Below are 72,089 nucleotides of genomic sequence, written 5' to 3' on the forward strand. Positions count from 1 at the left end.
ATAAAAATAAAATTTAAAAAATCAGTGGGTTGATTAAAAAGAAAAGGATAGGCATAATAGAAGGATTTAGCAACCAGATAATACTCTAAAAAAATAAACAGGAAAAACTACTCCATTTCAGAACATTTTGACATGTGCCAGTATGAAAGGGTAAGTTTGACTTCATGGTCTCTCATAGCAGCTGCTTCACCCTGTCTACACACCTCCCTCTTCCTACAGTTTTCTCTACAAAAGAGCTGTTCCTGGGAAAAATGGAAAGAGGGGCACCTGATAGGGTAAAGCCAGGAAGGGTGGCTTTTGAATGGGCCTCTAGCAACAGGCCAACAGTTTCCATCTCCTCTTCCATCTTAAGAACAAAAGCTACTAATATTAGTTCATGGAAAATAGGCAATTATACAAAATACAGCATCAGAACCAAAATTTGTTTTCAAAATGTGAGTTTTTGACACTTGGAGAACTTCATTCCAAACTTCCAATTATATAATTACAAAAAAAATTTCATGTTTCAGAAAAACATACTTAATCTCAACATAAGATTCATGTCACTTATCACAAAGTTAGACAGTCAACTGTATAAAGGAGAAACAAACAGAAGCAGTATTTACAAATGTAGACTACATGAGACATTGTGAAGAACTTTTTGTTAATAAACACAATACATACTTTTACACTCTACATTTCAAAAATGATGCATCTGTGAACAATACAATTATTAATGTTGATGACTTTAAATTAAATTCCAGGTTGCGGTGTTGAAGATTTTAAATTAAATTCAAGGGTGGGAGAGTTGAAGACTAAATTCAAAGTCAAGGTTATAGTGATAAAGACTTTAAATTCAAGGTTATAGTAATAAAAATTTTAAATTCAAGGGCAGATTGTCTAAGAAAGGACAAAACAACCAGCATTCAAGCTATTTAGTCAATTAGTTCCCTGTGAGTACAAAATATATAGGAACCACTAAATGGATTAGCCTAATTACAAATTATGTTCATTTCTAAATAACTCACAACTGCAAGAAATCGTTTCACAGAATTTTTCGTCAGTTTCTATCCTTGGGTAGGTATTTCTGCTATATTGAAATCTTCAAAACAATTCCTTTCCACTTCCACATTTTTATAAGTATAAAATGTTTAAACAAAGAGATAGCCATTCCTTAGCTAGAGAACTATTCCCCCATTGACTTCTAGGAGAGGAAAAAAAAGATTTCACTTCCTCCTCTGCCCCAAAACATAAAGTAAACGCAAACAATCCAATTCCTAATTAAGAATCAGTTGCATAGAACCCAGGGCCTGGAACAATATTTCATGCTAGTTTTCTTGCTATAATGCTGAGAACAATTTAGTTATTTACATTATTGAGAAATCTATTTGACAGGCTGGATTCATTCCAGTGCTCCCATTAGCGGAGTTTTGCTAAAAAAGGCGCGAGTAGCGGCGTCTGCGGATGGGGACATCGAAGAGTCTCCGGGGCCTCGCCTCCTCGTCTTCCTCATCAGATTCCTCCATATCCGCCGAATCATCGTCGTCTTCCTCCTCTTCTGCATCTTCCATCTCTTCATACTCATCAGGACCCAATTCCTTGAAAGAGAAAACAGTCTTTTGATAAGAACTTCCATCAGTTTTTTCAACTTATTTAATGCAAATATCTCATTTATCTAGACTCTGAACAGCCAGACATGCCAAATATGAATCTTTATAGACTTGAACAGCACATTTCCATAATGCACATACTGATTCCAGTGTATATCCTATTACATGTTTTAAAATGCTCAATGTAGTTTTCATGATAAATATATTTCATTAATATAGTACTTATTTTTACATGGTAGTTGTTATTCAGATACAATGTAGCAAACAGACCACTCCTAACAACTCAAAATAAAATTTTACTGACTTTATCATATTAGTGATTTCAGTAACAATTTTTAATCTACATGCTTACAGAAAAGATGTGAACATATTAACAAGGTATGACATGACCTCTACTGGTACTTTTCATGTACTGTCAACAAGAGGTCTATGATTTCTATTGAGCTCCTACCGTAAAGACACATCATTTCCATTCAACCACCATTGGTAGCTTCTATTTTTACATTAACTTGTCGGAGGCTCTCAGCATAGGGCAATGGTGACGTTAACTGTGCAATAGCTGAACATCACCTGGAAACTTACTCTTAAGCAGTGCTTCCTCTATCAATCATGACTTATTTTGCTGTCAACTTTCTCACTTTTGAAGACCCAGTGAGAGGAGCCGCTATATCGAACAGAATTCTGAACAGCAAGGAGATCCTACTTGGTAATGTGCGGAATGTTGGGAAACTTTGGATGTGGTGTCAGCGACGGTCCTTCAACCAAGGCTTTTGTGACGTATCATGATGCAGCACCCCCTCTACCCTTCTGATCTCATCTCCACCCACTCTGCCCCCATTTCCCACCCTCCAGTACACTGGCCTCCTGGCAGTTCTTCAAACATACCAGGCACATTCGTGGGTCGGGACTTCTGCACTTGCTGTCCTTTAGCTTGGAACACCCTTCACCCAAACATCCAAGGGCTCCTTCTACTTCTTTTCAGTCTCAACTCAAATGTCACAGAAGCCTTTCTTGACACATCTTTATGTTATACAACAGGACATCCTTCATCCCCTCTATTCTGATTATTCTCCAGTGCACATATTACTACTTGACCTAAATATATGGTGTTTATTTGCTAACCTTTGTCTATTCTAACTAGAATGTAAATTCCAAGGCAGAGATTTTAATTGTATTGTTCACTGCATTTTCCCCAGCACCTGGTAGGTGCTCAGTAAATATTTGTTGAGTGAACACATTTACTGATGTGGGAGAAAGGTATTGTCTTCTAGGATTTGTCAAAGGAATAGTCACTGGGATTTATTATAACACAAACAACAACAATCAAAGTTATTTAAATATAAGATAATTCATTATTTTAATCTCTGGATATTTCTTTAAATCTAGGGAATGAAGATTTTGAAATCCAATAGCAGGTCCAAAAGGGACTTGAGAAGAGGGGGAAAAAGGGAACAGGGAAGGAGGGAAGGATTAAAAAAATTATGAAACATTAAATTCAGGTAGTATGATTATTATCTTAATGAAAAAGAAAACAAAAACTGTTAAAGAAAATCAATGTGGCTAAAGAGGATTGCTGATGATCACAAATAAAATTGTACATACCAAACAGCAGATGGAAAGAGGAACACAGACAAAAATGAAAATAAATCAGCAGTAGGCACCTCTAAAGAGTCTAAAAACAAACAATAAACCACCTAGACCAAGAAAAGACCAACCAAAAGTATATTTTAAAGTGGCATTCAGAGTATAAAGCAAAAGAAAAGATTAAATCTCCCAATTAATTATATTGTTAAAGCACACAAAAGGAGAACCATTCAATTTCCATATCAAGAAAACTACTATTTTCCCTGGCCGGTGTGGATCAGTTGGCTGGGCGTCGTCCTGTACACCAAAAGGTTGCTGGTTCGATTTCTGGTCAGGGCACATGCCCAGGTTGTGGGCTCAATCCCTGGTAGCGGGTATGCAGGAGGCAGCCGATCAATGTTTTGCTCTCACATTATTTCTCTCCCTTCCTCTCTAAAAGTCAATAAAAAGTATTTTTTAAATGAATATTTAAACAGGAAAGGTAAACACAAGTACAACCCCCCCCCCCCACTGCCTCTTCATGTTGATTAGAAAATAAGTCCAGAATTTTCATTCCTTTTTATTGTTTTCTCACCCCTGATAGAAAAAAAAACATTTTCCACAAGGCAGGTAAAGATTTTATATTATTATTTGTCGTTGGGAAGCCACTAGAACTCTAAATAAGTAAGAACATAGTTAAGAGAGAGTTGAACATGTAATGAGTTTATTATTGTAATTTTAAATTATAAATTTAAAAATTTTTAACTTTAAAAAAGGAGTAAGTAAATATTATAAAACTTCTCAGTTTTAATTTCTAACATGATAAATATCAATATAACCCACATAAGCAAGAGTTCTTTGGAGTCCTCATAACTTTCTTTTAATTATAGATGACATACAATTTTATATTAGCTTCAGGTATACAACATTGTGATTAGACATATATATATATATATATATACACACACACATTATGAAGTGACCACCACAATAAGTCTAGTAACCATTTGTCATCATACATAGTTATTACAATATCATTGACTATATATCCTATGCTGCACTTGTGACTTATTTTATAACTGGCAGTTTGTACTTCTTAATCACTTCACCTTTTTGCTCATTCTCCCACCCCTCACCCCTCTGGCCACGATGTATCTATGAGTTTGTGTTGAGTTTTATTTGTTCATTTGTTTTGTTTTTAGATTCCATATACAAGTGGAAGTATATGGCATTTGTCTTTCTCTGTCTGACTTATTTCACTTAGCATAATACCCTCTAGGTCCATCCATGTTGTTGCAAATGGCAAGATTTCATTCTTTTTTATTGCTGAGTAATCCTATATCCTATATAATAAAAGGCTAATATGCAAATCAACCAAACGGCAGAACAACCAGTCGCTATGATGCGCACTAACCACCAGGGGGAAGATGCTTAACGCAGGAGCTGCCCCCTGGTGGTCAGTGCACTCCCACAGGGGAAGCGCCGCTCAGCCAGAAGCCAGCTCATGACTGGTGAGCTCAGCAGCGGTGGTGGGAGCCTCTCCCGCCTCCATGGCAGCGCTAAGGATGTCCCACTGGTGACACACACACACACACACACACACACACACACACACACACATATTCATTATCTGTTCGTCTATGGATGGACACCTAGGTTGCTTTCATAGCTTGGCTATTGTAAATAACACTGCAATGAACATAGGGGTGCATATATTTTTTTGAATTAGTGTCTTTTATTTCTTTGGATAAATACCCAAAGGTGGAATTGCTGGGTCATAGGGTTTAGTTCCATTTTTAATTTTTTGAGGAATCTCCAATAACTTTTCAAAGCTTAAGGGGGTCATGAGACCGAAAAGTTTGAAATGACTGTCCTTAAGTAAAGACTACTTTATACCCACCCTAACAAACATTTTAAAAAGCCTCAACAGGATCAAGTTGACCCAATAGTAACTACCTGCGCCAATAAATCTCAGCACTCTTCATTTTATGTCAGGAATAGTAGCAACTTTAGGACAGGAGCATTTTCAGAGATAGAGAAAGATTTTATAACAATAAAATAACCAGTTCATTAAAAAGACGGCACAATCCTAAGTATATTTGCACATAATTATAGAGCTTCAAAATGCATGAAGCAAATCTGATAGAATTAAAGAGAAGTAGACAAAACTTAATTATAACTGGAGATTACAACAATCATCTCTCAGAGAATAAAGACCCCCAAAAAAAGATCAGTAAATATATAAAAGACTTGAAAAACAATCAACCAGTTCAACCTGTCATTTATAGAATAATATTCCCCAAAATAACAGAATATACATTCTTTTCAAATACACAAGTATTTACCAAGATAGACCATAATTCTGGGCCATAAAACATTTAAAAGAATTGAAATTATACACAATGAGTTCTCTAAACATAACAAAATTAAAAATCAACAACCCAAAGATAACTAGAAAATCTCCAAATGTTTGGGAATTAACACATTTCTAGAAAAGTCATTGATCAAAACTAAATTACAAGAAAATCTGAGAATATTTTGAATCAAATGGTAATGAAAACACAATGTCAGAATTTATGAAATGTAGTTAAAACAGTGCTTACAGAGAAGGTCTAAAATCAATAATTTAAACTTCTACCTTAAGAAGCTAGGGGGGAAAAAGCAAATTAAACCCAAAGTAAGAAGGAGAAATAAAGATAACTGTAGAAATCAATGAAAACAGAAATGAGAAAACAATAGAGAAAATCAGTGAAGTAAAATATTGTTCCTTTAAGTGATCAATAAAAGTGATAACCCCCTAGCTAAACTGATGAACAAAAGATATAAATTACCAATATGAAGAACAAAAGAGGACATATGACTATATCTTTTCCAGCCATTAAAAGGATTATCAATATTTAGGTAGCTTTATGCCTATTAATTCAGCATTTAGACAAAATGGACAAATTCCTTAAAAGACACAAATTAGCAAAAGTGGACAAGAAACAGAAAATATAAATATTAAAGAAATTAATATTTCAAAACGTTTGCACAAAGCATACTCCAGCCCCAGATGACTTCACTGATAAATCATCTAGAACATTTAAGGATAATTACAATCTCATACAGAATTTGGGCTGGTCAGCATGGAGACTGCCATAAGTAGCAAATTCCTAGAACTGGAAATAAACAGTAGGAAGCACTCCTCCACTGGGATGGGAAGCTAAACTTCACTTCCAAACCCAGACTGTAGATTGTTTTCCACAGACAAACCACAAGCATGAAAGCCTAAGTCTCATCATCATCCTTCCTTCTACAAACTGGAGTTGTGAATGTGTCAACTCTGGGTCAGCTTCATATCATGTCCATCTTCCCAGATTTATGTTAGAGCCTCCCATCAGGGTCACCCAGGAGCCAGAGGGTTTTGGTGAACATTTGATGCCTACAACTTGATTACATTCTGGGTATACAATTCACATTTTATTCCTATTGTATAACTAGAGCCTCATAATTTTCTCTAATTGTTGTATAGCCTGTAAGATTGGGGTTACTGCTAAACCTGCCTTAAGGTAACCCTAAAAATGAGATTTAAAAAATATACCTAGTTGACTTAGGAAATGATCCCAAAGAGAGACTAGTAAAAGTACAAGTCTACGCATTAAATCCTTTGTAATAATTTCTATAGGATATTTGTATTATTTTACAAAATGGGAGTTTTAGCAAAAACACTGTAAGAAATTGTTTTCCCTGTCTTAATGAAATAAAAGAAAGCAGGTATCATCTGGTCTAGTGTGGTGTTTCTCATTAGGCAACAGACGTATTTAAAACGAATAATTACTCTATAGAATACTAATGGTAGACTCATGTCATTGTACATCTGTCCAAACAATAAGAGTGAACCCTAATGTAACTTATGGACTTTGGGTGATGATGATGTGTCAGTGTAAGCCCCATAGTTGTGACACTGACACTGCTCTAGTGGGAAATATTGTGGGGGGGTAGGGGGTATATAGGGAATTTCTGTACCTTCTGCTCAATTTTTCTGTGAATCTAAAACTGCTCTAAAAAATAAAGCTATTAAAAACAAACTAACAAAATCAGGTAACAGCAGAGTTACTCTGACTGAAGAGTACAGAGCCTCACTTACTTCTTGTCTGCCTCCCCCCCACATGTTCACATATCCCACCCACCCCAAGGTACTTCCTCAAAATTCCTAGGGTTCTTTGCAACACAATTTATAAACTATTTGTCTGGCTAATCAACAAAGACCCTCTGTGGAGTCAATTCTAAAAAGTTATGTAAATCAGCACCAGAGGAAATTTAACCTACCAATCGAGCTATAGACACCCTGAATGTCGGACATGCCATATGGAACCGGGGAATGGCGACATTAAAGATCTTGTCTTTAAAGTAAAGAAAGTGGAAAGTATAATATCCTTCCATATATCCCGATGTTGTAGAAAATGTGGTACAACTTGTGTATTCATACACCCGACCAGGGCTGATGATTGGAAATTCACCTGCAGAGAAAACAGTAACAATTAATTAAAGCATAAAATTCAGTTCTCCATCACAGCAAATGAGATATGTCCTCTACGGGAGTATGCAAACTATGTTAAAGTAAATGCACAATTACAAACAAAATCTAAAAGGAAACACAACAAAATGTTAATAGTGATGCGATTATGAGTATTTTGACTTTTTGGATAGTCCCTCTAATTCTCTATAGCGGTGTGTGGGTAGGGTGGGGGAATTCTAGGAGAATAAAGCAAAATAAAAAAAGAATTTTTTTTTTTCAAAATGCTTTGAGACATTTTAGACACCATCTTTAAGACATGGGTAATAAGTGTCACAGACACTAGTTTAAACAGTGATAAGGATAATCTAAATGTTTAAAAGTAGCAATAGGCTAAAACATAAAATTCTGAGCATGCATGCAGCTTAAGCATTTAGCCCAGACAAAATAGCAGTCACAAGGGAGAGTCCTTACTCCAAGGGACAAAATTACTGAAAAAGAAATGCAGCTTTAATAAAATTGTTTAGCACTAGATCCCCAAATAAATTCAGGAAAAATTCCTTAAACAAACATGCAGAACATGACTTTATTCATGGCAATAAATTAGAGCAACTTTAATCTAAACTGAATTGTGTACATGCTTAGGACCAATGACAGAAATACATAGCTTAAATAATGTTATTTTTCTGAAGCACTAATACAAAATCTTAAGAGTCTAAGTGTTCAGAAACTTAAGATAATTACAATGTCAATGGAAATCAAGCTAGAGATGATTGAAATGCACAAACAAAAAAATCTGTTATTAATTTTAACATTTCTCCCCTAAATTGCAAAAGATAACAGATATAAAATTTATTTTCTCTTTCTGCTCTATGCCTACAAAATATTACAATGAATAATTATTCAGTGGGAAAGAAAAGAACTTAAGAAGGAAAAGCAAGGAACCCAGGTGATTCACAGGATGTAAACTCAATCCCTGTGCTATAATTTTAGAAAAGTTCTGTTTAAAGGTACTAAACTGATAGAATAATGACATTTACACATTGTATTTGTGAAGCAAAGTATTGTAGTTAGGAGAAACCCAGAATCTATGATACCTTTCACATTGTAATACAGCTATTAAAAAGATGCAGTCATATCCACCAACATCATAATGCATTTCTAAGCTGTGCCACATATATGCTCTCCAAAAGTTCTTAGATGCAACTGATGTATAAACTAAATTTTTCATTACATACCAACTACTCCAGGTCCTTGAACTTCTTCTACATCACCTTTAGCATTTGTTATTCTCCAATAGCGACTATCCAACTGACAAGCCTTCTCAGGAAGTGCATCCTTTGACATTTCAATCCTGGAGAAGGAAATGGGGCAGTAGAGACACAAATCAGGCCTTTTTTTGTTTCTTTTGTTTAAGAGCTACAACATTTGGGTTAAGAACATAAAGGGAGCCCTAACCGGTTTGGCTCAGTGGATAGAGCATCGGCCTGTGGACTGAAGGGTTCCAGGTTCGATTCCGGTCAAGGGCATGTACCTGGGTTGCGGGCACATCCCCAGTAGGGGGTGTGCAGGAGGCAGCTGATGGATGTTTCTCTCTCATCGATGTTTCTAACTCTCTATCCCTCTCCCTTCCTCTCTGTAAAAAATCAATAAAACATTTTTTTTTTTAAAATCTTGATTAAAAAAAAAAAAAAGAACATAAAGGGAATTTCCAAAGGAAGTTAAGAAACACACCCAAAGTCTGTGTTCATCATCTATTTCCGGAAGTTCTCAAAGATATTGGCCCAATTAGCTAACTCCCCCATGAGAATGCTTTCATTCAACTTCCGCGCCTGATTTCAGTGAGGATCAACAATAGAAAGGGCAACATAAAAATTCACAAACTCCATGCTTACAACACTCTTTTGTTGTTCAAATATAGATCAGTATGGGAAACACTTTCTAGAATACAGTGCCATGAAAAATTTCTGTTCTAAAAAATTGAGTCTTTTATTCACTACAAGGCTATGCAACCCATTTCCCTTTTCTCCATTAGCTTCTATATACAAAGCTCAAAGTGAAATGTCACTACTCAGCCCTGACTGGTTTGGCTCAGTGGATAGGGCATTGGCCTGTGGACTGAAAGGTCCCAGGTTCGATTCTGGTCAAGGGCATTTACCTTGGTTACGGGCACATCCCCAGTGGGAGATGTGCAGGAGGCAGCTGATCGATATTTCTAACTCTCTATCCCTTCTCCCTTCCTCTCTGTAAAAAGTCAATAAAATATATTTAAAAAAAATAAAAAAAAGAAATGTCACTACTCAGTTACTGGGATCACCTTAACTCTGCTTCCCAATACTATTATTTCCCCCCCCTTCCTCTGGGAATCTTCGGTCTCTTATTTTCATTTTGAGTACTCTACAAACATATGTCGGTATCATTAATTAAGCATGTCTCCGTCCTAGGCAAGATCTAAATTAAACAACAAACATCTCCGCATGTGTAACTAGACACGTCAAAGGCTACATACAATACTAAAATTCTATGATGCTTCTGGTAAGTGTACATTCCTATATATAACACCATAAAGTATATAAAAATATATCTAAAGACAAAGTATCCTTAGTCCCTTTGATCAATGAGTTGTCTTCATGTCATAGCAGAGAGTACTTCTAATTAAAGTGAATTTACTAGGTAATATTTGTTTTTTATTTCACCAAATCCAGAGCTCAACACCCTGTTTGATATCCAGGCAGCACTCAATAAATATGTACTAGACTTTTAATTGAACATACACAGACCAGATTACATTTTAAAAGCATGATATTACCTTGGGCAATTTGGTAGCTTTCCGAAAACATTACAACTCTAATTCTGACCTTTCCATATGATTACAACCTAGTGGTCCACCTTGAAAAGTACCTGGCACAATACTTGTATTTACAAGAAACAACTCAGGGGTTAATATAAACTCAAGGTATTTTATAAACTATACTGTACTCACTCTTCCCATAAGCAGCCTGAAGTGACCTTTGAAAATGGTTCATTATTCACTTGACCCAAAAAACCCCCACAAAATCATGCAAATCAAGGTTAAAATCTTCGTGTTCATTTTAATACTCGTGAAACTGCTCACGCCACCAAAGGTATGCATATCTTAAAAGCCACCAAGTATCTGAAGAATGTCGCTTTACAGAAGCAATGTGTGCCATTCCGTCATTACAATTGTGGAGTTGGTAGGTGTGCCCAGGCCAAACAGTGGGGCTGCACAAGGGGTCCATGGCCGAGAAGTGCTGAATTTTGCTACACATGTTTAAAAATGCAGAAGTTATGCTGAACTTAAGGGTGCAGATGTAGATTCTCTGGTCATTGAGCACATCTAGGTACGTGGAGCAGAATTTACAGCGCTTGTGGGCGGATTAACCCACACATAAGCTCTCCCTGCCACACTGAGATGATCCTACTGAAAAAGAGCAGCTTGTTCCTAAACCAGAAAAATATCCCAGAAGACCCTGGAGAAACAAAAACTTATGGCCCCAGAGTAAATTCAGCATCAATAAATACAAATAAAAGCAGGGAAAAAAACCTGACTATACTGTAGAAACTTTGTAACCCACCTTCCTCTGTATCAGCAAGAAGTTGCCTTTCAAAATGTGTTTATCTTATATCAAATGGGGCAATAATAACACATCCGGAGGATATAGCCCATTACTAACTGAAAGGCGACCCTTTGAAATTCTCACCTGATTCGGTATGTGAAGAAATAGTGGGGTGGATGTACAGAGCTAAGTTCTGGCAGAAACGATGTGGAAACTGAAACGGTAATATCTCCAGTTGTTGCTACACACTCTGGATCATGAACATATCTAGGTAAATAAAAAAATTAAACATTTTTTAGTCAACTAGCCTCAATTCTAGAAGATAAAAGGTTTAAAGACACAATGCAAAATAGCTTAGGATTGAAAATTTAAAACACAGTTGAGATTTTAAAGGTATAGTCCTATTAAGCTTAGAAGAAAACTAGAAATCATAAGCAAAACAGAAAGCTTTGAAGACTCCAGATCAGTAAAGTAATTTACTTCGAAACTAAAAAGAGTCTCTCTCCATTTTCAGAGTTGAGGAAATTTAGAGGACCATCTGAAAACGCAGCTATACCTACAAACAGTGGTTCTGATAATAAAAATGTATAATATTAGTATATTATTATAGGGGCCTCTGATGTATATTTAATCTGTCATTTCTGCCAACCAGGCTACTATAAGCCAATATTACCTCTAATATTATCTATAATATCTAGATGTTCCATTTAGAGATAATAAATATTTGCTAGGAGTTAATAGTTACTAACTTGCTATTCATACTAAATCTACTAATTGGCAAACAGCTTTTTTTTTCCTAAAAAGAAACTATATAAATACTAAAATATGTAAATTTCTACATCAAATCAGTTTTTTTCTTTTGATTCTTCAAAATAAGAAAAATACTGGCTGTTCAAGTGTTTGGATGTTTTGGCCTTAAAATGAGAATAGATTTATGATGATGAAAGGTTGTTATTAACCTTCCTGGGAAACTTCATCTCATGATCTGTAACTGATGATTTTTGCTTATTACAATTATTCCATTCCAAAAAGCCCCAAGTGAAATACCTGAAAATCTGGTCTCTGATGATAGGGAAGCCACCTGATACAACACTGTTGACATAAGAAGTAAACCAGTCAGTAAAAGTAGCACCTGTAAACCAGAAAAGGGGGGAAAGGACAAATCGTTTTTGTAAAATCCATGCAGGAAACAAGGAAACAACTGTAATTTCTCTTTGCATAAGGTGTGATATCAAACCCAGAAATATTTATAGATATAATTCCTCTCTAGTCCTTTATTAGGACAATTTCTAGTCTCAATTCTATCCCTCTTATTCCTAACAACCTTGCTAGGGAATCCTCCAACTAACTTCCAAGTACTTTTTACACTTATATATAATTAAATAACAGATTCCTAAACTTTACTTTGTCCTGGTACAGGAATGAAAAGCTTTCTGTCTGTAATTCCTTGAACAAAGAAGACATGGCTACATCTAGGAAGAAACTACAGGAACAATATCAGCACCTATCCTCGAACAGTCAGGGAATACCCCTGCTCCAGGTACATACTGACTCATGCTCAGTCTGGACATCTAACAGGAGTTATGGGCATCAGACCAATCCCAAAGTAGTTGAGGTGACTACAGATTCAAACGCACAGCGGTCCTCCATATTCTCAGTGAGCAGCTCGAAGCGGAAAGGAATGACTGGAACAGTCCAGTCCTGACCATACATCTGTGATCTAGTGATTGGGACAGTAACAAGCATTTACATAAATTATGCCTGCCCCCTCTAGGTAATACAATGTAACTTTCTCAGATCCCCTTACTGTAATACATCTCAGTGACTAGCATACATTAGTCCCTTAACCAGTGATGCCCAATGCATTTCTCTGTAATCTTATTTTTATCAACCCAGTTCCTATACTCCCCCATGCTAAATGTCAGATGCTAAATTTATAGTATTTACTTCATATTCTGCTCTGAGAATAATAGAAGATACTATTTAGGCTTGGGTCTGAGGGTACAGAGCTTTAAAATTTTAAGGGCATCAATTGAGAGAAAGTACACTACAATAGTTGGTTCTTAATGTCTACTAATGGCTCATTCTAACTCCCTATTTATTAAATGTTATTGTATTCAAAATGAGCACTGATCATCTGTTTACTTGGATCAAGATATTAAGAAGCCTATCTTTAATGACATTAACAAAGGCATTACAATTCAAAGAAGGTGCAATTTTATGTCAGGAGAACTAGTAATTTTCCTATAGAGTTTTAAAGTCATTTTTCATATTTCATGGTTTACATAAAAAAGAAATTGGCGTAGTGTATTTCAATGAACCTAAATTTATTATAATACATACAAGAACAGTGTGTTCTTTAAAATGAGGACAGTTTCCAAGAAAGTCAAACTTATTTGAATCAAGATGTAATTTATATGTTCAAGGTTCTTACCTTTAAAGTAAGCCTGCATCTTGGAGCTTCTTTGATAGCACTGGGGCTTGATCAAGGCAGCCTAAAGGAACTGCTTTCTCATCTTTCCTCCCAGCACTAACTTCCCATCTCAGCTCAAATCTTTCGCTTTGCTCTCCTATTCCGGGAGAAATCCCAACTACCAGAATAGTATTATCAGACCTTAGTATTCTGCTGCAGCAGTGGGTTCTTCCATCCCATGTCAGACCAGCACCAAACTGAGAGCAAGAAACTACAGGAGCCTAGCAGGCAGCTTACTTCAGAGCTCAGGCAGCCTCTGGTGCATAAACTCAGTAGCACCATGCACCAGAGCCATGATGGTCACCTCTTAAAGTGTGTGCTATGCGAAGAGGCCAAAGTGGGCATTGAGCAGGAGCAAAACCCGGCAAGTACTAACTTAGAAACCACAGACCACGTGAGTCAGGGTGAGCTGACAGTCAGGGACTAAGTGTCAAAGCTTTTTATAATTTATTACGTAGGAGTGAGGACTTGACATTGTCAAGTGTGCCACAAAATCTAGAATATGCCACAGTACAGACTCTGTTCAAGCTTCCAGTTAGGAGAAATAATTACATACAGACGCCTTAGCTTGCAAGGCCCCTTCACTATTAGTCCCTGGGGATGTTTGACATGTGCCAGGAATGCCTTTAAGAAGCTGAGTGGATAGTCAGCAAGCTTCTCTTAAGTGAGCAAAATCTAAGCAAAACAAGACTAACAAATAGCAAAGAGGTGAGCAGCACTTGCATACAAATTAAATTGTCCTCAAATCCTTTGAGAGATACCCCTTTAAGGCCTAGAAAAATTAGTTGTGCCCAGGAGTTCATGAAGCCCAGTTTATACTGGTTTCCAAAGACTGCTGTTTTGAGGTATCTAGTGTTATTTATCAGTATTTTACTATAGCATCGGCACTGTCCTGTCCTGTGCCGATGTAGCTCAGTTGATATCAGCCCATGCACCAAAAGGTTGCCAGTTTGATTCCCAGTCAGGCACATGCCTGGGTTGTGGGCTTGATTCCCAGAAGGGGGCGAGCAGGAGGCAGCCCATCGATGTTTCGCTCTCACGTTGATGTTTCTCTCTCTCTCCCTCTCCCTCTAAAAACCAATTTAAAAAATCTTTTTAAAAAAATGCAACATTAAAAAAAAAAGTACAAAGTAATTTTATATATCAACATCTCTAATTATGTATTAATATGAGTGATGGAAAATACATGTGCATGTAAGGGAACTATATACTTACTCATATTAATTCTATACATTTTAGTGTTTCATAGCAGAGTCCTAAGAGCACAAAATTGTATAGGGCATGGCTTTTTTCCAAATAGAAACCAAATTCAATAAAGTATAAGGGCTGTTCTAACGAGTGCCTAGATATAGTACTTTTTAAACCAGCAAGCCTTAAAAAATACAAGTATAAAATTGCAGCTGGTTAAGTAACTAAAATGTTTCTACCAACTTAATATTTTTGACAGGCGGAAAAAGGAAAAAATAAAACTTTTTTTTTCTCCTACCTATGATAAACATGTCAATAGCAGCTGGATTCCGAGCCATTTGGTCCTAAGTGAGAAAAATAATATTTTAATTAAGAAAAATACTCTCCACCATGTATTTTGTTTTGTTTTGAATAAATTCACAATTTTTTATTTTAAAACAAAACAAAACAAAAACTGAGATATGCCTGTACTCCCCGAAGACTCCAAGGCAAGAGGAATCACCTAATATTAACTAGGTTCTGAGAAAGAAAGAAGGAAAAAAAGAGTAAGAAAAATACATTTTCTTAATTTCCCATTGTTCATTATTTGTATTCTTCCCTGAAGAAAAGGCAAAACAGATATAAAATAACTTAAGTGCTCTAACCAATTCTTGGACATTCCTCACACTTGTCAGCTCCTGCTTCAAGATTTCTATATTTAGGTTCTTTCTATAAAGTCCAGTTAAATGCTTATATACTGCTATTACTGTTGACAATGAACCAAAAAACTGTCCTGCAGGAAAAGGATTAAAAAGTTAAGGTAAGAAGAAATACAACTAATTATCCTAGGAGAAAAGGCTTTGGATTCGATCAAGAAACCTGAAGAATTGTACGTTAGTCACTTTTCTCTATAAATAAAGAGATCAAGCCATCATCCTATAACCTTATAGAGGTATCAAGTCAAAAATGAGATAAAAGATGTGAAAATGCGCCAAAACCGGTTTGGCTCAGTGGACAGAGCGTCGGCTTGCGGACTGAGAGGTCCCAGGTTCGATTCCGGTCAAGGCCATGTACCTGGGTTGCGGACACATCCCCAGTAGGAGATGTGCAGGAGGCAGCTGATCGATGTTTCTAACTCTCTATCTCTCTCCCTTCCTCTCTGTAAAAAATCAATAAAATATATTTTAAAAAAAACAAAACAAAACAAAAAGATGTGAAAATGCTTAGAAAAATTAAAAGCTATGAAGGCTCTTAAAATATTTTAAATGTTTTATGGAGTTACATATCTCAGATAACTATGAAAAGTATTTCCTATTTTAAATTTCTCTTTTAAGTTAAAAGTTCACAGGTAAAAATGAAAGCAGAAGTTGTTACTAAGAAATTGCTGAAAACTGAACAAATAAGACAAACAAAATACTAAAATCATAACAAAAATCTTCTAAAAAGGATCTTCATTTTTCAACAACTCAAACACCTACTGAAGAGTTTAAAAAATTCCTACTGCATTTGGATCAAATGATGTTCAAAAGCTAAATTTTTAAGTTAGAAATGTATATTATAATTAATTACTTCAACAAAAAGCTCATTAGTTTTCCTTAAACTTCACACAACTCACAGCTTTGTCTCTGCATGAACCACAGTTTGCATTGTTTGTCCACTGGTAATATTTTATTTTGGCATTCCATGCCACTTGTGTCTAGTTAGATAGGTCTCTAATCAAATTGCATAATGCCCTATACCCATTCAACAACCCTGAAAATTCCTAATGCACACATTTATACGCTCATCAGAACACATCTTAAAGCCACACTTAAACACACTTCCTACTTACTGGGCATTGGTAGAAAACTTCATTCTTATTTCGGCCCTCTGCAGCTTCCACTGCTATGTACTGACTCAAACCAGTGTGTATGCAAAAAGTTAAAGGGAGACAGTATTTCAGTCCCTGTCTCTGCTGAAAGCCTCCAGCAGCCGTATCCACGTCTAACAAATCTTCAGAACGATAGTGATTGGACAGCGCCATACTTCCCAGTAACCTGAGAACAGATTCAAAAATTTAATCAATTGCAGTGCTACACAAACATCTGTGCCTCGTCTTAATGAATAATAATTTCACACTAATAACTTTATAAGAAGTGGTTAACATGTCGATTCTAAACCGGAAATGCCCAAAACACTATAATTTATATATTACAGTCATATTCTTGAGTGGAAAGATTGATTTAAATTAAAAGCCTAAATATCTAAAAGCTTTATAAAAAGAAAAATAGTTTTATTGCGTTCAGGAATCTATCTTGCCATGATAAACTGATTTGCTGATATTTTGCTATATGTACGTGTATGACTAATTTAATGTTTCAAGGGATAAATTCTCTGATACCTCTATGCTGTTATGACCTTTAGCTTACTCTACCCTACTAGACAGTATAAATGTTAATCAGCCTAAACCTTGACAAAATTTTCATTAACTTGGAATGCATGGGATCTAAATTCATCTCACTGCATGTGCATGAGAATAACACAGGTGTGGGTCCTTAATGAGATTCCTATCCCACATCTCACCACTGGACTGTGGATAGTTAAAAATCCCTGTTTTGAAATGCATGACCTTCTAGTCATGTCACTTCTGGGCAACTCTTTTAATAAAATTCTCTAATTATAGGCTATGCTCTTGAAGTGTGACAGTTTTTCAAATTTCAGTTTGATAGGAAAATAGAATAGAAAAAAAAAGCCAGTAACTTAGGGTTATCTAGTCCTAACTGCCCATATTTCAGAATAGTACTCAATGAGTGAGTACAGGGAATGTGGGAGGTGATCATACTGAGATTGCAAGGTAGTATTTAGACCTGAAATGGAAACAGAGCCTCATATGATTCTTCACACACAGAGACAAGTTCCAATAAGAACAATGCAAAGTTCTTCCTAAATTCTCATTGGCATTGCACAAACGCAGTGTCTCTGAAATAGCTTAATTTCATAAAAAAACAAAAGGAGTAGACCCGTTCAAAGCATATGGTTTTTAAAACTGTGAGTGGATTTGACAGCTATTAACTACGTGGTCTGCTTTTCCCGAAAGGTTCCGCAATGAATACTTCATCTTTTAGAAGTTTAAAATAGGCCATTTAATTATAGGCCGTGCTTGAATAGGACAAAACTATATATTTTTTAGTTTAGTACATGTAGTTCTGAACAAATTCTTATTTTTACATGTATGGTACACAGAATTTGTGCCAGGCTCTCCAAAACAAATGATCTGGCTGTAAACAAGATAAACACTTGGAGGGTGCTGAACAGTTTCCATTAAAATGTACCTCCACATGCATTTCCCTTATGTCGCATTGCCCCCACACCCAACCAGACTTCACTTCAATCTAAGGAGGTGTTGATAAAGATAAGGTTTTCATGAGACACATTTATTTTGGTAAAGTCAAATTAAAGCTGTAGACTTTGTCTTATGGATTGCTACAAGGAAGGAAAGGGAACTCCTATATTACTTTAATCTACTAAGAACAACTACAACTACAGTTTATTTTCTTTCTAGAAAATAAGTTGTATCATTAAAAATAACTGAAACAGCCGAAACCGGTTTGGCTCAGTGGATAGAGCATCGGCCTGCGGACTGAAGGGTCCCAGGTTCGATTCCGGTCTAGGGCATGTACCTTGGTTGCGGGCACATCCCCAGTGGGAGATGTGCAGGAGGCGGCTGATCGATGTTTCTCTCTCATCGATGTTTCTAACTCTCTGTCTCTCTCCCTTCCTCTCTGTAAAAAATCAATAAAATATATTTTTAAAAAAATAAAAATTAAAAATAAATAAAATAACTGAAACAGCAAGCATTTACCCAGGAACCACTAATTTCTGCCCATTGTGGATACGATATGAGCATCGATAATCATCGGGAAGTTTGCAACCGATCTGAGCTTCCACAGCATCTAGGTCTTCCTCTCGAGCACCCTCTGCAAATACACAAAAAAGCAAATTATGAAGAAATACAGTGTTCCTGTTAAACAACGAAACAATCTTAGAGCACATGAGTCCTGCCCAAAATACATTACTGAAATATAGGGAAATGAACTGAAAATTCAGAGAAACCTATCACTTTAGATTGGCTGACATTTGAAGCCCTGAGCAAGCAAATTCAGTAGGGAAAACACTGGCACTAAGTAAAATATGGAAAGGTATGTGCCAATGAAATCCATCAGGGCACATCTCATTTTTCTTCATCTAATATACCCACACTTCTCATTAAAAAACAAACTCCAGAAGTTCTCTACACTGACGCTGTTCAAGAGTCTTAAAGCAATCTCTTTCTGAACTTTGGTGTGTGTTCATGCTGTGAGGCGGCCATTAACTTAAATTCAATTGTGCACGTTGGTAAGCCCACCACATATTCTAATTTTAAAAAGTAGGAAGTAGTCACAAACACCAAGAAGAGAGGTTTACTGTCAGCAATGGTCCACCAGGCTGTTGGATCAAACCTCTTGCTGAGGAATTAGAAAAACTAAACAACACAAAATTGGTTTCAAGGCTTTTGGAGAACCTCAAAGACAGTGAGACATGGTGGGGTGAGTGGTCCAGACGAGAGAAACTGAGAGGTTAGCCAGGCCTCCAAAGGAGCCACCTTGTCTTTGAGGCAATTGCCAATTCTGAAAGCAAACCTGAGGCTGAGCGGCTGAGAAACTGAGCAATGCTTTCAACAATATCAGAGGACTGAGAGAATTTTCCAAAATTGATGAAGACACCAAACCACAGGTTCAAGAAGCACTATAAACTCCATGGAGAATAATTACAAAGAAAACCATATCCAGACATACAATTGGAAAACTGTGGAAAATCAAAGACAGAGAAATTTTCAAAGCAGCCAGAGAAGGGGAAAAGCCACGCAAGGAACTGTCAAAGGAATAAGACTGACAGCAAAATTCTCAACAGAACAGAAGCCAGAAGAATGGTATCTTCAGAGTGCTCAAAAAAATAACTACTGACACGAATTCTATATCCAGTGAATATATACATCAAAAGTAAAGATAAAATAAATACTTTCGGCCAAAAAATATCTGAAAAAATTTAGCAGTAGCAGTCCCTCATTAAAAAACATACAAAAAACAAAGGAATTTTCGGACAGAAGAAACATTATCTCAGATGGAATCATGAAGGTGCAGGAAACAATAAAGAGCAACAGAAAAGATAAATCTAAGATAATATTGAATAAATAAAATAATAATAACATTTCCAGGGACATAAAATACACTAAAATTAAAATCACAAAAACTATAACACAAAGGTAACTGGAGTTCAAATATTCATTGTCCAGAAAATGGTAAACATACTAATTTAAAACAAACTTTAATTAAATAAAAAGCAGGTGTACAGAATAAAAGTAAGAAGAATGCAAAATAGAAACACCTACTCAGATGACACAAATTAAAAAAAACATATAGAAGCAGTATATTTAAATTCAAATATATTAGTAATTACATTTAATATAGAGTATATAATCTAGTTAAAAGACTGGCATTAAATAAAAACAAACATGATCACATACAAGAGTCATATCTTAGAGATGTAGATAGAGAAAAGAAAGCTAGACTAGCTCCACTAAAATCGCACAAACTAGAATTTAAAGCAAATAGCATTATTAGAGGTAATGGAGGACTTTTTATAATGGCAAAAAGGTTCAATTCACTACACAAATATTATAATTCTAATTTTGTGTACCTAATAACACAGCTTCTAAATATAATTTTTAAAATGAAGAACAAAAGTGGAGATACATCTATAATCATAGCAGGTGTATTAGTTTTCTAGTGCCACAGTATTAGCAGCTTAAAACACTCCTTTGTTATTTCACAGTTTCTGTAGGCCAGAAATCTGGGCGTGACTGAATTGGATCCTCTGCTCAGGTCCCACAAGGCTGAAATGATGGTGTCCACCGGGGCTGCTATCTCATCTATGCATCTCATGCTTGGGGTCCTCTTCCAAGCTCACTGGTTCTTGGCAGAATTCAGTTCCTTGCAGCTGCAGCTGAGGCCTCAGCTCCTAGAAGCCGCCTGTCTTTCCCTATCACCTGGCCTCTCCACAACATGCCAGTTTGGTTATTCAAGGCCAACAGGAGAAATATCCATGCTGCGAATCTCTTTGACTTCTAAAAGGGCCCAGTTCCTGTTAGGATTTACCTGATCAGGTCAGGTCCACTCGGGATCATTTCCTCAAATCCACAAATTTGTGGCTTTAATTACATCTGCAAAACCCTTTCATCTTTGTCACATAACATGACCACCTACAGAGTTGAAATAAACTATATCCACAGTCTACTCACACGCCAGGGGAGACTTTATACCAGCCGTGGGCAAACTACGGCCCGCGGGCCGGATCCGGCCCATTTGAAATGAATAAAACTAAAAAAAAAAAGACCGTACCCTTTTATGTAATGATGTTTACTTTGAATTTATATTAGTTCACACAAACACTCCATCCATGCTTTTGTTCCGGCCCTCCGGTCCAGTTTAAGAACCCATTGTGGCCCTCGAGTCAAAAAGTTTGCCCACCCCTGGTTTATACCATGCATGTAACAGTGACTATGGGAATCTTGGGAACGCGCTCAGAATTCTGCCTACCACAGTAAGAAATTTCAACATGCTTCTGGTAGTAATAGAACAAGTAGCCCCCCAAATAAACAAGAGTACAGGATTAACAAGTTTTTCCTAATTTTATATATATATGTAAATGTTTATGTGTGTATATATATATGTACTGATATTTGTATATCAATGGTAAAATACACACTCTTTTCAAGTGTACACAGAACATTTACCAAGATAGATTATACACTGGACCGGAGAACAAATTTCAAATGACTAAAGCCATAAAGTATATTGTCTAATAACAGTGGAATTAAAATATAAATTATACTAAAAAGATTACTTAAAAAGCCCCACATGTTTGGAAATCAAGCCATATATTTCTATATAACCCATGGATTAAGGAAAAAAAATCAGAAAATATTTTGAACTGCATGTTAATGAAAATACAACATATTAAAACTTGTGATATGAAGCTAAAACTATGTTCACAGGAAAATTTATAGCCCTAAAAGCATTGGGAAAAAAATAAGAAAAACTGAAAATTTATTATCTAAGTAATCATCTCAAGTCAGGAAAAAAGTGACAGTAAACTCGAAGAAATCAGAGAAATTAATGAAATAAGAAATAAATTGGCAAAGGCAAATGCCAGTTCTTTGAAAAGACTATTAAAATTGACCAGCCCCTACCTAGCAAGACTGAGCAAGAGGAACAGAGAGAAAGTGCAAATAAGTTCAGAAATGGGAAAGTGAAATCACTACACATCCAACAAGCATTACAAAGATAAGAAGATATTATGAAAAACTTTATGGCAATAAGTTGGAAAATGTAAATAAAGTAGCCAATTTCCTAGAAAAACACAACTTACCAAAACTGACATGAAAATAAGTAAAAACTCTGAGTAGTACTATTTCTAATAAAGAAATTGAATCCTTAGTTTAAACCCTCCCTACAATAAAAGCTCCAGGATTGAGTAGCTTCATCAGTGCATTCTACTAATCATTTAAGCAGGAAATAAGATCAAGCTTACATAAACTCTTCCAGGAAACAGAAAAAGAGGCAACACTTCCCAACTTGTTTTACAAGGCCAGTACTTAATACCAAAACCTGACAAGGACATTTATGAAGGAAAATTACAGGCCAAACTCTTTCATGAACACATCTGTAAAAACCCCAGTCAAATACTAGCCAATCAAATCTGACAATATATAAAAAGGATAATACATTACCGCCATAGTAAGTTTATTTGAGTAATTAACATTCAGAAAATCAAGCAATGTAATTCAGTGAATTAACAGAATGAAGTAGAAAGATCATGATAATCACAAGACTGGAAGATATTTGATAAAAATTCAATTATCAAAAAACACAAAAACAAAAAAAAACTCTTCTTAAACTACTATCAGAAGGAACTTGCTTCAATCTGATAAAGAACATATACAAAAAGCCTACAACAAACATCATCAGAGAAATGTTGAAAGCTTTCTCTCTGCAAACAGAAAGATAAGGATGCTCACATCATCATATCTTTCCAACACTGTACTGAAGGCCCTAGCCCAGTGATGGCGAACCTTTCGAGCTCGGCGTGTCAGCATTTTGAAAAATCCTAACTTAACTCTGGTGCTGTGTCACATATAGAAATTTTTTGATATTTGCAACCATAGTAAAACAAAGACTTATATTTTTGACATTTATTTTATATATTTAAATGCCATTTAACAAAGAAAAATCAACCAAAAAAATGAGTTCACGTGTCACCTCTGACACGCGTGTCATAGGTTCGCCATCACTGCCCTAACTAGTACAATAAGGCAAGAAATAAATAACATCTAAGGATTGGAAAGCTAGAAATAAAACTGTTGTTAATGTACATACTCAAGGAAGTGGAAATTAAAACCATCACTACACACCCATTAGAAAGGTTAAAATACAAAGAATGACAACATTAAAGTGTTGGCAGGAATGTAAAGTGGTAGGACCCCTTTTAAAAATTAACAGTATCTTTTGAAGTTTAATATAAGCACATTCTACAACCCAGTAAACTCAATCCCAGGTATTAACCTGATAGAAATATGCTCATATGTACATTAAAAAATGATTTACATTTGTATTATTTACAATTCTAGAAACTAGAAAGAACCCAAATATCCATCAACAAAATGAACCTATAAAATGTGGTCTGTTCAAATAATGGAGTACTATATCACAACAAGAATGAACAAACTACTGTTAGAGACAACGCAGTTGAATTTTACAAAAAATGGAAATAATTCACACAAAATATATACTTAATCATACAATTTACATAAAGTTCAAAAAGAAAATTACTCAGTACTAATAGCAATCAGGAGAATGGTTACCCCTGAGAAAGAGGGAGGGTTCTAGGTACAGATTATTCTTCTTGACTTGTAGGGTGCTACAATGGGTGTGTTCACATTATGATAATTCACTGAGTTGTGCACTTACAATCTGTGCATGTTTCTGGAGGTTAGTTAACATCTCTAGAGAGAGCGTGTGGATATCACATCCCCACATATAAGTGATGAGAGGTGCCCCGTGCCTCTGCAGTAACTTCTGAAAACCCATTACTCCAGTCTAGTCATGAGTAATACTTCAAAGTCAGTTTGAGGGCCATTCTACAAAGTACCTTATCAGTACTCCTTCAAACTGTCAAGGTCATGAAAGACAAGGAAAAACTGAGAAACTGCCAAGACCAGATGACACTAAGACGACATAACCACACGGACTGTGATATTCTGGGTTGGATACAGGAATTGAAAAGGACATTACTGGAAAAGCTCATGGAATCTGAATAAAGTCTGGAGTTTAGTTAATAATAATTTTCCAATGAAGACTTTAGCTCTGACAAATGTCCCAGAAGGCAATACACTAGGGGAAACTGAAACTGGGTAAAGAGCACACAAGAATTCTCTGTACTTGCCGTAGCCGGTTTGGCTCAGTGGATAGAGCGTCGGCCTGTGGACTGAAGGGTCCCGGGTTCAATTCCGGTCAAGGGCATGTACCTTGGTTGCGGGCGCATAACCAGTGGGGAGTGTGCAGGAGGCAGCTGATTGATGTTTCTAACTCTCTATCCCTCTCCTCTCCCTTCCTCTCTGTAAAAAATCAATAAAGGAAGGAAGAAGGAAGAAGAAGAAGTTGCTCTGTATCCTAGTTTCTTGGTAACTCTGTACCTGAAAGGAGAAATGTCTACAATGTAGACTCTACATTCTCATATTCCAAATGTCCTAATATTGGAAGAGCTCTCTAAGGTCTTAAGACATTTTAAATAACAGGATGAATAGGTCCTTTCTCCCTTCAACTGCTGTTAAGACCATAGCTCTGAAATCAGCCTGAGTTTGAAATCCTGGTTCTGCCTTTTATTTTGGGATGGAAACAACTTTCTTAGCATCTTAGGTAGTTCACCTTACCTTTAAGAGACAAAACCATCCGAGGACATCTGGGCTCCAAATATTTCTTGAGATCATCCCAGGCCTTTTTAATAGCAGCATAATGGTCAATGTATCTTCCTACGTCAGAATAAGTATCAATGAAGAGAGATTTCCAGCACTGATTCTTCTGTGTTTTCTCTTCCCTAAACAGATTACAAAAATGAGATTTAAAATCTTTTGAAACAAAATTAGTACAGATTCTAGACATTTACCAACAAACTTCATGGAAATTTTTGGTTACTTTTGCCTTCCTTTCCATTTATTTTAGCTACAAATGAAGACTAGCAAATAGTGACACCAAAAAATTTAACAACAGGAGTTATTGCTGGCATGGTGGGATTATGAATCACTTATTTCTTACTTTCTACTTACCTTTTTTCTAAATGTCTATGCCTCTAATTCTTGATTTATCAATTTCACATCTATGTATTGATTCCCTAAAGTAAAAGATCAGGATAACCCTAGATGGTCTGGCTCAGTGGATAGAGCATCGGCCCTTAGCCTGAAGGGTCGGGTCACATACCTTGGTTGCAGGCTTGATCCCCAGGCCCTGGGCAGGGTGTGTGCGGGAGGCAACCAATTAATGTGTCTCTCTCACACAGATGTTTCTTTCTCTGTCTCTCCCCCTCTCTTTCAAAATCAATGGAAAAATATCCTCAGGGGAGGATTAACAAAAACAAAAAACAAACAAACAAAAAAGATCAGGATATAGCAATACTTAAAATTCTCTCCTCTCCATTCTCCCTCCTCCCAATGTTTGATAGCTGTTATTAATATTCAGTTCTACTGAGTAGCTTGCAACGTTCAATAATACACTTAAACCTCTACTTCTTGCTTTACAGCTTCAGTCACTACTCAATTCCCCTCAATCTAAGAAAAAGATAGTAGCACTCCTACCCTTTCTTTCACTTTTCCCAACTCCCACCTTCTGTTATCTACACTTTTATTCTGTCTATTTATTAATATTCACTGAATTCAGTGAGCCCTTGTGGGACATGCGATGGAAAGGTTCAGCAGGAGGTTACGCAAACAAGTCTGGAGCTCAGTGGGGATGTCAGGGATGCCATTCAGGGTTGGGAGTTAGCAGCACACACGCAGTCACTATAAACCGCCACAGTGCATGCCAGAGTTCACAGAGAGAAGAGAGCAGTGGGCCAAGGACAGAGGCTGGGAGAGCACCAGCATGTAGTGGCAGGCACAGAAGAGCCACCAAAGGAGACAGAGAGGAGAACCAGGACAGAGTAGTGTTATAGAAGCCCAGGGCCAAGTTTCAAGAATACATATTTCCTGAATACTCACTCAGATATCAGCCAGTATTTTTTGCAATGTCTTCTCCACAGAGGATCATGACTTGATAGCTGGCTAAGTCTTCGACTGACGTAGCAACAACTGACAGTAACCAGATTCACGGTTAGTATAGAAAAAAAAAAAAGAAAAGAAAACAATTTAAAAATCAAGATGAAAATTTTCAATGTTAAGATTCTATTCCTTTTGCATTTTCCACTTTCTACCCTTATAATTACAAAATAATATTTTCAAAATCTGTTTAATGTGTTAGCTAGTTACATTTTGACTGAAATCTTAACTATTTGAGTTCACAAATAAACCCCCACATCTCTACAATGGTAATTTTCTTATGGAAGTCTACAAAATATATAAAGCACTGGAGTTAATTTCAAATCAAAGACCTTCCTACACTCCTTGTGACGATAATCATTTCTGCACACAGGAAGAGTGTTATTCAGTGTGTGTATTTTTAAGATCTGTGAGACATTTTATATTATTAATACACAAGACTTTTGTTTGTTTTGTTCCAATTTTTATTAAAAGAAATAAATATTGCAGCCAAAACCATTTTAATTATACCAACGATTGGAGAGCCCATCTATAAAGTGTCACCGTCATAACAATTCTATTTCAATAGCCATAGCTATTCGAGTTAGTATCAACTGCTCAAAAGCATGCAATGTTAGAAACAAATAAATTCCTTGATAGATATTATATTCTATATTGTATTCTTTTTAAAAATACGTTTTTATTAATTTTAGAGAGAAAGGAAGGGAGCAGGAGGGAGGAGGGAGAGAAACATGGATGGTAGCCTCCGGTAAGCACCCTGACAGGGACTGAACCCGCAACCTGGGCTACGTGCCCCAATCAAACCGAAGACCTTTTGGTGCACCGGGCGACGCTCAACCAACTGAGCCACACCAGCCAGTGCTATACTGTGTCCTAACACAACAGTGTTCCTATCCTGTAAATCCAACACTACATATTTAATTTGCAAAAAGGATGAACCTAAGATTAGGAAAATGGATTTCTATCTTTCCAGAAGAGGAATCACAAGTTATAGAAAGTAGTATTCAAAGATCTCACTTGGGCAATGTTAATCAATTAAGGGAATCTTAAATCACATGGGGCTTGTCAAGGCCACGAGCAGGGCATGTTAAAAACTTTCTTCAATTTTCAGATTTTACACAAAATTCAACCTCACCCTTTTCTGCCAAGCTCACAAGATGCCCAAAGGAACATTTGCAAACACTGAATCTGTCCAGTTTTGTAATTCAGAGTCCTCTTTTCTTGATCCTTCTCCTCCACTGTCCCAAGAGTTAAACAACATAAAGGAATCTCTGAAGTAAGCACCAAAGGTGATTCTGATGCACAGCGAGGATGAGAACTACTGTTCTAGAGATTCTGACTCAGTTTGCTTGGGGCAAGGTCTTTACCTCAGGCACATGTATGTTTAAAAAGTGCCACATGTAATTCTGATACACATTGAGGGTTAAGAATGATTGGTACATAATAAATCAGCCTGGAATGGAGAAGAAGATTCAAACTATGCAGTTGCTATTACACAATGACCCTAATGAATGAATCCAATCCAACCCAATCCAGTTCAGCAATATGTACCAAAAACTTCAGAGCTTAGCAATGAGCAGGACACTTGACAAAGTTGAGCTGTGCGTTTCTTAAAAGAAGTGTAGGAAAGAAGTTGCAGTACATTGGAAACTTTTCTGTGGATAAAATGCAATGGTTTTTGTTAATGTTATGTGTCAACTTGCTTGGGCCAACGGATGCCTAGATAGCTGATTAAACATTATTTCTGCGTTGTGCCTATGTGGATGTTTCTGGAAAAGATTAGCATTTGAATTGGTAGACTAAGTAAGCCAGATGACCTTCCCCAATGTGAGTGGACATCATCCAATCCAGTGCGGGCCTGACTAGAACAAAAAGGCAGAGGAAGGCTAGATCTGCTCTCTGACTGACAGCCTGAGCTGAGCCAGGGATCTTCTATGCCCTTGGCGTCCCTGCTTCTCAGGCTTTCAGACCCAGGCTGGCATCTACACCATCGGCTCTCCAGCTCTCAGCCCTCGGAATTATACCATCAGCTTTCTTGAGTCTCCAGCTTGCAGATGGCAGACAGTAGGACTTCTCAGCCTGCATGATTCATGAGCCAATACCTTATGATAAGTCACACACACACACATTCTTTCTCTCTCAAGAACCCTAATACAATATTCAACTCAGCTCACTTTCATAAACATTTATGGAGGGATCACGTCGCATCTGTTTACAGCTTTGATTACTACCTAAAGCATTTAAAATAAAATCTGATCTCCTCACCTTGGCTCACAAGGTCCTGCATGAGCTCACCAGTCTCTTCTCAAGTCACTCTGCCTGAGTCACTCCCTACCTCCTGCAACACCAGCCTTCTAGCTCCTCCAACAGGCCATGCTGTGGTCCAATCAGCTGCTGAGCACACTGTTCCCTCTGCCAGGACTGCTCTCTGGCGTCCTTCATATATGGTAGCCCCTTCCGATTTGAACTGATTGTCTCTCCCTCTCATTCCCTAACAGAGTAATTGATTTATTTCCTTCATAGCACTTAGTATCTCTTGTATTTGCACTTGTTTTCCATCTTTCCCACTAGACTGTAAGCTTCATGAGAGGCGCCTTATCTGTCTTCCTCACTATTGTATCCAAGACATTTAATAGACTGGCACACAACAGACATATAAAAAAAAAACTGTGAATAAATGATGATTACAAAGATAAACAAGACAGTCTTTACATGGCAAATAAACAGAGAAAGAAGTTAAGAGAAAGGAACCAAGTGAGGGGGTCTTAAAGAAATTTCATCCTGCCAGGATGGGAAGCGGGGACAAGGCATTGGGGCAAGGTCAAGAGCGGAAGCCACAGAACACAAGCATGTAGTATGCTGGCCAAAGTCTGTTTGGCTACAGTGCACTGTGCCAAATGCTAAGAGTCTTAAATGCTTCCAGAAATTTAGATTATAGTCTGCAAACAAGAGGCGGCTAAGTTTTTAAGGAGAACGACAGGAAGATCTGTCTTAGAAAGTTCACCCTGCAACAATGTAGTCCATAGACCATAAGGGTGTGTGTCTGCATTCGATTTTTAAGAGGCTATAGCAACAGAGTATTTCAGATGAAGACAGTCTGCAGCCGGATCAGCCTTTCCCAAAGAAAAGATAAACTTTATCTCTGCTTTAGTACAAGCCCGGGTAGACAAAAATTTTGTTTTCAGGAAAAAATAAGTGTTACAGGTACCACAGCCAGAAACTGGAGTTATCCCTCTGTCACTACTTAGCTAGACCAACCAACAGCGACCAGCAGCTCCCAAAAGGCTATATTTCTGAGAGGATCCCTGATAACACAGGGCACAATCCTCAAACGGCTAGAATCCAATAGTTAATCCAAAAAAAAAAAACCAAAAAAAACCAAAACCACACCAAAAACAAAAACCCTGAATCTCGCCTACCCATCCTTAAGAGGGCGACTGCACCTCCTCTTCAACAGACGTGGCAGCACAAAAAAAGACAGAGCCATGCCACCAGCTGTCAAGGGTGTAAACAGCGCCATTTCTGCCACCATCCCAGACCGTCTCCGGCGCCGAAGGAACTGGGCGGAAGGAACTGGGCATCGAACCACCCCGAGCGGCAAGCGGTGTTTATTTCTGGAGCAGATGCTAGTGATCTGGGCCACCGGAAGCGTGCGTGCAGGAGAGACAGCGGTCACCTGTACCGCACCAACGGGAGTCAGTACCAGGACACAACATGCAACCTGTCACAGCGAGGAGCAAGGCTGGCAGCAGAACGATGTCTGCAGCAGCGAAGTCCCAGAGTGCGCCGCGCGCCGCCGGGTACAAAGGTGCGCGCGAGTCTCACCTGGGGTCTGGGGGTCGCCTGGCTCCTCCTCGCCGGCGCCCTGCCTGCCTATGCCGGGGGCCCCTGCGCAGAAGAGCGCTCGGGCCAGAGAGGGTCTTTCCGAAGCGGCCGGGGCTGGGGCACCTCGGGTGCAGGCCGGGGGGTGTGGGGTGCGGGGTGCGGGGGTCGCGGGGGCGGCAGAGGGAAGCAGTACCTCCCTCGCCCCGGAAATGAGCCTCACCGAGGCCTGGGAGACAGGGCTCCCGTCGCTCCTCGGGGCTGGGTCCCGGACGGAAGACCTGCAGGCGGGGCCCTGACTGCCCCCATCCCGCCCCGGCCCCCTGGGTGGCTCTGCAGGAGGGCGGCCCCGCATCACCTCTGGTTCACGCGGGGTCCGGGTCCGGGTCCAGTCGGCGAGCCGGGCCCCCGTCCCTCCAGCCTCGCCGCCTCCTCCCGCCCCCGTGACCCCGCCCCTGCCACGCGCACCGCCCCATTACTTGATTAGGTCCCGGTAGTCCAAGAAAGATAAGATCAGCAGCAGGGGGTCGGTGGGCAGCGATTCTAGGGTCAGAGGCGCGGACTCCGGCTCCACGGCCGCCATCTTGCCTGGCCCGGTGCAGGCCTGGCCCCGCCCAGGGCTGGCTAGGCCCCGCCCCCGTCGCCGGCACGGGCGCCGCTCCTCAGCGACTCACTCAGGTTTGTTATGTAACTGCCGGGCTGGCCCCGCCCATTGGGCGGGCCGTGGGGCGGGGCCAATAGAGGCCACGCCCCCCGGCTCGCGCCCGCGCGGTAGGATCCCTCTGCGCCCTGAGTCCCGGCTCTTGCAGGGTGCGCGAGCCCCGCAACACCTGGGGTCGCTGGTCCCACTCAGGTCCCTAAACTGGCCAGGCCCGGCCCCCCTACAGCCTTTGTTCCAAAATTTTCAGCCTCCAGTCCCTCATGCGAAATTTTACACCTCGTATCCTCGAAAGCCTCGCCCCAAATCTCACGCTAAATCCTCTCCGCCCTTGGCCTCCTAATCCATTGCTTCTCTTCGTTTTGCGATCTGGAAACCCTTCCTGTCCCCGCTTCAACCTCCCTCGATCCGCGTGTCCCTTGCGTAGAGCGAGGCGGCTCCCAGCCACGTTCCACTAAGTAGGGGCAGGAGCGCATAATTTTAACCCCCAAAGGTGAACCGGGGCTGAATCTAAGGGTCAGCCGCTGTCACCTGGTCGCCCTGGTTGTTTCACGGCAATTGGAGCAATGCAGAGTCTATAGTCAATGGATTTTTGTTTTGTTTTTGCCAAGGTCTGATCTCGGAGGGGTAAGCACCCAGATGTAACAGGGTGAGTGGAACACCCCCCCCCCCCCACACACACACACACACACCACCACCACCCCGGGGCGTAATTGAGCAGGATCAGCTTTGCCAAGCAGGCATTAAAGCAGGAGTGGGAGAGGGAGGCGTGTCATGAATTGTAAGCGAGAGAGAACATCATTTATCTTACCTGATTTCTTATTTTTCTTTGCTTTTCCAAAGTCAGGAAGGCGTAAGGGCTTTGGGGACTGCAGTCAGACCTGTACTTCACACAGGTCATTGACTTTACCAGAAGTGAGATGGTGGACCAGTTAAGAATGCCTAACTCTAAAGCCTGTTTACGCTAAAAACCAGGTGGCTTATGGATGGCAATGAAGCTAGAGATTCCATAAATGTTCATTATTCAAGCCTATCCATCCATCACTAAGTTTTCCAAATTTTTCCATGTGCTGGAGAAAGTTTCCTCCCAATTATTTGGAAAAGTGAAATGATCCTCCCCACTTCCACCACCGCCCCCCCCCCCCAAAATCCCACTCCATTTCCTCAGTTCACCATATCATTAATGCTTTATGGTTTTGTCTAATATTAATTACCCTTCCCTCCCCCCCTCCACAGGACGATATTAACCATGTTTATTTTCGGTATCTTACGACTTTGACATCCTAAAAATGGTGCTGACTGGGAATAGACTAGCCTGCTGCGGCTAATTCCTAAAGAGAGCAAGCAACTTACTTGGGAGTGCACCTCTCATATGCAAGCAACCACCTCCTTTATCTCACACTCACACACCGAGCTCATACTTCCCCTGCTCTCAATCATCCCAGGGCCAGGCACCAGGCGACTAGAGAGCACCCCTGTACCCCCAAACCCACATTTATTCTTCCAAACTGTGTACTCCGCCCTGCCTTCCCAGTGCAGACCCCAATAAAGGCTCCAGCCTGAAATTCCCCCTGCTCCCGCTCTGCCTCCTGACTGAGACCTGATGCTCCACTGTGGCCCTGCGTGGCCTGGTTGTGCCCCTTCTCCAGGGAAATGTGAGACAACTCTCTCCTTGGCAGGGGCTTTGCCATGGGGGCACTGTGTCATCTCCATACGTTAAAGGCCCTTGGATACAAACGAGACACTTCCAGCACGCGGCCCCCCTCGGCAGGGTCACTTTTGAAGGTGCGGGGGAGAAAAGGCCGGCAGGGGTGCAGGAAAGCCCAGACTTTTCTGTGTGAGGCTGGCCTGGTCCCTCAGCCTTCAGACCAATTCCCTCCTCTTAGGGCCCGTCACCAGGGGCCCTTGTCACCCATTCTAGAAGCTTCTGTGGCCAGTTTCTCGGGCTCCTGCTTTCTGAGAGCCCGCTGCTTGCCCAAAGCTCCCGGGGCCCTGGGAGAGGCAAGGATGTAACACAGGCCAGGGTGCCATCCACCAATTCGGTAGCCTGTGGGGCCGGGGGAGCCACTAGGGTTGGAGTCTTACTGTGTCCTGTTGAGGATTAAACAGGTCAGTCTGTCCACTGTCCTTCCCGTTGTACGTGGCAGACCTGGGCATGGCTGAGAGAGGGACACTTGGCACGCAGGTTTGGGTGGGCTAATGCTGGGCTAGTTGGGGGGAGTCCTGGGGGTGAGAACACTCTCCAGGAGGAAGGGAAAGTTCAGTCTGTGCCCTCGCTCTGCCCTGGGCCCCAGGAGGCTGTGAGCTCCTTCGTCTGGTTCCCTTGTCACCCGGCTTCCAGATGGTTCAGCCGGTGGAAAGCCATTGAAGGAGATTGGGGAAGGGGCAGAAAAGAGAAATTAGGGTGTCTAATTCCACCAGCTGGGGTTGGCCATGGCTGTGCCCTGCAGCTCCAGTGACACGGTTCCCTCCCCTTGGCTTATTAATTTTTTTAAAAACATTTTACATTCGTCTTAGAAGAAAAACCTGAAAAGAAGTCTTGGTAATCAGACGAGACTGGAAGAGACCGAGCAGGTACTTTATAACCTAGATCGGAAGTTCAATGCTGAGCTGCGGAAGTTCGGAAACGACTTGTTTTCAACCCAGGGAGAGGCGGGTGATATGGTAGGTCCATGCAGTTCCACAGGGATGCGGGGGAAATTGCCCAGGACGGAGCAGGAGGCTTGGACCCACCGCCACAGTGGTGGTGTGGCGATAACAGCGGTGACGATGCGGCTAGCCTTTATCTAGCAGTCACCGGGCACCCGGTCCACGCAAAGAAGCAGTAAAGGCGGGAACAGAATTGCAACGGAGGGAGCGACCCTGGCCTATATCACATCGCATAGGCCTGGAGTTTGGACAGTCTGGAGTCTGTTACAGTGCCAGGACCCTGACAGAGTATTTTGTCCGCAAACACTCTGGTGTTCAGAAGAGTGCTGTGAGGTGGCCAGTGGTCACCGAGGCTCAGAGAAATGATCTTGCCCAACATTACAGCGACTGGTGAACAAACAAAGCTAAATTGAGATTCATTTTCCAGACCTTTATATAGATCATCTCATCCCCTCAACTCTCCCACTTGGCTTACAGGAGAAAAAGAGGAGCTCCTCTAAGCATTTTTCCTTCTGAATCCCTCTTACAGGGTCTAGTGCAGCGGTTCTCAACCTGTAGGTCACGACCTCTTTGGCGGTCGAACGACCCTTTCACAGGGGTCGCTTAAGACCATCCTGTATATCAGATATTTACATTACGATTCCTAACAGTAGCAACATTGCAGTTATGAAGTAGCAACGAAAATAATTTTATGGTTGGGTCACAACATGAGGAACTGTATTTAAAGGGCCAGAAGGTTGAGAACCACTGGTCTAGCGTGTGGACCCAGAGGGAGATTTTTCATGCTTACTGCAGATATACGTGACTGCCCCCAGGAACTAGTCTCTGGGGGCATTTCATTTGTCGTAGGGGAAAGTGGTGAGGGAAATGCCTGTGAGTCTGTTCACCCTTGGGTCATGGGGAAGCCAGGTCTTCTCCTTCTCCTTCCTGTTTTCTACCCTTCCTCTTCCTTTTCTCTGCTTGTCCTTAATTAAATATTCCTGCCCCAGGTTGAAACACTTAGATGTGGAAAACTGCCTGTAATGCGCAATCTGACCACCAGAGGGCAGCACGAGACCGTAGCTTTGTCGGTCTGACCAGGACCAGGTCCTTTTAAATCAGTGATCTGATCTTGGGTTCCCAGGCCTGTCTGCACATTAGAATCATCTGATGACCTTTTGTAAAATCACGGGTAGCCTGATGTTATATAATTGGCTTGTGGTCTCCACCTCAAGTCAATTGCATCTTCTATGCCTGGGGGTAGGGCACAGGTGTTGCTAGTCCTTTCAGTTTCTCGGGTACACAGAGTTGAGAACCACTAATGGAGAACATTAAATCCTGAAAACTGTAAAGGCTTTTAGGAATCACCTAACCCTTTTCCCTAAAGAGGTGCCAGAGGGTAAGCTGCTCTCTCACATCGGACCAGGGGCAGCAGGAGGAGATGGGGACACCAGCCCTGTCAAGCGTGAGGGAGCTACTCCAGTAAAGGATCAGTTTTGATAAGAGTTAGGCAGGTTTACTTCTTAGCTGACACCACCTCCTCTGTGCGCTCTGGGAAGCTGTAAGCAATCCGTGGGTGCATTCACAGATCCCAGCAGGCTTGTTTTTGTTTCAGAAGTTGACAAGCTGATGCTAAAATTTATGTAGGAATTCCAAGGCCACAGAATAGCCAAACAATTCTTCCAAAAGAACAAAGCTGACGAATGTAATCTGCCTGACTTTAAGGCAATATAAACATGCAGTAGTGAAGTAAATTTAAGTGTGTGTAGGTTTAATAGAAATCAATAGAATAATTTGTGCATAAGGGCTATTGTTTTTCCAGTATTAAAGTGCCAGGGTAACTGGGGGGAAAATGGTGTTTTTAACAGATAGTGCTGGTAAAATGTAGAACCACCAGGAGTTCTACAGCTGCAGGAAATGACTTCTGCCAACAGCCACGTGAGTGTGGATGACTGGGCCTCAGGTGAGCCTGCAGCCCTGGCCCACACCTGGATCGCACGAAGCCTATGAGGCCCTCAGCAGAAGACCCACAGAAATGGAGACAATAGCCCTGGCCGATTTGGCTCAGTGGATAGAGCATTGGTCTGCAGACTGAGGGGTCCCAGGGTCTGCGGACTGAGGGGTCCCAGGTTCGATTCCGGCCAAGGGCATGTACCTTGGTTGCGGGCACATCCCCAGTGGGAGGTGTGCAGGAGGCAGCTGATAGATGTTTCTCTCTCATCGATGTTTCTAACTCTCTGTCCCTCTCCCTTCCTCTCTGTGAAAGATCAATAAAATATTTTTTTTTTAAATGGAGACAATAAATGTACTTTGTTTAATTAGACACATCGGGGGTGCTTTGTAGACAGTGAATACAATAGGAAAATTCACAAAATAAATAATAGATGAGTAGCCAATAAGTACATGGCAAGATGCTCAACATCGTCATCAGAGAGATGCAAATTACAACTAAAATGAACATACTCTGTTCACACACAACAGCTGAAGTTGGGGAGAAAAATCTGACCCTACTAAGTGCAGCATCTGGCACTTTCATAGACCTCGAGGGAAATGGTATGACCACTTGGGAAAATAGTTTGGAAGTTGCTCATAAACTAGAACACAGATTATCCTATGGCCCAGCTATTCACCTGTAGATATTTACTCGAGAGAAATGATAGCATACGTCCATACAAAGACTTAGACTTGAATGTTCACTGAACTTTTTATTCACAATAGCCAACAGAAACAGCCCAGGTGAATCTCAACAGGCAAATGCATAAACAGGCAGAGCTGGACTCAGCCAGGGTGTAGACCTCTGTCAACGCTCTAACTTTACACTTACAACGGGTTCATTTTATATCCAAGTTGTACCTCCGTGGATGAAAGTAGTAGCTCGCACATATCTCTGAAGGTCACAGTATCCTGGGAAACCTCTGCTTTGTTTCCTAGGTCCTTGCCTCTCCCAGGGCCCTGGGAGCTTTGGGCAAGCAGCGGGCTCTCAGAAAGCAGGAGCTCGAGAAACTGGCCACAGAAGCTTCTAGAATGGGTGACAAGGGCCCCTGGTGACAGGCCCTAAGAGGAGGGAATTGGTCTGAAGGCTGAGGGACCAGGACAAGTAGACAGGCCAGCCTCACACAGAAAAGTCTGGGCTTTCCTGCACCCCTGCCGGCCTTTTCTCCCCAGCACCTTCAAAAGGGACCCTGTGGAGGGGGTTGCGTGCACCCCGCCCTGTTTCCTGCCTCTCGGGACCAAACCCAGGCCCTAGTCTTCCCGCCCATCTCTGCCTTTCCCCTCCCCGCCAGGGCCCCCCAGCTCCTGCACACCCACCTGGGGCCCGTGGACCTGGGGTTTCCCGAGGCTGCCAAGCTTCCAGGGAGCCAGGGACTCTGCCGGCCACTTCCAGCAACAACAGTTCCCCGTTGGTCTCTGTGAGAGGATGCCAACTCCAGCCTCAGATGGTCCACTGGCCCGTCTCCTCCACTGGGACCTTACGGACATGCCTCATGCTTCGCTTTAAGTCCCGTTACGTCTTACCCTGAAGGGACTCTCATGGCAGCTAAAGGCCTGTTTGTCCGGTGGACACTCAACCCGCCAGAGTCCACGCTGAGATTTGTGGTTTTAAAAAACAAGACCTCACCACTAAAGAAGGTCACCTCTCCTGTCGTCTGAGGAGCAAACGCCGACCTGTGTCCAGTGGCACCAGCTGGCTCCCGTGGGTGGCAGACGGACGGCTGGAGCTGACTGTTTCGCTGGGGCCCTGCACCCACGCTCCTTATGGAAGGGCGCCGTCCTGACCCCGTTTGCAGGCTTATTGCTACTGGGTGTCACAGGGACGGGCGAGTGCAGAGTTATCACAATTTCCCTGCAGGTGGCAGCAAAGTGTCTTAAGAGGTTGCACACGTTTTGTTCTGCTTTTACTCATCAAAGCCAACAACAGACCCGCCGTCTCTGAAAGTATTTCTGCTTGTGAACAAGAAGCTGCTTTTCTGATGGGTGTGCTGGTAGGTGAGGATTTCAAAAATAATTTTTAAAAAGCCCCGTTGTTGTTAGTGCCCAGCTAACTTAGCGTTTCAGGTTGCATCGCGCCATCTGCTGGTTACTGGCTGCACTCAGAAGGTGCTGCTGACTTCCCAACGCAAACCTACAACCATCGCTCTACATATGCACAAATAATCCACAAAATAAATTATATGCACATAAGTTAGAAATTCCCCTTTAAATGATCTGGTAATTACATAATAGCTCATTGTTACAGATATCCTGTTAGTAAGAATATTAACGCTTAATATGTAGCAGCTAGTTAACTATATACTTTGTATGTTATATACATGTAGGTTCTAAAATAAAATACTAATTTTTTTGCTCGGCTATTATAAAAGAGTTTTTAAAATTAATTTCATAATTAGAACACAGAAATGAAAATGAATACTTTTTTTGTTTTGAGAATGGGGGCACAAAGACTGCTGGACTAGGATGGGAATTTACCATCAATATTTATGCCAAACATAACTGGTTAATTTTGAGAAAAAGTGGAAGAGAAAATAAACACATTAAACTGGATATATCCAGGTACCTGGCTATATAATTTGAATATTTAAGAATTTGAATATTACTAACACTCTCGTTGACATTTGTCTGTTTTATATAACAAATTTAACTATCATCAAATTTAATCAAATTTAACACCCTCCATATAGGTAGAAAATTTTCAGAAATTATTTATTCGTAAATTTGCCAAACCGGTTTGGCTCAGTGGATAGAGCGTCGGCCTTCGGACTGAAGGGTCCCGGATTCGATTCCAGCCAAGGGCATGTACCTTGGTTGTGGGCCCATCCCCAGTGGGAGGCGTGCAGGAGGCAGCTGATCGATGTTTCTCTCTCATCAATGTTTCTAACTCTCTATCCCTCTCCCTTCCTCTCTGTAAAAAAACAATAAAATATATTTTTAAAAAAAGAAATTATTTATTCGTAAATTCTTACTAATGATCAAAACCCCCAAATTAATGTACCTTCGTTATTTCTGTGCTTTACCGATGTGGCAAATTCTTCAGGGATGAAAAATAAACTGAAGAATGAAAATGTGAGCAAAAATTGGCAGCATATATCACATTACTAATAAAAAGAAGGCAAATGCACTTTAACAGTAGTGTTAGAAAGTCGAAGTTGAATTTGGGAATCACTGAGAGAGATGCAGGTCACAAAGACGCCGCGAAGAGGAGAAGCCACATTGGAGCACGAACTCTGCACGTTCAGTTTCTGGCAAGGCCACGTGTGAGGGGAGGATTTACCCAACGAACTCTGAGTCCAGTGATGAGAATTGTCTTCCTTTGGTGGAGATTATACAAAATTGGGTGACATAATGGCACATCAACTAACAGATAATATTACACATCTTAAGGCATGAAATGTAAAATCAAATGAAGTTATAGCAGGTACAATGCATGACCTGCTTTTGAAAAAGATAAGAAATGCAAATATTTGATTATTTTAGATACAACTGCTGGCATAAGCCATTTGGGAGTTATTAGATTGGTGGATTTCCAAAAAAGTAAACATTTCAGATGTGACCATTTGGACAAACGGGGTTGTCCATTCAACGGCAAAACAGAAGGAAGGGTATGTGTATCTTCAGAAAACTACTTACAAAAACCGAATCTAAAGAAAAATTGGACAGAGCAATGCCACAGGTATGTATAGAGAACGCAATGGATTGCCACAGAGCCTCAAAAAAAATTCCAGGGCATTCTATATTTTTGGTTGTGCATCTTCTTTACGTTCGGTATTGAACCAGGCAGCAAACATCTATTTTGCCAGCACTTTTATATCATCTAAGAAATTATATAACTACTCTTTTTGCGTTAGCCGAGTGGTGGAGTATATTGAGAATGCATTTATGGAACATAAAATTTAAGATCACTGTTGAATCTGAGAGGGGAAAATTGAGTGGATGCCATCTTGCTACTGAAACGTCATTAGAGGGAGTCTGCGTGCCTGTTGCTGATGTGAACACAAACATAGGTTCTAAAGCACAAGCCAAGAGCATGCAAGCCTTTGAAATATTCTCTTTCAGCCGAAACCGGTTTGGCTCAGTGGATAGAGCATCGGCCTGCGGACTGAAAGGTCCCAGGTTCGATTCCGGTCAAGGGCATGTACCTGGGTTGCGGGCACATCCCCAGTAGGAGATGTGCAGGAGGCAGCTGATCGATGTTTCTCTCATCGATGTTTCTAACTCTCTATCTCTCTCCCTTCCTCTCTGTAAAAAATCAATAAAATATATTAAAAAAAAAAATTCTCTTTCAAAGGCACTGCTCAGGGGGCCAGGGAACCCAGCTTGCGGTTGAGGCCTCACTCTTCTTAGGGGGTCCTTTACAGCGGAGCTATCCCTCCAGGATCTCAGCAGCCACCTGTGGAAGCAGGGCCAGCCCCCTTCACCCTCCCCACCAGCCTCAGGGGGCTTGATCTGTACATCCTTGCTATGAGACTTCTCTTCAGCTGGTCTTCAGCTGGTTATTCAGGTTAGTTGCTCTATTTTCTGCTTGTAATTCCAGTTTGCATCTAAGAGGCAATGAGTGTAGCTTGCACCTACTCCACTGCCATCTTTGATCTCTTCATTTGATTTCTGAGTTTTAGGGTTGTTGTTTTTTTATCTGTAAAATAAGAATATTGGGCAAGATGATCTCTAGGGTTCCTTCTATCTCTAAAATCCTCCATTTTACTGTTTTAAGATGAGGAAATGCTGGCAGCGGCATGAAGGGCACCAGGTGTTAGACTGTGTGGTCAGACCAGACCTGGGTTCAGCAGCCTTGGTACTTGAGTTCTGGCTAGGGAAGAATTCAGAGTCAAGACTCCAACTGTAAGAGAACATTTATTTATAAAATCACAGAGGTGGGATAAGTAATTCAAAGAGGGAATGGACTGAGGAAACAAGTTATAAAGGCAAAGGAAGGGCCCTTGAAGCTTAAAAGTGAGGAAGGTAGAGGTGGCACCCCTGGGGGGTGGGGAAGGGAGGGAGGAAGGGGGGGAAATTCACTGCTCAGGACTCATTTGGAATGAAGGTAGAATGAGTGTGATAAGCAAAATTAGATGGGAACCGGAAGTCAGTATATTATTCCCTTGACAGCCTGTAATGGGCTAAAGAAACCTTCCAAGAGAAATGAATTTATGAGCACTACAAAAGGATGTTACTGCTGATACACATGTCGCAGTTACTGGGCATTGACTCCAACTCTCCCAATGTGAAAATACCAGCGAAGGGAGGGAGATTCGTTTCAGATGTTATTTCCACCGACGATCCACTTACCCAAAATCTGTTTCTCTTTCTTCTCTATTATCTTCAAAGGAACAGTGGACATTGCTGAAAGACATCATGGCCTTTCCAGCAGCCTCGATCAGTATTTCTCACGTTTCCACGTGTGAACAGAGCACCTAGGGATCTCAGGAAAACACACACTCTGACTCAGCCACTGTGAGGTGAGGTCTGAGATGGTGCCTTCCCTGCAAGCTCCTGGTGGGGCCGGATGCTGGGTCATCGGAGGCGCATGGTTCCAGAGAGCTCATTATTATCAAAACGGGTAAAAATGGTCCATTGGGCCTTTTGATGAAGATGGCGCCGAAAGCGAAGAAGGAAGCCCCTGCCCCTCTCAAAGCTGAAGCCAAAGCAAAGGCTTTGAAGGCAAAGAGCCGTGCTGAAAGGCGTCCACAGCCACACAAAAAAGAAGATCTGCATGTCACCCACCTTCCGAGGCCAAAGACTCTAAGGCTCCGAAGGCAGCCAAATATCCCCGGAAGAGCACCCCCAGGAGCAACAAGCCTGCCCGCTGTGCCATCATCACATTCCCCCTGACCACCGCGCCACCATGGAGAAGAGAGAAGACAATCATACACGTGTGTTCCCTGTGGATGTCAAGGCCAACGAGCACCAGAGCCAACAGGCTGTGAGGAAGCTCTATGACGTTGAGGTGGCCAAGGTCAGCACCCTGATCGGGCCTGATGGCGAGAAGAAGGCATATGTTTGACTGGCTCCTGGCTAAGATGCTTTGGATGTTGCCAACAAAATTGGCACCATCTACACTGATCCAAATGGCTAATTCTACAGATAAAAAGTTTACACTGGAAAAAAAAAGTACAATTGAAATAGAAGAACGTTATGCCTCATTCATCAATGTATAAAGAACTACAATCTAAAGTTGTCTTTGTACAATCTAGTATTCACTCACCAAAATGTTGCAATATGTCTATGACAATAATGTACCAGATCCATCTTCAAACTATTTTGAAACTTTCAAGGTACAATTAATCTGACCAATACCATGATCAGTGAAGAATGTGGCCTCTCAAAATTAAATATGTTAAAACCAACGCAAAGTCCTCAATACCATAAGAAAGATGGCCAATCTGGTGATCCTTTCTACAACATACGAGCTATTAAAAAAAAAAAGTAAGCCTTAAAACTATCAAAAGAATTATTTCTACCAAGAAAAGATGTGTATCTATCTTACAACAAATTATTAGACCCCAGTGACTTAAGTTCCTAATATTATAATTAAACATTTGAATTTTCCATTATTGTTTAATCAATCATTTATTTGTATAATTTATATACAATTACTTTTTCCTAGTATTTGTTATTATTGAGAAATAAGTAACATAACTTTTGTGTTAACTTGAGGAAGGGGTAGCTTTTTCAAATTTGTATAAAATGCCACATGGGCTGGTGGTAGCCTTGGTTTGGGTAGTGTCCTTAATAAAGAATAAAATGACCTATGGAACCTATTTGCCTATTTTCAGGGGTCTGATAGCCTGAAGTTCCTGTCTCGTGTGATTAGAAGGATCAAAGTACAATCTGACCCCAAATATTAGTAGATGGTTATGAGGATACCCACGGTGCTAAGGGAAACAGGATTCTTGGCCATGCTTCTCTCTCCGAGATGCCCAGGGAAACAACCACCAAGACCTCACGGGGAAAATAGAAATTATGGATCTGCCTGGCATGGAACCCTAGAACCGAAAGCTCGTCCAGGGCCCGCAGCAGCTCCAGCGATCAAGTCCCGCATTTCTTCCTCAGCAGTCCACACCTAGCCATTCAAGTGGCTCATCCTTTCTCCCTCTTCCTCTTTCCCCTCTGTTCCCACCTTCACTATTTTCTCTGGGTAGATCAATTCAAAGGAGAGAATTCATCCTGGCTGGATAACTCTGTTGGTTGGAGCATCGTCCTGATACGCCAAGGTTGTGGGTTCGATCCCTGGTCAGGGCACATGCAAGAATCACCCAATGAAAGCATAAATCAGTGGAGCAGCAGGTCAATGTTTCTCTCTCTCTCTCTCTCTCTCTCTCTCTCTCTCTCTCGTGATGTGGTTACTGATGGTCCTGCTAGACCAACTCCTCACTGGACCCCAGACTTGTGCTTGGAGAACCCCCTTGTGGCAGCCTCTCTAAGCAGGGGGCAGCAGGCAGGAACCCCTTACTTTCAGAATGGGGGGGGGGGGGGAAGGCTTTATGGGCTGAGGTGTAGTGAACCTTTTGAAAATAGTCCTTTTCTTTTAAAAAAACACCCTTGATGGAAATTTTCTTTCTAAACAGCATTTATTTTCCTGGATATAAAAGTAACACCTGTTTGTTTTTACAAAATATAGACAAAGATAAAAACAAAATGATCACTGTTCATCTTAACGTATTTTCTTCCCGTTAAATATGTATGTGTATGCATACTCACATGCACAGATAAAACATATATATATGATTTGGGATTAGACAACATTTCTTTTTCCATTTATGTTGTGTGAGGCTTTTTCCTAGGTCATTAAAAAAAAATCTCCCCAGATTCCCTTGCTAATGGCCCCGCCCCCCCCCCCCACCCCCCTTTCCCGCCAACAGAAGGTGGGTCATTATCAGCCGCCTCACTAGCGTGGACAGATGTGCATTTTAACCAGACTTCAGCGTACGGAAATGTTGGAAGGGGGCGCTGTGTGCTGTGTTTGGGGGCTTTCCCCCCAAGGCCGGTCTGAAGGCAGATACCTGGCCCTGTCTCCAGGTCGCCTCTGGCAGCCCGGGCTCCATCTGCAGGAACGGAAGCTCCCAGAGCCGGGACACCAGCCCGGGGATTCGTTGCCCATGTTTGTGGGAAGGAGCTGGGGGTAAAGGGTTACAGGATTAGAGAGCTAAGCTGAGGGCCGCACCTGCAGGCAGTCCTGCGCGCTGAATCGACAGCGGGAGCCCGGGCGCCGTATAAATGAGTAATGCTTCCTGAAGCTCTCCTGCAAGCGAGCCGCACAAATTGGCAGGGCCCTTCGGAGTGCTGTCGATGCGTGTGGAATTCCAATAATTCGATGCCGAGATGCAATGACAATGGGAAGCAAGGCATTACCTTGAGAGAACGATGGCAAAGCCGGCTGCTGCAGCCAGTGCTCATGGAAAATGTGGCCTAGCCACCGTTCTCCCGGAAATCTCTCTCATGCCTCACAGCTGTCGCCCTGATCAAGGGCATTAAATTAAAGAGTAATGGAGCTGCTAATTCTGTGTGTGTGTGTGTGTGTGTGTGTGTGTGTGTGTTTGTGTGTTTCCCCTCGTCCAGGCAGTGAGGAATGGGGAAAGTGAAATAAAAACCTTGACTGAAATGGATATGTCTCTTTTTAAAAAAGGATGCTGGCATTAGACACAGCTCAGGAGAGCGCATCTGACTATCGGGTGGCTTTGCAACGTGTAGCATCGCTTGCTTCTGCTCCTTTTAAATGTGTTTTTGTTGGCTGAGCACGAAACCTGTTTCCCAGGCATCATAGCTGGGAGGAGTCCGTCGGTAACAGCAGGAGGTCTGGTGAGCTGGGTCCTCTTATCTTTCTAATCACAAGGCATTTTGCTTGCGCTGGCTGTCATTTCCATGAGGGGAACAGATGAGCAGGCTCAGACTTTACTTGTCCAAGTAGGGTGCTCGCACTATCTCTGCTTGGTAGAGTGGTTAGCTTTTCTGAAGCCCTTTATAAAGAATACTTCTTGCTCTAACTGGTTTGCCTCAGTGGATAGAGCGTCGGCCTGCGGGCTCAAGGGTCCCAGGTTCGATTCCGGTCAAGGGCATGGACCTTGGTTGTGGGCACATACCCAGTAGGGAGTGTGCAGGAGGCAGCTGATCGATGTTTCTCTCTCATTGATGTTTCTAACTCTCTATCCCTCTCCCTCTCCCTTCCTCTCTGTAAAAAATCAATAAAATATTTTTTTAAAAAAGAATGCGTCTTGTTAGCCACAGCATAGCATTCTGGGGAACCGTGGGCAGGGACTGTGGGCTACTGGTCATGACTGCAGGTTTGCTATTGTGGCTTCTTTCTCGGGATCCCCTTCTCTGCATATAGGAAAGGGAAGTGTTGGTCTTTCCCTCGAGGTCTCAATTCTCTAAGTCTACGATCTCGTTTGAAAATGTATACTAATAGCAGCATTGGCCAACTTCCCAAGTATCTTGATGCCACATTTCCTATAAAAATCACACACCTTTAAGGTGAGTTTGGCAAATTTAACATTTTTTTTTGTTCAAAGTATTACTTTAATTATGTGATTTGTATTTTTTTTGAAACTTAATGTTTTTTATTTCTTTTTTTTTATTGCTAAAAGTATTACAAAGGTTATTACATATGTGTCCTTCCGCCCCCCCCTCCCCCCCGCCCTTGACAATCCCCTGGCCTCCCTTACCTCCCAGTGTCTCATGTCCATTGGTTATGCTTATATGCATGCATACAAGTCCTTTGGTTGATCTCTTACCCTCCTCCCTCCTGCTCCCCAACCCTCCCTGGCCTTCCCACTGCAGTTTGACATTCAGTTTGAGGCAGCTCTGCCTCTGTATCTATTATTGTTCAAAAGTTTGTGATGGTCTTTATTATCCATGAATGAGTGAGATCATGTGGTATTTTTCCTTCATTGACTGGCTTATTTCACGCCTGACCCGGGGCTGCACCTAGGGATTGGGCCTGCCCTCTGCCACCCGAGAGCAGGCCTAAGCCAGCAGGTCGTTATCTCCTGAGGGGTCCCAGACTGCGAGAGGGCACAGGCCGGGCTGAGGGACCCCCTCTCCCCCCTGAGTGCACAAATTTTTGTGCACCGGGCCTCTAGTTGGTTATATTAGGATTTGAATTCTGTGCAAATGAGGAAACTGGGGTCTGCTTAAAGACACCCCTAACTAGTGGCCAAATCAAATTCCCATTTCCATTTTAGTGTTCTTTCTATGATATTCCATTGCCTTCCTATCTGTGGTACCTACTGCATATGTGAGGGGGCATTTGCCTTGAGCTGCTCATTAAGTAATGAGAGGGAATGGGGCAGGGTGGGAGGCTGGGGCCCACAGGGCTGCTGCGGGGGGCTTTCTCAGGCTCACCACAAAGCCATCCTCAAGGTGGCCATCAAATAGGACCATTCAGTGAGCTCAGTTCAAAAGCTGCACAATGTGACAATGGAAATTGACTTGATTTAGCTTCAAAGATTCTATTAACTCAGAGAAATGATGATTTTCTGGGAGAATTTATACACAGCCACTGGTGGGGAACGGAAATGACTTTGGCGTTTTGAAACATCTTTTAACTCAACTCTTAGATCTAGATATAAGACATAAAATATTATAGCTTCGATTCCTGGCCCTCTGATATGCACATTTCAGAGCCAGATGATTACATCTTGATTCTAATTACAAAGGAAATGCAGAATTGGCAGTAAGCTCATTTTATAAGGTTGCAAAATAACCTGCTTCAGAAATTAGCAACCGGTGAATCTTCCTAAACACCCTATGTGCGTGTGTAGCTGAGGGGGAATTACTTGCTTGAGACACATGACCTTCACTTCTAAGGTCAAAGTACATTGAAATGATGAGAAATGAATAGTAGCATATTACTGAATTCCAAACTATATATTTTCTCTCTTTGACTCCTTGTTCTTCTCCTCATTGCAATGAAAACCCAAAACAAGAAAAAGCTCAACCCTGGCCAATGTGGCTCAATTGGTTGAGCGTCGTCCCATGTACTGAGAGGTCATGGGTTCAATTTCTGGTCGGGGCACATATCCAGGTTGTGGGCTCCATCCCCAGTAGGGGGTGTGCAGGAGGCAGCCGATCCATGTTTCACTCGCACATTGATGTCTTTCTCTTCCTTCCTCTCTCTTTAAAATCAACAAAAAAACATATTTTTTTAAAAAAGAAAAAAATTGTCCAAATTCCTGAATTTTTAACAAACTTTTTATCTGAAAGTAGTTTTAAACTTACAGGAAAACTGTAACGAAACTAGCACACCTGTGTGTCCTTTACCTAGAATCTGAACATTTTTACCACATTTGCTTTAACATTGATATTCTCTCTCTCTATCTCTCTCTCTCTCTCTCACCACAAACACACACAACACCCACACGAATTTTTTTTCTCACTCATTTGAGAATAAGTTATATACATCATGACCTTTTACTCCTAAATATTTCAGAGTGTGTTTCCTAATAATAGGGATATCGCCCCAGAGAACCACAGTGCAGGTATGGGCTTCGCTGGATTCACCAGCTATGCTTTGGACAAATCTACCCATTCACATTCCAATTTTATCAATGGACCCAAGGATGTCCTTCAGAGAAATGTCCCCCACTCCAGTCCTGGATCCAGCATAGAGCCGGGTGTTGGCTTTAGCGGTCAGGTCTCCTCAGCTTTCTTTGATCGGGAACACAGCCATCTTTGCCTTTTACAATGTTGACCTTTTTGAACAATAGAGTCCGCTCCCGGCCTTTTTAAGTACAAAGTTCGTGATTTCGAGTTTGTCTGGTAATGTGTCTCATAGGTAGATCCGGGTGATGCATTCGCAGCCGGAATACTAAAGAGAGTGACACTGTGTCCTTGGCAGGGTGTCACATCTGGGGGCACGCCGTGTCCATCTGCCCCTCACTGACCACCTGCTCAAGGTGCAATCCAGGTCTCCACTGTGTAATTACTGCCCCCTCCCCTGGCGACTAATAAGCAACATATGGGAAGGTGCTTTAAGAGCATCCGAGTAGCTGGCTCTTTCTTTGTAGAATTGTAGCAGCTATGGATGATTCCTGTTTGATTCTGTCGTCTTACTGTGAGAGTTGCGAAATGATTTTCCTACTCCCACACACTCTTCACATTTACCAGTTGGAGCCCAAGATTCTGCTGTAAGCAAGAGCCCTCCCTTCGCTCCATTTATTTATTTTTGGTATTAACTCACAAATGATCTCTCCCCCCAACCCCAGTGGTTTCTAGCTCATCATTGTCCTTAAATATTTCGGTAGTCAAGTTGTTCCAGATTTGGCCATTGATAGCCCCTACAAGCTGGCTTCTTTGCCATGCCTATATTATTCTTTTGGACACTTCCTTACTTTCTGGCATAAAAAAGATGTTCCAGGTCCATCTTTTACCTCCCTTGCTTCCTCCTCCTGCCCCTCAGAGATTCCTGGGTTTTGACTTAGATTTGTGACAAACATCAGCGTGAAAACCCTGGGCTCACCTGACACCTTGCTCTGAAGGTCAAGGTCTCTGAGTTTTTGCCCTTGCCAGTGTCACCTTCTTCCTGGTCCAAGGTCATTTCAAATGGCATTTCCACTTTACTCCAGATAGCCACCCCTGGGCCAATTTAATTGTTCCTTTATGTGTGTTTCCATAGCACTTTGTACATCTCATCGTTATGGTGTTAGTCTTATATTACTGTGCTTCGGTTACATTTCTGGTTAGACCAAACTCAGATATTTTCAAATAACCTTGTATTCTGCAGATGATAAACCTGAGTTTCAGGTGAGTGCGACCGAGAGAGAGAGAGAGAGAGAGAGAGAGAGAGAGAGAGAGAGGCAGCAGAGCACAAGGTGAAGGCCCTACCTCGGTTAAAGCCGACCCCTGCCATTTATTAGCTATAGGGCCTTAGGCAACTTACGTAGTTTCCCCAACAGTAAACTATGGATGGTAATGAATAGAAGTGGCCCCCCCCAGGGCTGTTACGCGGATTAAAGGAGTCAATATTTGTAAAGACCTAGGAGAGTGCCCGGCACATGGTAAGGGTTATATAAATGTTCGTTAAGTACAACAGTCCTGCCACTGCAATTCAACTCCAAGTCTTCAGACGGTGAAGTTACCAGCCACTGCTCTATCTTAACTGTGGAATTTCAAGATTCCCCGAGAAGCAGTAGCAATATTAGAGACAGCAATGACAGGAAGCTGGTTCTGGGCATAAGATTACTGGGGCGAGAGGGAGCAAACGTTTCGGCCAAATGCTGACTTAAGGCATGGACCAGGGAAGGGGGCAGGCGCCCGGTTCTCCTGACTCTGGTCTAGGGCACCTGGGTGACACACTCGGGCAAAAATCACCAGGGTAGACTCTGGGAGCTGGTCCCCTGGAAGCCTCTCTCTCTCTCTCTCTTTCTCTCTCTCTCTCTCTCTCTCTCTCTCCAGAAGTCTCTTTATATGTCCTTCCTCTCAAGTCAGCTGTGGGCTAGGCATTTGGGCTCCTGGGATGACTCACCACAAGGACTCTCAATTCTGCAAGATTGTGCCATGGACAAAAGGAAAATGTTCATCATTGCTTTATTGAGGAGGCAAAGGTATTGGCTGCGTTATTTAATCTTCTGTGTGTTGTACTGCCTCAGGGATTACGAATGAAGTTTACCCTTCCAAGGCGAGAAACATTTGTATTTTCACCTAATACTGCTTATAAAATAGTTGCATAGCTAAAATCTATTGCTATTGTCGTTACAATTAATGTTGGTATAATTAAAAATAGTGGATTGAATTCTGATTATAATTCGAGAACCACATCCCCTTTGTTGATTTATTTTTTAAAGTATGTTTTTATTCATTTTAGAGAGAGAGGGAGGGAGAGGGAGAAACATTGATTGCTGCCTCCTGCACACCCCCTACTGGGGACTGAGCCCAAAACCCCACCATGTGCCCTGACTGGGGATTGAACCAGTGACCTCTCTCAGGTGCACGGGGTGATGCTCAACCAACTGAGCCACACTGGTCAGGGCCCCTTTGGTGATTCAGAACAAACATCCCCTCACTGGCAGCACCCTACTACCACCTGAGTTGAAATGGCAATGTAATTAGATTAGTTTTAAATAGGCCACCTTAAGCAGCCAGATTTCCCAACCACTTTTACAGACCAAGAGAGCCATCTCTTAATTATTTCTCCTCTAGAAGAAATCAAATAAACCTTAGTGATGGAAGTTCTAAAGAAATATCATAGTTAATTAACCGTATAAATACATGCCTGTTTCTGATGTCTTAATAACTAAACATATTAAGACTGCTTGCCAATTTTTATTGAACAAATGAATGTCCACCTACGTTGGTCTTTCATTTGGGACAGTCTTGAGAAGTGACGACCAGCAGGTGGCGCTCAGAGTCAGTTCTCGGAGACCAGAATAGCGTGAATGGGGAAAAAAATCCGCACCAAGGGAAGGTGCCTGCTTTAAATCCTCAAAGCGAGGTCCTCTTAACCACTTGTCATAAAATACCCTGAGACACCCGTCTGGGAAAATCGAAGTGTCAAGCTCAGCATCTTTGCCACATTTCAAACTAGGTAATTACCTTCTCTCCCAAAGGGAATCTGTTTTATGTATTTGTGTCCTTTCTAGGTTATAGGTTTCCCAAAGGCAATGATCTTCCGTTTACTTCGTACAACGCTGAAGTGAAATGTGCGTCTTACAATAACAATTTAATTATTCCCCATCCCTCCGAGCTACATGATGACCTGTTATATAATTGCTAGTAATATAGAAATGTGCCTGCCTCGTACAAACCCCAGCAATAAACGGAACTTTTTATTTGACCTAAAAGTAAATTGCTTATTTACTTCTCCTTTACAATATAAAAGGCCATTTCCCCGCCATCCCAATTTGTTAAGTCATTATCAAATAAACAACACTACATTTTAGTCTTGTCGTTTTTATTGTCTGCAGAGGTTTGGTGTTTTGTTGTTTTGTTTTTTTTTAACTACACACAACAAATACTTTGATAGAATCTAAAATAACAAAATAGTTGAACAACCTTTTTTTTTTTTAGATTTACGTTTGTATAGAAACAATCTGTGGAACTCCTCACCTTCAGATACCTTAAAACTAAGGTATCTGAAAACAGGGATTCATCAGTGTCGCTTTAAATGTGTGTGGTTAAGAGTTGCAGTTCCCATTTTCAACTGAAATGTGTCTCTATGCTGCTTCCCTTGGATTCAGAGCTTAAGGCCTTGGGGAGGTGGCCGAGGGAAAAAGGGTGGCTGCTCTCCTATCCTTCTCGTGTGTGGAGGACAGTGATTGGAACAGGGTTGTCATGGAAGCCAGGAAGTAAAGAAATCAATTGCACATCTCTAGTCGCCAAGGGTCAAAGTTGTAGCGCCTCCTTCCACAACTCCCTATCTGTAGGTGTAAAGCTCCGTCATGATGGCCCAAAGGCTGTCCCCTCCCCAAACGCTCCCTGCCTTCGCTAATCATGTCAGTTATTATGGGTAGGCTGTGGCTACAGTCCATACGTCCTCCCTAAAGGCCGGTCATTTCGTCACATTTAGGTATCATTTTTTGCATTATGTCACTTAGATGCTGTGTCGTGTGCCCAGTGAGGGTCTACCACCCGCTAAGAAATGCCTCACCCCGCCCTCGAATCCCCAAAGCGCCTAAGAGTGAAGACGCCCTGGAGACAGGGACTCCGGTGGAGCACCTCCCAGAGATGCCTAGATCATGCCATTGATCTTAGTCCACTCGTAGATGTCCTGCTCGCACACGATGTCGGAGTTGATGAGCAGGTATCTGTCGCCCACGCAGAAATGCTTCTGGCAGGCGGCACATTTGAAACACTCCAGGTGGTACACCTTGTCTTTCACCCGCATCGTCATCTCATAGGCACGGATCCGCTTGTCACAGGAGGCGCAGAGACCATCTTGGCCAAAAAGCCTGGGGGAGGAGGGGGCAGAAAAAGAGAGAAAAGCTGAGAAGACTGGCAGAGACACTGGCAGAAAGGGCTTGAGGAGGACGCTGAATTTTCAAGATATCAGGAAGCAAGGAGGAGTTGAGATCACACAGATGACCGACGCGTACAGCCTTTCCTGCGGTTTCTGGGATGAAACCGTAATCTGTGGCGTTTGTGTTTGGCATAACTGGCCCCTCTTCTGAGCTCTCTCCCTGCCTGCAGCACCCCCCTGCCCCCAACACACACCCCTAGGCTGCCCCAGGCCCTCCTCTGTGGAAAAGACTCACCGGAAGTGATCTAAGTTCAGAGGTTAGGCATGTATCCTGTGTCCCCTCCCAGGGGGACCTGCATCTTAGAAGAGAAGCTGCAGTAAACCCCTGGGGGACCCGCTGACAGAGAATTGACCAAGAATGTAACGAAATGGGCATCTTTCAGAGGCTCTCAAGTTTTATCATGTCAACAGCTACCAATTCCATAAGCTACCAAGGCCACCTCCACGTGACTGTCCACGGGGCCCCCGGCTTCTGGGAGACAGAGGGGGTTGGACAGAAAGCACGTGGTACAGTTAATCAGCCTCGGAGACCTAGAGGACAAAGAGCATCTCTCTACGTCGAACGGAAGATCTTAATTCAAGGTCCTCGCTGCCCCGTTGCCATGAATCTTTGGAGAAACTTCTGACATTGAAATAAAGACTCTCCTACGTCTCCATAGACCAGTCCATGAATATTTCACTAGACCAGTCTCTGAATATTTTAAGCACTAGCCAGTGACAATGTGGGAGATGCGCACAGTGGAACCAAGTGCTGTGGTTCTCCGATTGCGGTCCTGGGACCACCAGCATTTGCATCCCCTGGGAACGTGTCAGCAATGCACATGCTCAGGTTCCCCTGATTGAGACCCTCGTTGGCGGGGGTGACACCCAGAGTTCTGTGTGTTAACGAGCACTTACAGGTGATTCTGGAAGTTAGGGAAGCAGCCTGCAAGAGTGGATGAGTATCCCAAGTACTGGAATCAGAAGAGCCAGGGGTAGTCAGCCCAGGAGTCCCCCTGAGCGCCTGTGACTCTGGTTCCTGTGAGCTGTGAAAGGGCAGTGAGCAGAGCATCTACCTCACTCCGCTGCTAGAGGATTTAAGGGAGTATGTCACAGCACCAACGGTCAAGGGCTAAGCCAACACTGATTGTGTCCTAACGCATCTCGGGTCTTCCCAACTGCACCAGTCCCGCAACAGGAAGTCATTTTCACACGTCCCTGATAGCGTGGCCTTTTAGCAGGTCCTTTTCACAGAAAACCTTTAGGACAATTTTAGGTAAGTGCTTGTTCTTACTGGAAGTTCTTATTAACTTCAGAATAGCAGGGGATCAATCAGTACCGTCTGAGAGGTTGTAGGGCAGATAAGGGCAATTGACAAATTAAGAAACATTTGGGCGAAATTTAACGGGATGAAGCAGACCTGGTCTGAGGGCAGAGAGCTCCCTGCTAGAGCCAGGGCCAGCTCGGTTCCCTCCGAATCCCGCTTCCCGTTGGAAGAGCTTGGGCGTTTTCAAGGCACCACCTGGGAGCGAGCGAACTCATTACTGCGGGAGAACATTCTATCCCAGCGTAGCAGATGGCGGAGCGGTAGGAAACTTGCCACCTTGGAGGTCACAGAGTGGAAAGGCAATTCTGGTTTCCTGACTGTTCAGCAAGTTGAGTTTGGGCCTGAGCAAGGCTCAACGACTCACAAAACAGTGTGCGTGAAATGAAGCCAACCGCCTGGGGTGTGTGACCCTTAAGGAAGGACAGCGTTTATTAAAGGGAAGTCGGGGGTAAATTACAAGACACATCAGGCAGCTAATGAAGGGAAGGCCGAAGGAATAACATTTGGGAGACAAGTTCAGGTCTAGTTAGCATCGCCTCTAACAAGCCAGGTGCCCCGGAGCATAGGACTCCTCTCTCCGGCTTCTGCGTCTTGACTTGGGCAGCAAGGGGACTGGAAGCGAAGGCCTCTGCAGCCCCTTCCAGCTCAGGTATTGGGAGACTCTGCTCAGAGTAAAAATACACTAGGACTTGATGTCTAACGTGAGCATTCAGCGCTGGCACTGAGAACTGGGGCCTCAGGCTGGAGATCCCAGATGCAGAGCCCCTGAGGATGTGTTCTTGGGAAACCGGATAGGGCAGTGGTCGGCCAACTGCGGCTCTTTGGCCCCTTGAATGTGGCTCTTCCACAAAATACCGACTTCTGTGCACGGGCCACGAAGTTTCAATCGCACTGTACGTGCGCGTCCGCACGTGGTATTTTGTGGAAGAGCCACACTCAAGGGGCCAAAGAGCCGCATGTGGCTCGCGAGCTGCAGTTTGCCAACCACTGGGCTAGGGGGCAAGGACACTGGACAGAAGGCAAGCGAGGTGCACACAGCTGCATCTTGGGCTGAGTCCCTGGATGTGGGGGGGGCGGGAGGGGGAGCTCTGGCCAGTTGGCAAGAGGACTCTGAGGTGTAAGTTATGTCTCCAGGTCACCCTGGTTCCAGGCACCAGGCAAGGGTGCAGGGTCTTGGTGCTCCCCCAGCGCAGGTCATTGGTTCAGGTGATCTGGGCGTCTGGGGGGAGTGGGCATGCTTCTGGCTGGAACAGATGCAGGTGCTGGCTGTTGACAGTGAAACCACTGGGTTGGTGGGCGCCCTGCACACAAAAATTGGTAAAAAGGGACCAGAAGGGATGTGGGCCAGCACTCACAGTAGCAGCTACTGTTAGGTTCCCAACAGCACAACACAACACAACACTGCAGGCTTTAGGCCCCGCGTGGTGTCTCATGAATATTTGAGGCTAAATGTCAGGGAAAGACTGTAACTGGTGACTAGGCCACTGGAGATCCTCAGGAGGAGTTATCCCAGGGGGAAGACCTGAACCCCATCATAGGACCCCTTGAGTCTCCAGCATGCCCTTGTTAGGACACTGACGATACCTTACAAACAAGTTCTCGGCTAAAGGGCCATCCCGAAGCAAAAATAAAAATATTCTTCTCCTCTGTCAAGAGGTGTCACGTCTTAAGCCTTCTCCTGCCCATTTTAATAACAATAATATAAATATTAAAAGATGGCTGGAACCGCCTGCACTAACACAGTTAATTAACATGTTGCCTAGGAATGTAGCAGGGAGAAGAATTATTTCATGTCACCAAGACACAAGTTAATTAACATTGGGTTCTCCCAGACTATTTCTTTCTCTCCTTTTTTAAAAATGGAAAAGATTAACAAGGCCAGGCAGCACCGGGTTTATTCTTGAATGTTATATAAAACCGTAGAGATAGGAGAAGCCCCGGCTCTTCTGACCTTACTCTCCCGGCACTTCATTTAATAAGATTCAAATGATTTGACAGGGATGTAGTCAGGGGGCCCAATGGGAATCATTTGCTCGTCTGCCTTCTGCATCGACTTGGCAAACCGGTCTCGAGCAAAATCAGGTCTCTATTTATCCCGATTCTATTTCCTTTTGTAACTTATAAGAAATTGAGCAAAAAGATAATCATGATCACTAAAACCCTACTTATTTTCTGTGAATCACCAAATTTGCAAGGACGTTATCAGGGAATTTAGGGGGAGGAAAGCTTATCCTATCAGCCTCTCGGTAAGCAGATAAGCTTTCTTCACTGTGGAATTGCCTGCAATTTTTTTTTTTTAATGTAAAATGCTCGGCAGGGTGGGCTGGGGAGGAAGAGCTAGGCTGGCAGCCAAGGGCACTGGAGTCTAAACAAGCTTCGCAGGGTTGGGTGGTCCTCGTGTATTAGGGCTGCATGCTCCACGGACCCTCTGCCACAGGAAGATGGCAAAAAACTGACAGCTACACAGCTGAGCAGATCTGACAATAGAGGGCACAGAGTTACCTCCACAGCAGCTAATGTGAAACTGGAAATTCTAGAACATTCCGGGCAAAGGCACTCATTGAGTGCTGGAAGGCGCAAATGGCCAATAGTATATATGACCTGGAGCATTAGAAAGGTCCTCAGTGGTTGTCTCAGTAGAGGTCCTATTTGCCCCTCCATGCTCCCATTTCTTTGTTCTTTAGACAGATGTCTTTTTTTTATAACAATATATATTTTTTATATGTGTATTTTATTGATTTCAGAGAGGAAGGGAGAGGGAGAGAGAGAGAGAGAAACATCAATGATAAGAGAGAATCATTGATTGGCTGCCTCCTGCACGCCCCCTACTGGGGATTGAGCCCACAACCCGGGTACGTGCCCTTGACTGGAATCGAACCAGGGACCCTTCAGTCCACAGGCCAACGCTCTATCCACTGAGCCAAACCAGCTAGGGCAAGAGGAGAAGTCTTAATGGCAACGTCAGGAGGGTCAGTTACAAGAGCAGCTAACATCTATTTGATATTTGTGCACCATGTCAGGCACCTTACCTGTAGTACCCCATCTAACCCTCACCTCCTCCTTGGAAGTAGGTATTACTATTATCCCCATTTTACAGATAAGGAAATCGAGGCTTAGGAAAGTTAAGTAACTGACCCAGGTCCCAGAGCTAGAAAGCAGTGGTGCCAGGGCTCAAACCTGCAACTGACTTCAGGGCCTTCCTACGGTGACAGTCAAAATCTTGGAGCGCCATAGTGGGAACATGATTTCTATTTTTAAGTTTCTCCTCCCATCACATTGGAGTCATACAAAGGAATAGTTATAACCGATAGGTATGCTTTGAAGCATTACATGAGCTCCTAAGAGCCCACCCTCACACTTACGAAGTATTCTGAATTTTGCGTTTATCGTTCTCTTGCCTTTAAACTATTTGTCTTTTACCCCCGTAGGAATGGATGGAAACCTGCTTCCCAAACAGGAAGACATGCCAACTGCTTTTCTGCATGGGGCCATGGAGACAGCCTCTGCAGCCTGAGCTCATTCTGGCTGGCGCCCCGCAGACGGACCCAGACTCCGATGTCTGTGGACACCGGCCTCCCTGCTGAGGGCCCCGAAGGTGGCGAGGAGGGTACCTGAGATAGTCCCTCCGGCAGAGCTTGCGGCCCAGCTTGTAGTAGAGGCGCCGCCCCACCTCGCCCAGCCGGCACCCGCAGAGGTCACAGCTGAGGCAGTCCTCGTGCCAGTACTGGTCGATGGCCTTCAGAAAGTAGCGGTCCCCGATGTTCTGCTGGCAGCCTCCACATGTCAGCAGGGACGGGGGGATCTGTAGCACCTCATCCACGGGCTCCCTAGGAAGAAGGCCGAGCATTAGGGACGAACTCATGGTGGTTAGACAAGCACCCAAGGTCAGGAATCACCCTGGGCCAACAAACAGGGAGCCTCACTCAATGGTCTGTCGGTGACATAGAGAAAGGACAGGACAACCTACCCACAGGCTGGACTGCAGAGGGGCCCTGCCAGCCCTGGGTTAGGACGGGAGACCCTTTAAGAAGTAAATGCAGCCCAGCCAGCTCAGTGGTTGAGTGTCAACCTATGAACCAGGAGGTCACAGTTCGATTCCTGGTCAGGGCACATGCCCGGGTTGTGGGCTCAATCCCCAGTGTGGGGTTTGCAGGAGGCAGCCGATCAGTGATTCTCTGTCATCATTGATGTTTCTCTCTCTCTCTCTCTCTCTCTCTCTCTCCCTCTTCCTTCCTCTCTGAAATCAATTTTTTTTAAGAAGAAGAAGAAGTAAATGCAGGGCACCAAGAGGCACCCAAGACAACTGTAGGTGGTACTATCCCCCTCCCAGCCCAGCACCATTCTCGTACCTCCAATCCCCCTTCTCTTTCCTACTCTCTCCTCCTATTTTCCTTTCCTCTCTCCACATTTCTCCTTCTTTTCCCTCCTCTCATACCAGGACCCAAGTGCACTGCTGAACCCCAAAGGAGGCATTTGGACTGAACAGTTGCTTACTGCCAGGACAGCTGACTATTTAGGCTAAAAACCTGCAAATTTCCTATGGAATCTACCTGCCACCCTACCTCAAGTCCTTCCCGACTGCACAAAAGCAGAGGTGAGGAAGAAAGTGACCAAAAGTGATCATTTTAGTTTTTCTTTTCAAGATACAAATTCCCTCAGGACATAATAGGAAGTCTCGTTATTTTATTTTATTTTGTTACAGAAATTCCTTATTCCGTCCTTCTTACCTAACGAATCCTTGGAGAACAATCCCAGGTGTTAAGGCCATTGTTAAACTTATAAAGACATCAAATTAGACCTTCCTGCATGTGAAATTCTTTACGACAGCAAAACTGATTTGGATAAAGTTGATTTAGAAAAGAAAATGGGGAGAAGGCAACAATTATTTTCAAGGGAGTGGAAGGCAATTAGACTCTAAAATCTCCATCCAGGCAGTTGTTAACAGTGAGCTCGCGGTATGTGTTCTTTCATTAGGAAGTCATACAGCTTCTGACTTTGCTTAACTCGAATCTGAATACTTCCGTTTTTACATTTTAAAATAGATGACGTTATTTGCCAAAGGGCAAAAAAAAAAAGAGTAGAAGAAATGATTCTAGCACCAAATGGGACGCAGGAAAGACCCAATACCTGTTGATTTGTAAATAATTAACAAGTGCTCTTTGAACCTTCCTCAAACACGAATCTACTTTTAAAGTATCTATTCTGTACTTTTTTTTTTTTTAATAGACCTGCTTCCAACTGGGAAATTCCCAAAGGGAAATTACCCCTGGGTACCTTGAGGGTATAACTCTGTATCTCCTAACTGGCACTATCCTACCGGGAGACCTTGTGGCTTGACTGGCCTGTGCCCACCGAGCTCAGCACCCATTACACTTAAGGGCTATGAGGCCCAGGTCATCTGTGTTGGTGACACACTGTGACAGCTTCAGGTGGCTCTGTCTGTACGCGCACCCCTCCCTGTGACTCTGTGGGAAAACTGAAACCAAGCCCAACCTCTGCAGATGGAGTGTCGAGACCCTTCATGAGATTATTTCCTTTTAGGACAAGGAAGTGTGAAACCCGAGCCAGTTTTCTTCTAAAAACTCCAGACTTTAAAATAGTTTTAAGAGCTCGCCGAAGCCTGACTTGCTTTTCTTCGTTTCCATGGATTAGGCATAAATAAGGCTTTCCATTCTTCCTTCTGAAAAAAAAAATAATGTCCCCAGCCTTTTCCTGTGCATCAACTCAGAATTGCATCTCTTCTCTTTCCACAGTCCCTGGTCTTACTCGGGGCTTTCAAGAAACACTAAGGTCGTGGTCGGCAAACTGCGGCTCGCGAGCCACACGCGGCTCTTTGGCCCCTTGAGTGTGGCTCTTCCTAAGCCTCAGGAGCACCGTAATTAAGTTAATAACAATGTACCTACCTATATAGTTTGAGTTTAAAAAATTTGGCTCTCAAAAGAAATTTCAGTCGTTGTGCTGTTGACATTTGGCTCTGCTGACTAATGAGTCTGCCGGCCACTGCGCTAAGGGAACCTGTTCAACATCGCTGGATGCCTTGATGCTGATGCTGCCAGCCAACTGTGAAAGAGGAGAATTTGCACTTAGCCGGTGCAAAAACTGTTGGAATTAAAATGAATTTCTCTTGTTACTCACGGGGAGGTGCTGGGGCCACCGACTGCATAGAAGAGAAAACCCGTGTTCATGGATTCTGGCTGTCTTTCTGTCTAAACACTTCATTTGCATATGCCTAGGCAAGTTTCTATCTGTAATTTGGCGATGCTGGTCACACTGACCCAACTTGGCTTTGAGTAAGTACACAGTGAAGCTGGTAGGATAGCGGTCTACAGTAGAGATATTAAGCAAAACAGCTATTGTGATGGCCCTAGATAGGAAAGGACAGGATAAGATATTGGCTCTACCTATCTTCCTATAATTAATGACAATACCGTACTATCTTTGGTGGATGTTCCAAGCCAATAACTGTGTGGGATTCACCTTCCAAATAATATTTCATAATCCCCCCTAGAACCTATCTGAATATTACACCTGAGTGCACCTCATCCAGGATTTCTGGGATAATTTCCTGACCATTTCTGAGAGAGAGGGGATGTGCTGCAGTAATTCCTCAACAAGCTGGTCCATCTTCCATTAGCGCCTATCCTCCTTAGCCAAGGGAGAGGCACAGGATGAGTAAGCATCCTTCAGTAGGTGCCTGCTGTGTTATGAGGTTAGAATGTTTCAATTTCCTAATCTCAGAGAAAAAGCACAAACTTTAAAAAGGGCAAACTTCCTTCAGGGAACTGAAACCACCAGATTTATCTTCTAATAAAAGGATTAGTGGCTACATTCGGCTGATCTATCCAATTCACTCTTATTGTATTACTATGGTCTTGCCCAGCCTCTGAGAACTCAGAGCTAAGTTGGAATTCTAGGTTTGTGGGGGGTGGGTGGGGGGGGGGGGGGGAAGTGAGCAAACCACCCTTTAAACCTAGTGTCCGCATATGTATGAAAAGGAATGTTATTTTTCTCCTGAGAATATAAGGAAGCTGGGTGTTGTTTTTTTGTTAGAACAAACCTAACTCGGTATAGAACTGGTGCCTGAACCTTCAAGATTGAATAGTGATGTTTATGTTCTCATTGGATCATGGCACTTCCTGTGTTTTATGAGAACATGCTGAGCTTTTATGCTGGTAACCGAGGGTAAAACCCAGGTATATAAACACCATAGAAGGCTGAAATGGGGGGGGAAGGGGAGACTTCAATCAGGAAAGCACAATTCTTTTAAAGCAGGAAAAGGAAAGAAAACAAAACAAAACAAATGCCTCTTAAAAGCACAAATGGACAAGTCATTAACCAGCTCCTTTGGTCTGTGTAACAAATCCCTTCAAAGGATTAGATGGGGGACTTCAAAGGAATAAAAATTCTCAAAACCAGACAGCTAATGAATCTTAAAAGCGCATTTGCTCGGACGGGAAAACGGTGTTTTAAACAACCCTTTCCCCCCACGTTAACACTAGGGGCTGGGCTGGAGACGCAGGGGCTGGGCGCAGGGAAACACTTCCAACCAGTAAGAGGCTCAGAAAGCAGATGCGGCAAAAGCTCTTGAGAGCTCTGGCCCCAACCCCTCGGAGGCTGTGATGAAAGCTGTGAGGCTCCGATCCCCAGAAACATTCACCTAGACACCAAGTGTACACTAACTTTCCAGGTTCACAGGCCCCCATCGGAGGACTCCCCTCCCCTCCGGCGGCCAGAGCGAGCTCCGAGATGGACGCTCACACCCCCTCCCCTGCCGGTCCCCGGCTCTGCTGGCGGCTGCTCCACCTGCGGACCGGGAAGGAGGCCGGGAAGTGGGCTGTCGGGCGCTGGGGAAGCCCCCCTTGGAATGTCCCCCTTTCCAGGACCAAATGGACAAAGAGAAAGGGTTCCGAGCAGGAGCGAGAGGGGCGAAGGGCGCAGAACCAAGCCCTCGGCGCTCTCGGGACTGCACCTGCGCGCCTCCGCGCTCCCCGGGTGCCCGCTCCGGTGCAAACTTTCTGGCCCGCGGTGGCTTTGGGGAGCCTCCCGGGGAGAGGGGAGCAACCGGCACGGGCGCCAGGCTGACCCCCTCTCCCTCCCTCCCGCCCGCCGCCCAGCCCCCTTCCCAGTCCCCCCAGGGTCACCGCGAGCAAGGAGAGCCCCGAGCGAGGCAGAGGGAGCCAAGGGCACGCCGCGGGCGCGCACCTGGAGCCTTGGCGCCAGCCGCCCCGCTCCCCGCCTCCCAGGGGCGCGAGGTCGCGGGCACCGCGCTCCCCGCTGGCAGGGGCGCTACACTTACTCAGACGGGTCCAGGCTCTTCCTCTCGATGGCCGAGGACATTGGGGAGGGAGGTGGCGTGCCAGGCGGCGGGGGCGCTCCCTTTGTGGCTCGGTGCTGGCCGGCGGCCGGGACTCGGACCCCCTCGGGTGCTCGGGCGCCGCTGCTCCTGCGCCTCTTCTGGCCGGGGCGCTCGGGCGGCGAGCTCGCCCCTCCGCGCTCAAGGACAGTCACCGCGCTCCCTTCAAACGCCAAAGAGAGAGAGCGAATCACCGGGCTGCCGGCGCGCCGCGGCCGAGGCGGGGGACCGGGGCGCGCAGCCTGGCCCCGGCGGCTGCAGCTGCTGCTGCTGCTCAGGACTTAACCTTCCATCCCGGTCCCGCCGGCCGCCGCCGCCGCCGCCGCCGCCGCCCGGTCCGGTCCGGCTCGGCTCGCGCGCGGTCGCACGCTCTGCGCCGCCCGCGGGATGGTGCGCGCCCGCCTGGCCGCCCGGAGCCCCTCGCACCTTCCCCCCGGGGCGCGGCGCGCAGCTCGCCGCCGAGGGCAGGGAGGGGGCGGCGGCCTGGGGGCGGGGAGGGGATCGCGCCTCTCTCCCTGGGCTCCCCCCTCTCTCGGGAAGGTCTATTTTCGCTCAGCTTCCCTCTGTCTCTGGTTTCATTTCCTTTTCCTGATCACGATTCAAATACAATAGAAGGAAATCACATTTAAAGGGACAGCTGCCCGGTAGCCCCCACCCCCATTTTTTCTTTTTTTTTTTTTAATGGGGCTCCTGGGGATTTGCAATACAAACAGCAGCAGCAGCAGCAGCAGCAGCAGCAGCAGGACAGACTTGGCTTCTTAAAGGGGCCAGCGTTGGGGACAGGGAGTCGCTCAGTGAACCTCTCTCCTTGGAGAGGCGGCTGGGCTGCCTCTAATGATTCCCAGGGCTTCCCCTCTTCGCTTCCCTTTTGGTTAATGAAGGCTATAAAAGTAACCAGCGGGCTGCTCAGGAAGAAAGAAAAGGCAAGAATGTGAAATAAGCACATACAGAAATGCAAGCGTCCCGAGTGGCTTCCGCGCCCGTCCGGGGTTCGAGGTCCCAGGTCCCAGGACCGCGGTTGTGCTGCGCGGGTGCCCGGGGCAGCGCGGCTCTGCGGGCCGCGGGCGTGCGTTCGCTCTCCAGACAGGCGACTGGAGCTGTGCAAGCGAGGACTGCGCGGGCCGGGTCTGCCTGAGCGCCGCCAGGGCTGCTAATCCCAGAGGGAGGGTGGTTGGGAGGGACCACGCTGGTCTAGTCTCCTCTCCTCTCCATCTGCTGGCGGCCGAATTCCCTCCCTCAGCATCTTTCAAAAACCAGACTCCTGCGGCTAACCTGCCCGCCACCCCCCCCCCCTCCCGCCCCCGTAAAATGCCAGCCATACTCCCTGCACAAGAGAAAGTGCCTTTCCGCTGATGGAGAGCAATGAATGATCAAGAGACCATTTTGCCCTGGGTCAGGGGAAGAGGAAAAAGCCAGACTTGATTTTGGAGTTCAGTTTTCCCCTCTAACCTCAAGGGCAAATTCTGGGAAGAGGGGGGAGATACAGAAGGGGAGAGGAAGCTAATCGTCTGCCCTTCTGTGTAGAAAAACTTTGGGTCCCTTGGGCCATGTCAGAGTTCCTTCAAAAGGACCACATTCAGAAATTATTATTAAAGGCCCATTTGTGCATGACGCGCCCGTCACCAGTCTTGTAAAGAGGAAACTGCCAAGTACGTTCAGACGCTGCAGGGTGTTTTTATAATGAACGGTCTGGGTCACAGTAATAGTCATTTTGCTCCCATTTCACAGATGGCAATGAAGGGCCTGGGTGAGTTCGCCTTGGAATGTTGTGGCCGAAGTCAGAAGTGAATCCCTGGACATGTCCTTTTCCCTGTTCAGAGCCAAATCCTCACTGACTTCTTACAAGTAAAACCAGAATTCACTATTGTGTGCATGTCCAAAGCTGGGGTCCCTAATGGGCACAATTAAAATCCGTCCCTGTGTGTGAGTGTGGAAAGGAAGCCTTAAGAGCAGCTTTGGGTCCAAGTCAAGCCTTAGTATGTAAAAAGACATTCTCCTGATCAGATTCTTCTGGGTGTTTTTTTCCCCCAATCTTTCTTTAGATCCTTGTCTTTCATTAAAAAGGAAAACCCCTAGAATTTCTTAGGCCAGCCTAAATTCTGTGACAAACATGTAAACTACCACTCTCCGATCAGAAATGAAAATGAACATATAGGTTGTGATCGACAGTTTACATCCTTACAGCCTACATGTCAGTGTGGTGGTCAAATGCCAGGACTTGGGAACCGCACTGCCTGGGTTTGATGTAGCCTCTTATTTAACAGCCAGTGTGGCCTAGGAAAGTTCCGTAGCCTGAGCAGCCAGTATTGGGCCGTGGCTCCAGAGTCAGACGGCCTGTGTCCCACCTGTGTGAACCTGGCCTCGCAGCAGGAATTGAAACTCATCTATACAATGGGGGTGCCAGACCTACTGCTTCCGTTGTTGTGAGGACTAAATGAGTGACTGCCTGCAAAGTGTGAGACACAGACTTGTAGTGGAGTGGGGGTAATAACATATGAGATGAAATGCATAGAAAGCACTTGGCGTATATTAAGTGCTCATAACTGGCAGCTGCTATGTTAGAGCAAAGACATCCTCGGGAGAATTTAAAGAGAGCTTGAATCCAGCAATTCCACTTCTGGGTATTTATCTGAAGAAAACAGAAACTGCAAGTCCTGCCCTAGCCAGTTTGGCTCACTGGATAGAGCGTCGGCCTGCGGACTCAAGGGTCCCAGGTTCGATTCCGGTCTAGGGCATGGACCTTGGTTGCGGGCACATCCCCAGTAGGGGGTGTGCAGGAGGCAGCTGATCGATGCTTCTCTCTCATCGATGTTTCTAACTCTCTATCCCTCTCCCTTCCTCTCTGTAAAAAATCAATAAAAATAAAAAATAAAAGAAACAGCAAGTCCAAAAGATATATGCACCCCAATGAACATGGTGCCTTATTTACAATAGCCAAGATATGAAAACAATCTAAATGCTCATCATTAGGTGAATGGATAAAGAAAATCCTATATAATAAAAGCCTAATATGCTAAGTGTCCAGTTGTCCAGTCAGCCATTCAACCAATCAAAGGGCAATATGCTAATGATATGCTAAAGCCACTCAATTGCTCGCTATGACATGCACTGATGTGACCACCAGGGGGCAGACGCTCTGACCAGTAGGTTAGCTTGCTGCTGAGTGAGACAGGCCGGGGACCCTCCCACGGTCCCTCCCCAGCTAGCCACCCTCCTGCATCCCGGCCTGAGCCCTCTCACAATCCAAGCTGAGGGGTCTCCCTCCCCCCGCCCACCCGAGTGCACAGATTTCATGCACAGGGCCTCTAGTGTTGTATATTAGTTAGCCATAAAAAAGCAGGAAATCCTGCCATTTGTGACAACATGGATGGAACTTGAGCTTTATGCTAAGTGATATAAGTCAGACAGAGGAAGACCAAATACTGTATGATCTCACTTATACTAGTATGTGGAATCTTAAAAATAAAAAATAAAAGCCTAACTCATAGATATAGAGAACAGACTTGTGGTTGCCAGTGGGTGGTGTTGGTGTGTGTGAGCGACGTGGGCGAAAGGAGTCAAAAGGCACCAACTTCCAGCTATAAAATAAGTAAGTACTGGGTATGTAATGTACAGCATAGTGACTGTAGTTAATACTGTGTGTTTGAACATTGCTAAGAAAGTAGATCCTAAAAGTCTTCATCATAAGAAAAAAAAAATTGTAACTACGTATAATGACATGTTACCTAGACTTATTGTGGTGACCATTTCTACAAACACTGAATCATCGTGTTGTACACCTGAAACTAGTATGATGTATGTCATTTATATGTCAAAAAATAAATACACAAATAAAGCTTGAAATTAAATTTGAAGACAAGAATTTCCCACCCAAATTAAAATCAGTTTTCTATTTTTAAAAAGCAAAACAGAGCAGGGTCCCTTTACCTCACCTCTGATTGCTGCTCAACAAAACATAAGCATTTTCCATTTTAATGTTCACTACCTTGGTGAGTAGGTGATACTCTTGGAACTGCTTGCTCTTATTAAATCTGATAAGTTGCTGACCTCCTTGCCACTGTTTTGCATGGGGCTCAAGTTAGTTGTTAAAATAAATATAATCCTTGGGTTCCAGGAGGTAACTTCTGAACAACCAACTTTGGGGCATAAAGTTTCCTTTGAATAATCGGCTCCTGTTTTGACCCGAGTGCGTAAAGAAAAGAGTGATTACTGCCGGTGACTTTGGGTCAGTTTCTTATCTTTCACAACTCTTTGGGGAGAACTTCCTTAGAGAAGGCGAATATTTGAAATGGTATCTTCAGATTTCAATTTCACACACAGTGGTTGGAAGAAATAACTGCCGACCGGTGGGATTTCATTTCTATTCAACGGGCAATTGAATTGCTCAAATTTAAGCTTAACATTTAGAATCAAGTCTCAAAATGCGCTTTTATTATGAATAATTTTAAAGCCATCATGACCTTATTATATCTTTCCACAACAACCTTATACCCTACGCAAAAGGGGGACTCAGTAACTATGAGGCGACTGGAACGTGTAAAACGGTTCTTTAGAGTTGGGGAAATCCAAGCTTGAGGCCTACCCAGTGGGTTTGCAATTTAATTCCTTCTTCCCCTCCCCTCACTCCTTGCCACTCTTAAATACCCTACATTTAGAAATTTTCCAAGTTTTCCTTCCGGAACACGAATGTCAGAAGGAAACCAAATCAGTCTACATGATGAACCTGACCCCAGGTGGCTCACTTCTTCCCTGTTGGCATTTTCTATTCTTTTTACTTATTACATTTACAATTGTTTCCTAGGGAAGAGCAGCTTCAAGTGACTAAGGCGACATTTCTTTGCGAAAACGGACTTCTAATAGAAATAAAAATGCAAATGTCATTGGGAAAATGCCAAGGATGACAATTTACTTCTTTTATTCTTTTTCCTAAACCTTAGAAGCCAAGTTGCCTCACATACCTGTTAGCTGTGACATTCTCATATAGGAACAAAAATAAAGCTTTGTTTTGATATGGCTTCAGTTCCCGTGCAAAATTCTTAAACTCCTCAATTGTCACAGGCATCTGGCTCCCAAACGTATTTCAGAACATTTCAGGGCCGGTGGATGGACATGTTTTCACAGAATGTTCAACCTCTTAGTAACTTACTGATAAATCAATCAGGTTTCCTATCTAGTAGAAAAGAGACCCTCTCCCCCAAATCCAAAGAAAATCCATATCAACTGAGTTTAGGAAAAATAAGCATAGGTGTCAGACAGGCATAGCTCACCTGCTGACCAGCTGTGTGATTTGGGGGAAGTTGCTTCACCCCTCTGAATCTCAGTTTCTCTATCTGTTCATGAAAGCAATCATAACGCTCAGCAGGGCTAGAACTAGGGCAAGGCCACTGGGATGCCAGCTCACCTCACAGGAATTTTGAGAGGATTCGATGTGTGGAAAAATGGTTTGCACAGGGGCGGCATATAATAAATGCTCAGAAATGATAGCTGTTGTCATTACTCCATCTTTCAGAAGTAATCACGGCTGGATCAGCAAGCAACAATCCCTCCGAGAGTTAGGACGTCCGCCAAAGCATGCTGAGATGGAGGCGCTTTAGAAAGAGCAGTGGTGTGCCCAGGCCGTCAGCCGGCCCCAGGCTTGGTGAGCCCACAGTTTTCAACCAGAAATGCTGGATTGTGCCCATTTTAGGCTGCTGACAGCGTCACGGCTTCCCCCCCACACACTGCCTGCTTCTGACACATCCCTGATTTTATTCATCTGGTTTCCCTCTTCCAGTAAGTCCTAAGTCACCTTCTACAACGAAGGCAAGAGGCAAAATCCAGTGCTGAAGTAACGGACACAAATCTCACAATGTCACAGCGAGGCCTTAGCAGAGTTAAGCGCATAGCGCGCGTCCTAGTGGAGGGGGGCTCGGGAATGGGATTTCCCAGCTTGCTCCTTGGATCTCCAAGGTGCCTCTCTAGTGGGCTTCCCCTGCCCCTGCTCTAACCTCAGCAGCTTCATACTTGACCACGGACATGTTGTTCAACCTCTCTGGACTTTAGCTTCTGCATCTGTAAAGTCGGCATATCAGAGTGCCTGTCTCATGGAGCTGTTATTACATTTCTGTGAAGTGAAACAAATAAGGTGCCCGCAAGGAGATTGCCACGTAGTAAGCTTCTGGGGGAGGTTTTGCATATTCCAGCTTTAAAATATTTGAACACTCACCGATAACTCAGACACCCTTGGATGGACAAGGCAAGTGAGGCATAGAGTCAACAGCTCCTTCTTCCAGCTCTGCCACCATTACACTCTCCCTCATCTCTCTCTTGGGCACTGGACCCTGAATTTATTTGATGCTCCAAGGTCAAGGGGAAGTCAGAGCTGGGGGAGCTGGCTCACTGAGCTGCCCTTGTGCCCTTTGTTTATGCAAACGATCTCCTTTCTTTAGACACTCAGAGAGCCCCACCTGAGTGACACACCACAGTTCCCCAGAAATCCGCGCTGGGATTGTGGCGTAGAAGGCCTCATACTTTCTCCACCACAACCCCCTCCTTCTCTCTGTTGGAACCACAGTGACCCTTTTTCTATTTATTGAAAACAAACCAAAACAGCTCCTACTGGAGACCTTTCCCACCTGCTCTTTCCTCTATTAGAGATGTTTATCCTCTAGATCAGCGGTTCTCAACCTGTGGGTCGAGACCCCTTTGGGGGTTGAACGACCCTTTTACAGGGGTCGCCTACGACCATCGGAAAACACATATATAATTACATATTGTTTTGTGATTAATCACTATGCTTTAATTATGTTCAATTTGTAACAATGAAATTGGGGGTCACCACAGCATGAGGAACTATATTAAAGGGTCGTGGCGTTAGGAAGGTTGAGAACCACTGCACTAGCTCATCCTAAGGTTCCCACATTCTTCATTCAGTTCTCTGTTCAAATGTTTTATCCTCATAAGAGTTTTAAAAAATCTTTTATCCTGCTTTATTTTTCTTCCTAGTATCATTATTACTTCCGCTTTACCACATATGTTTGTTGTTGTTGTTGTTGTTGTTGTTGTGTGTGTGTGTGTGTGTGTGTTGGCCTTTCTTCTTGGCTAAGATATAAACTCCATGAGGCTCAAAATTCTTTATGACTTGTTTTCAGTTGCATCTTTAGCACCTGGAATGTGCCTAGCATGCCAGGCCCTGGAGAGAAATTCACGGAATGAATGAATGTACAAATGGCATCCCCGCTCCCCACGGCCAAAGCACTACATTCTCTGGGTAAAAGTTACGAAGAACCCGGAAGATCCCTTGTCTTTCTCAAGTATTGCTTTGGGGAGAAGATAAGGGCCCAGATAGCATTCAGATTTGGGCCCAAGAGTTTGGTTTGGGAAAAAGATCAGGCTCTTGGCTCTTAGGAACATTCAGATCAGAGGGTGTGGAGGAGCAATGAGGCCACTCTTTGAAGCGTGGCTCTCCGCTGTAGGGCCCCCATGCCCACAGGAGATGTGGCTGCAGTGAACCAGTGAGTAGAATGCACTCGACCACAGGGGTGAAGGCACAGGCTTTGGAAATAGGCAGACTTAGGTTTCAGTCCTGGCTCTCTTAGCTACATGGTTTTAGGCAAATTATTTGACTACTCTGAGCCTCAGTTCTGTCACGTGTAAAATGGGGATAATTATATCTTCCTCACAGGGTTGTAGGAATAAAATGAGATCATGCATGTCAAATGCTTAATACAATGCTCAATGGATGGCAGCTATTATTAGAATTAATTAAGCAGAGAACCTCAGAGGAGGACAGTCAGCCAGGGCAGGCCTCTCTGGGCTGGACATGGGTAGATAATGGAATTCTGCTACAATGAGGGCTCAGCCTTCTTTCCAGGGGGACGCTCGCCTGATCTTACCTGCTCTGTGACTCCCATGGTAAGGTGGGCTGGCTTACAGACGCCTGGCCCGGCCTCATGCTCAGGAAGGTGATAAAGAGAGGGCATCAGGAGACTGTGCTGGCCACTGGCTCTTCAGAATTGGGGCGGTGGGGGGGGGGGGGGGCGGTTACTGGTCTGAGACACTGCACTGCAGACAGGCCTTCCACTGAAGGAAGGGGCCGGGCTGCTTCTGGGGAAGCTTGTTTTCTGGGAAGCTGGCTGAGAGGACGGAGCCTGGTGGGGAAGGCGATTCTGACCCTCCTAAGGACACTCACCTTTCAAAGCTTCAAACCTCAGCGGGAAGGAGTCTTATCTATGATGCTCCCTAGAAATACCCTTTAGCAAAAACCAGGGAAGGAGCTGTGTGCTTTTTTTCTGCTTCCCTTCCATTGCAGTTGCCCCTCATGTATCTTATTGCCAAGCTAACCGCTCTGGGATATTGTTTTCTTCACTGTCACTCTGCTCAAGAACTTGCAATGGCTATTGGGACCTCAATGTTCTCATCTATAATAATAAAAGGGTAATATGCTAATTAGACTGGATGTCTTCCTGATGTCATTCTGGACGTCCTTCCTGATGAAGCTGGGGCTGGAGGGAAGCCGGTGCTGGCAGCCAGGGGAAGGAAGGCCTACTCTTGCACAAATTTTCGTGCATCAGGCCTCTAGTTTTTTATAAAGGTTAGAGATAGACTGGAAGGTTAGAGCTGCAGCTCGATGTATGACCCTGTCTTTCTTGCAGATTAAGACCCAATCCCCTGCACTCCCATTAAAGGTGCCCTGTGATCCTGCCCATTCCATCAATTTAGCTTTATACCCCTCAGCCCTAGGGCCTGAAACTTCCCAACCAGGCAGCTTGGTCCTCCTTGATCTCAGACACCCTGTTCATGTCCATCTTGATTCATTGTCTCATTCTGTTCTCTCCCTCTGGGATGTCCGCATGGCCTGTGTTTCAAACCTTTGGTGCCCAAATGGTAGACTGGTTAAGAACAGAGGCTTTGGAGATAAATAAACCTGGTTTCGAGTCTCTGCTTCACAACTTACTATCTGGGTAATTAATCTTAGGCAAATCTCTGAGCTTCAGTGCTTGAGACGATAAAATGGAGACAGTGATAAATGTAAGGTTAGGAGGAGTAACTGAGATAATGTATGTGGCAGGCAGAGCACAGTGTCTGGCACAGGGAAAGTGCTCGGTAAATGGCAATCATTGCTGCAGTTAGTTCAAAATCCTCCCCAGTCCCTCTGCTTCTCCCAAATGTGTCCATCATCTTGGACCCCGCCAAGCCTGAAGGTTTCTCTGTTGCCTGAAGCTCATGGTGGCTGATCCTTTCCTGAGTTCTCATAGCTCTTGGCTATAGGGCCTGGTTAGGTGCTCACTGACTCTGTCTTGCAGAGCACTGATTTCATGTCTGAGCAGCATCTTACTACCTCAAAAGTGCCTTACATTCCTGGAGAAGAGAGGCCATGATTATCATTTTCATTAGCTCCCAGGGTACTGATATAAATTTGAGATCCTCAATAATTCCTTTTCAATCAAAGGCTTCAAATATCACATCCTTGCCGTCAATTTCCCAATTCCAAGATTCACATTGACATTCACCAAGACCCAAGGGCCTTCACGTTGGTGAGGAGGGTCTCCCCAGAGTCAGCATTGAGGGTGGCCCATGCATTGCCGTTCATAGACCTCTTAAAAACCTGGGAGCTAAAGTTCTAAAACTCTCAGAAGAAAACATGGGGGAAATCTACATGACATTGGATTTAGCAGTGACTTTGTGACTGTGACACCAAAAGCACGGCAACAAAATAGGTAAATTGGATTACATCGAAGTTAAAAATGTTTCAATATTAAAGGATGTTATCAACAGAGTGAAAAAGCAGCCCATGGAATGGGAGAAGATATTTGCCAACCATTTACCTGAGAAGAGGTTAATATATAAAGATCTCCTACGATTCAACAGAAAAACCAAACAACCCAATTAAATAATGGACAAATAACTTGAATAGACATTTCTCCAAAGAAGATATATAAATGGTCACTAATCACTAGAGAAATGCAGATCAAAACCACAATGAGATACCACTTCATACCCATTAGAGAATGGCTATTATTATTTTTTTTTTAAAATAGAATTTTTTAAAAATATATTTTATTATTGATTTTTTACAGAGAGGAAGGGAGAGGAATAGAGAGTTAGAAACATCGATGAGAGAGAAAAATCGATCAGCTGCCTCCTGCACACTCCCTCCTGGGGATGTGCCCGCAACCAAGGTACATGCCCCTGACAGGAATTGAACCTGGGACCCTTCAGTCCGCAGGCCAACGCTCTATCCACTGAGCCAAACCAGTTAGGGCGAGAATGGCTATTAGAAAGAAAGAAAGAAAGAAAGAAAGAAAGAAAGAAAGAAAGAAAGAAAGAAAGAAAGAAAGAAAGAAAGACATTTTGGAGGAGATGTGGAGAAATTGGAACCCTTGTGTACTGCTGGTGAAAATGGTACAGCTACACAGAACACAGTACGTACGTTCCTCAAAAATTAAAAATATGACCCAGCAATTCCATTTTTGGGTATATACTCAAAAGAATTAAAAGCAGGGACTCAAACAGATATTTACATACATGTTGATAGCAGCATTATTCACAATAGCTAAAAGATGGAAGCAACCCAAGTGTCTACAAACAGATGAATGGATTCTTTAAAAAGTGGTATATGCATACAATCAAATATTATTTCACTTTTAAAAGGAAGAAAATTCTGACACATGCTACAACATGGATGAACCTTAAAAACATTATACAAAGTGAAATAAACCCGTCACAAAAGGACAAAGACTGTATAATTCCACTCATACGAGGTAACTAGAGTAGTCAAAGTCCTAGAGACAGAAGGTAGAATGGTGGTTGCCAGGGACTGGGGGTGGGGGTAGGGGGAAGGGAGAGTTATTATTCAGTGGGTACAGGGGTTGTTTCAGTTTGGGAGAATAAAAACAACTCCTGGAGATACACAAATGTCTAACCACTATGCTATACCTGAAACTAACATAATATTGAATGTCAACTGTAATTGAAAAATTTAAAAAATGAGAGATTTTTTGGAAAAGTTCTGGAAATGAGTGGCAGTGATGGTTGCACAACAATGTCAACGTGCTTAGCGCCCCTGAACTTGGGCCTGGTGAAAATGGTAAATTTTATGTTACGTGTATTTTACCACAATAATTATAAAAATTAAAAAACTGGCCAAAG

The 72,089-nt window shown here is 43.3% G+C and overlaps 2 protein-coding genes across 2 annotated transcripts; both read right to left on the reverse strand.

The window, feature by feature from the left end:
- Positions 1–420: 420 nt before the first annotated feature.
- On the reverse strand, positions 421–30,675 carry FBXO3 (F-box protein 3). The gene is made up of 11 exons (XM_070427762.1): positions 30,550–30,675; positions 26,192–26,281; positions 24,872–25,035; positions 18,707–18,821; positions 16,697–16,901; positions 15,185–15,230; positions 12,273–12,357; positions 11,370–11,492; positions 8,886–9,001; positions 7,461–7,651; positions 421–1,577 (listed from the first exon to the last, which is right to left on the reverse strand). The coding sequence occupies exons 1-11, from the start codon at positions 30,651–30,653 to the stop codon at positions 1,413–1,415; spliced, it is 1,404 nt and encodes a 467-aa protein (XP_070283863.1). The 5' UTR covers positions 30,654–30,675; the 3' UTR covers positions 421–1,412.
- Positions 30,676–50,093: 19,418 nt separating this feature from the next.
- LMO2 (LIM domain only 2) lies at positions 50,094–61,379 on the reverse strand. The gene is made up of 4 exons (XM_070427763.1): positions 61,246–61,379; positions 60,903–61,122; positions 56,218–56,433; positions 50,094–51,232 (listed from the first exon to the last, which is right to left on the reverse strand). Exons 1-4 carry the CDS (start codon positions 61,250–61,252, stop codon positions 51,013–51,015), a joined length of 663 nt encoding a protein of 220 aa, XP_070283864.1. The 5' UTR covers positions 61,253–61,379; the 3' UTR covers positions 50,094–51,012.
- Between the last annotated feature and the right edge of the window lie 10,710 nt (positions 61,380–72,089).

The sequence above is a fragment of the Myotis yumanensis genome, unplaced genomic scaffold (genome assembly GCF_028538775.1).
Source record: "Myotis yumanensis isolate MYYU_CA2020_CCGP unplaced genomic scaffold, mMyoYum1.0.hap1 SCAF_10, whole genome shotgun sequence".
Lineage (NCBI taxonomy): Eukaryota > Metazoa > Chordata > Mammalia > Chiroptera > Vespertilionidae > Myotis > Myotis yumanensis.

What these genes read in the sequence shown, in the direction of transcription:
- FBXO3 (XM_070427762.1), bottom strand. Translation starts at nt 30,653, where the DNA reads ATGGCGGCCGTGGAGCCGGAGTCCGCGCCTCTGACCCTAGAATCGCTG. An exon ending in AAGTTTTCTACCAATGCCCA is followed by an intron (nt 15,231 to 16,696) that starts GTAAGTAGGAAG and finishes TTTCTCACTTAG; the next exon opens with GACCAAATGGCTCGGAATCC. An exon ending in GGGTGTCTATAGCTCGATTG is followed by an intron (nt 1,578 to 7,460) that starts GTAGGTTAAATT and finishes TTCTCTTTCAAG; the next exon opens with GAATTGGGTCCTGATGAGTA.
- LMO2 (XM_070427763.1), bottom strand. An exon ending in AAGAGCCTGGACCCGTCTGA is followed by an intron (nt 56,434 to 60,902) that starts GTAAGTGTAGCG and finishes CCTTCTTCCTAG; the next exon opens with GGAGCCCGTGGATGAGGTGC. An exon ending in TGCCGGAGGGACTATCTCAG is followed by an intron (nt 51,233 to 56,217) that starts GTACCCTCCTCG and finishes CTCCTCCCCCAG; the next exon opens with GCTTTTTGGCCAAGATGGTC.